The sequence below is a fragment of the Rutidosis leptorrhynchoides genome, chromosome 5, assembly GCF_046630445.1.
Source record: "Rutidosis leptorrhynchoides isolate AG116_Rl617_1_P2 chromosome 5, CSIRO_AGI_Rlap_v1, whole genome shotgun sequence".
In the NCBI taxonomy this organism is placed as follows: domain Eukaryota; kingdom Viridiplantae; phylum Streptophyta; class Magnoliopsida; order Asterales; family Asteraceae; genus Rutidosis; species Rutidosis leptorrhynchoides.
The window spans coordinates 226573812-226645900 of NC_092337.1; positions in this window are offsets into that span (position 1 = coordinate 226573812).

Sequence of the window (72089 nt, forward strand, 5' to 3'; positions counted from 1 at the left end):
TGCACCTTGGAAAGGCGTTGTTCGATTTGGTAAACGAGGTAAATTAAATCCAAGGTATATTGGACCATTCAAGATTATTGATCGTGTCGGACCAGTAGCTTACCGACTTGAGTTACCTCAACAACTCGCGGCTGTACATAACACTTTCCACGTCTCGAATTTGAAGAAATGTTTTGCTAAAGAAGATCTCACTATTCCGTAAGACGAAATCCAAATCAACGAAAAACTTCAATTCATCGAAGAACCCATCTAAATAATGGATCGTGAGGTTAAAAGACTTAAACAAAACAAGATACCAATTGTTAAGGTACGATGGAATGCTCGTAGAGTACCCGAGTTCACCTGGGAACGAGAAGATCAGATGAAGAAGAAATACCCGCACTTATTTCCAGAAGATACGTCAACACCTCCAACTGCTTAAAATTTCGGGACGAAATTTATTTAACGGGTAGGTACTGTAGTGACCCGAACTTTTCCATGTTTATATATATTAAATGAAATTGTTATTTACATGATTAAGTGTTTCCAACATGTTAAGCAATTAAACTTGTTAAGACCTGATTAATTGAAATAGGTTTAATATAGACATTTGACCATCCAAGTTGACCGGTGATTCACGAACGTTAAAACTTGTAAAAACTATATGATGACATATATATGGATATATATATAGTTAACATGATATTATGATAAGTAAACATATCATTAAGTATATTAACAATGAACTACATATGTAAAAACAAGACTACTAACTTAATGATTTTGAAACGAGACATATATGTAACGATTATCGTTGTAACGACATTTAATGTATATATATCATATTAAGATATATTAATACATCATGATATCATGATAATGTAATAATTTAACATCTCATTTGATTTAATAAACAATGGGTTAACAACATTTAACAAGATCGTTAACTTAAAGGTTTCAAATCAACATTTACATGTAACGACTAACGATGACTTAACGACTCAGTTAAAATGTATATACATGTAGTATTTTAATATGTATTCATACACTTTTGAAAGACTTCAAGAAACTTATCAAAATACTTCTACTTAACAAAAATGCTTACAATTACATCCTCGTTCAGTTTCATCAACAATTCTACTCGTATACACCCGTATTCGTACTCGTACAATACACAGCTTTTAGATGTATGTACTATTGGTATATACACTCCAATGATCAGCTCTTAACAGCCCATTTGAGTCACCTAACACATGTGGGAACCATCATTTGGCAACTAGCATGAAATATCTCATAAAATTACAAAAATATGAGTAATCATTCATGACTTATTTATATATAAACAAAATTACACATCCTTTATATCTAATCCATATACCAACGACCAAAATCACCTAAAAACACTTTCATTCTTCAATTTTCTTCATCTAATTGATCTCTCTCAAGTTCTATCTTCAATTTTGTAAGTGTTCTTCATAAATTCTACAAGTTCTAGTTTCATAAAATCAAGAATACTTCCAAGTTTGCTAGCTTACTTCCAATCTTGTAGAGTGATCATCCAACCTCAAGAAATCTTTCTTATTTACAGTAAGATATCTTTCTAATAGAAGGTAATACTCATATTCAAACTTTGATTCAATTTCTATAACTATAACAATCTTATTTCGAGTGAAAATCTTACTTGAACTTGTTTTCGTGTCATGATTCTACTTCAAGAACTTTCAAGCCATCCAAGATCCTTTGAAGCTAGATCATTTCTTGTCACATCCAGTAGGTTTACCTACTAAACTTGAGGTAGTAATGATGTTCATAACATCATTCGATTCATACATATAAAACTATCTTATTCGAAGATTTGAACATGTAATCACTTGAACATAGTTTAGTTAATTCTAAACTTGTTCGTAAACAAAAGTTAATCCTTCTAACTTGACTTTTAAAATCAACTTAACACATTTTCTATATCTATATGATATGCTAACTTAATAATTTAAAACCTGAAAACACGAAAAACACCATAAAACCGGATATACGCCGTCGTAGTAACACCACGGGCTGTTTTGGGTTAGTTAATTAAAAACTATGATAAACTTTTATTTAAAAGTTGTTATTCTGGGAAAATGATTTTCCTTATGAACATGAAACTATATCTAAAAATTATGGTTAAACTCAAAGTGGAAGTATGTTTTCCAAAATGTTCATCTAGACGTCGTTATTTCGACTGAAATGACTACCTTTACAAAAAAGACTTGTAACTTATATTTCCTACTATAAACCTATACTTTTTATATCTAGATTCATTAAATAGAGTTCAATATTAAATCATAGCAATTTGATTCACTCAAAACGGATTTAAAACGAATAAGTTATGAGTAAAACAAGATTGGATATTTTTTTCTTGTTGTAGCTACGTAAAAATTGGTAACAAATCTATATTAATCATATCCTAGCTAACTTATATTGTATTATACATGTATTGTAATATATTATGTAATCTTGGGATACCATAGACACGTATGCAAATGTTTTGACATATCATATCGACCCATGTGTATATATTATTTGGAACAACCATAGACACTCTATATGCAGTAATGTGGGAGTTAGCTATACAGGGTTAAGGTTGATTCCAAAAATATATATACTTTGAGTTGTGATCTAGCCTGAGACGTGTATACACTAGGTCGTTGATTGATTCAAGATAATATATATCAATTTTTTTCTGTACATCTAACTTTGGACAACTAGGTGTAGGTTACTAACGAGGACAGCTGACTTAATAAACTTAAAACATCAAAATGTATTAAAAGTGTTGTAAATATATTTTGAACATACTTTGATATATATGTACATATTTGTTATAGGTTCGTGAATGCAGTGGCCAAGTCTTACTTTCTGACGAAGTAAAAATCTATGAAAGTGAGTTATAGTCCCACTTTTAAAATCTAATTTTTTGGGATGAGAATACATGCAGTTTTATAAATGTTTTATGAAATAGACACAAGTAATTGAAACTACATTATATGGATGAATGATCGAAGCCAAATATGCCCCTTTTGCTTGGTAACCTAAGAATTAGTAAACCGATCTACTAATTGACGCGAATCCTAAAGATAGATCTATTGGGCCTAACGAACCCCATCCAAAGTACCGGATGCTTTAGTACTTCGAATTCGTTTTTATCATGTCCGAAGGATTTCCCGGAATGATAGGGGATATTTTTATATGCATCTTGTTAATGTCGGTTACCAGGTGTTCACCATATGAATGAATTTTATCTCTATGTATGGGATGTATATTGAAATATTAAATCTTGTGGTCTATTATTATGATTTGATAATATATAGGTTAAACCTATAACTCACCAACATTTTTGTTGATGTTTTAAGCATGTTTATTCTCAGGTGATTATTAAGAGCTTCCGCTGTTGCATACTAAAATAAGGACAAGATTTGGAGTCCATGCTTGTATGATATTATGTAAAAACTGCATTCAAGAAACTTATTTTTGATGTAATATATTCTTATTGTAAACCATTATGTAATGGTCGTGTGTAAACGGTATATTTTAGATTATCATTATTTGATAATCTACGTAATGCTTTTTAAACCTGTATAGATAAAATAAAGGTTATGGTTGTTTTAAAATTGAAGGCAGTCTTTTAAAAACGTCTCATATAGAGGTCAAAACCTCGTGACGAAATCAATTAATATGGAAAGTTTATAATCAATATGAACGGGACATTTCATAAGTAGCATCACATAAGCAGTAAGTAAGTAAGCTTGATCAATCAGGACCTGAGACAAAACATGCTAAAGTGTCAATCAAAAATGGTTGAGTGAAATCATAGGTTTAACAAATATGTTTGACCGTTGTTTTAGACCACAAAATTTTATTTATAAAGTTGATCTCGCAGATCAAAAAGTCATGCCAGTTCGTGATATTTAGACTAAACATTCAAGTTTTCACCAATGACAAGTTGTTCTGTCCTTGTCGGTTTAATTTCATTATCAAGTAATACAAAGACTTAGTCGAATGTATCGGGGACGTTACTCCCGATAGGCCTACCCCCAATAATTAAGAATGCATTTAACGAGCAATTAAAAATATCACTGTAGGGACTTAGTTGGACATAGCCAGGTATATCATAGTTTAATAGTTGGTACTTGTGTCTAATTTGTAAATAGTAAAAGCAGCATGTGTCTCACTCCAATAAGTTAAATAAGTTGCTAGCAATAAAGAGTGGGGCTATGAGTTCACCTTAGTAAGTAGGAGAGAGTTGTTATTCCTTGGAATAGAAGAGTTGGATGAATGTGAGCAGAAAGTCAACCTAATCACATTTAAGAGTAGTTAAATGTTTTTGCCAAGTTTAAGTTTATGTATGTAAGTGTTTAAGTGTAGTTCGTTTTACTAAGTTCCCATTCTTAGTAAGTTTCCACTTTTAGTAAGTTTTCCATTTTTAGTAAGTTAGTGTTGAACACTAGTGAGTTATTCTTAATAAGTCTACCACTTATTAAGTGTGAAAGTAACTAAGTGTATGATTACCATAGTCGGGTTTGACATTGTGCACCATACCCAAACATCTATTCCACCGCCGAGTCACCAGAATGACCAATTGTTACTGGTTGGCCCAGGATTTCTTGACCAAAATCTAAGTTTGGCATTCATAATACACAAGCGTCCCATAGTGGTACCAAGGATCACCCTAGGCCTTAAGTAGCGTTGACGTTCAAGTACTCCTCACGTTATCGTGGATGACTATTGTAATCGTGGTCAAAATTTTATAATATAAGTAATATATTATATGTAGTATATTATATATGTTAGTAATAGTGTAAGTGTTAAGTAGTAGTATAACTGTATAAGTGTTAAGTAGTATTTGTAATATAGTATAAGTAGTATTAGGGTTTATTATTTAAGTAGTATTAATAGTTAGGGTTTATTAATTAATTAATGATCAGGGTTTAAGTAATAAATGTTTAATAGTATTAAAGTAGTATTAGGTTTAGGGTTTAGTAAAGTAATGATTAGGTAATGATTAGGGTTATATATAATAAATGTTTAGGGTTTAGTAAATTAGGGTTTAATAATTAGGGTTAGGTTAATTAGGGTTTTAATATTTAATATGTATATATATATATATATATATATATATATATATATATATATATATACATATATATATATATATATATCTGTAAGATCCTGTTTACCTAGAAGGTTGGGACGCCGTCTAAAATGGCGGGACGCCGTCCTGTTGTGAAGGGCTGGAAGCCGTCCAGATTAACTGGCGGGCCAGCTGTTGAAATGACCCGTCCTAATCCATCTGGACGAATACATTACATTTGGTTACATCGCGAGGTACTTGACCTCTATATGATACATTTTTTAAACATTTCATTCGTTTTTAAAAGATAAACTTTCATTACATCGAAAGTTGATGGCATGCAAACCATTTCATAATATATCCAACAATAATTGACCTAATCTGTCATAATAATCTTTATTGAACTCAACGACTTGAATGCAACCTCTTTTGAAATATGTCATGAATGACTCCAAGTAATATATCTAAAATGAGCAAATTCACAGCGGAGGATTTCTTTCATACCTGAGAATAAACATGCTTTAAAGTGTCAACCAAAAGGTTGGTGAGTTCATTAGTTTATCGTAATCAATCATTTCGATAATTTAATAGACCACAAGATTTTCATTTTTCATAAATAACATTACACTCGTAAGTGTAATAAAAATCTTTCGTATGATGAACACCTGGTAACCGACATTAACATAATGCATATAGAATATACCCCGCATACTCGCAAGTATGCCATTAATATTGGTAATCACAATCACCATTTAAATCGAAGTACTAAAGCATTCAAAATTCCAGAATGGGGTTTGTTAGGCCCATAGATCTATCTTTAGGATTCGCGACAATTAGGGGCCATTTCCCTAATTCTTAGGTTACCAGACTTGAAGGGGCAATATTCGGTATAGTAATCCAACCATACAATGTAGTTTCAAGTACTTGTATCTATTTCGTCAAACATTTATAAAAGCAGCACATGTATTCTCAGTCCCAAAAATATATATTGCAAAAGCATTTAAAAAGAGAGCAAATGAAACTCACAATACTGTATTTTGTAGTAAAAATACATATGACGATACTGAACAATGCAGGGTTGGCCTCGGATTCACGAACCTCTATCATTTATATATATATTAACACACATATAATTATAATCGAGCAAATTTATATATATTATTATTAATTGTTATTATAGTGAATTATATGTTTCATTAATAATTTTAATTATCTATATTTATTTTATATACTTTAGATAAATAGTTAGTATCTATTATAAAACTATTAATATAATTATGTTATATGTAATAGTTATATTTTATATAAATAATATTTGTTTTAATAATAATAATAATAATAATAATACTAACGGTAATATTAGTAATACAATTGATGATAATAATAATAATAATGTTAAAAATAATAATTTTAATGTTAAAAATAATAATGATGATAATTTCAATAATAATGAAAATATTAATAAAAATGATAATTTTGATAAAAATGATACTTTTAATAACAATGATAATTCGTTTAATCATGGCTTAATTATATTTATAATTATAACCATATCTTATATTGTCGTAAACCTAATCATACTTATAGTTATATTTCTCGGTTATACATATATATACATACCTTAACTATATCCATTATCGTAACCATAAACATATTCGTTTTATCCTTCCATAAATTAAGCATCTTTTATATCATAAACAAAATCACAATGATAATAATAATAATAATAATAATAATAATAATAATAATAATAATAATAATAATAATAATAATAATAATAATAATAATAATAATAATACTAATAATGATAATAATAATATTCATAATAACGAGTTAAATATATTTATATATTTAACATTTTAATGATCATGACCATAATTATAATCATTTTAATATCTTAATAATATTATCATATTTTCATTTTCATTAAAATAGCTATAGCCATATTATATCATTCTAAATCCATATCATTAATCCATTTTGTATTATACTCATCATATAAATGTATTAGTAAGCATATTAACCGTTATTTTAATACTTTAATAACATTTAATCATAATAATAATAATTAATAGAAATAATACTAATTTAATAATAATAATAATAATAATAATAATAATAATAACAATAATAATAATAATAATAATAATAATAATAATAATAATAATAATAATAATAATAATAATAATAATAATAATAATAATAATAATAATAATAATAATAATCATAAAAAAATATACCATAACATCATCATCAATCATCAAAATCTTATCATCATCATCATAATCACGACATCATCATCCTTCGTGATGGTGATCATCATCATTTCGAATCATATCTTCACCTTCATCATCTTTTTCCATCGACCTCATCATCATCAAAGCATCATCATCTTTTAACATCATCATACATAACATCATGATCATAGTCATCACCATGTAATCACCATTCGTCTCTTATCACTATTCATCATCATCATCATATACCTCTTATCATCATCTTATTCTTCATCGTATATAACCATCATCATTCTCATTCATGATCATCATTCATTGGTCATAATCACGTCATCCATCGTGAACCAAAAACAGAAATCGATGGGTTAGCAAGGGGTGGCCCAAGTCGCCTAAAAACCCCATTTAGCATGCGGTGGCCCAACTTCATACATGGCAGCCCAATATGATAACATTTTGTCACGGCCCAAATTATCAAACGTTTATGGGTTTTTAGTTTGTTAAACATAAAAGAAATAGAAAAACATATACTCAATTAATGGAAATCCAGTCATCGTCTTTATCTATATTATCTCAATTAGTGGAAATCGTTGTTTCATAATTTCATGTATCACTATCATCATACATCATTCATGATCATCATGATCGTCACCATTCTTTCTCGTTATTTATCGTGTTACTGTATCAACATCTTTATTATTTCATCTCTGCATCACCTTCCTCGTGACCTTAACAAAAGCAAAGACGAGTAGCAGCAACATTCATACTGTTGCAATAGAAAATAGCGTAGCAACAACAGCAAGTTGCAGGTTGCAGTAGGTTCATGGTGGTGTTTAAAGGGGATTGTGTTATTGCGGTTCACGTTTGAAGAAGAGAGGGAGAGATAAAATGGATGGTGATGGTTTGGGTTTGAACAAGAAATAGGAAACAATTACGTAGGTTGTGATGGTTTATGATTCAAAGGAAACAGAAAATGCGATACCGGGAAAGAAAGCAAGTGACTTTCCATGAAACCGAAGTATAGTGGCCAGTTTCATTCGAACAGTATGAACACCCAAGTGGGTCTTAGTTTAAGTTGAATTCGAACAGTAGCAGTTGTTGATGATAGGATGGTGGTGGTTTACGGTGGTGGTAGAACAACAAACAAGTGGGTTCCGTTTTGGGTTGGGTTGTCGATTACTAAACCGAAAATAGATAGTGGTGCAGATGTCGATATTGATAATAGTAATCGAAAACATAAACAATAGTATGAAGGTGATGGGTTAGTTGTCGAGGGTTGTAGGGTGGTAGTTTTAAGATGGTGATAGAAGATGGAATGAATTATTAGCACATGGTTTCATCGAGTTTTACAGCAACGGAGATCATAAATCGGTCAATTAAAATAATTCATAAAATAAATAAAAAGAATGAAAATTGAAATCGATTAGTTAAAAGAATTCGTTTGATAGTGGAAATGATATTCGTTATGTAAGCCAGATGGAAGACACAAACAAAATATATATACAGTTTGATAACTACATGCAACAGATTTGGAATCTAAATCGTACATATGATCTTTTATTTTTTTTATTTAATTAATTTTTTAATTATTATTTGATAATTGAAATTATAATTAAAATATTAATAATAATAATAATAATAATAATAATAATAATAATAATAATAATAATAATAATAATAATAATAATAATAATAATAGTAATAATACGGATTTATCTTTATAATATTAATACCGTTTTCTTAATAAATGTATATATATATATATATATATATATACATCCATTTGTATTCATATATCTTTATTTATATCCGTATTTATATATCTCTTATATTTTTATTTACATAATTAATTACACACAATTGTTCGTGAATCATCGGGCTTGGTCACAGGGTATTTGATTACATAAATATAATTTCAAAATTTTGAGACTTAACATTACATATTTATTTACACACAATTGTTTGTGAATCGTCGGGAACAGTCAAGGTCAAATGCATTCATGAAAAAATAGTTCAAACATTTTAAGACTCGGTTTAACATACTTTACTTATCGTGTCGAAATCATTTATAGATCAAGTTTAAATTTGGTCGGAAATTTTTGGGTCGTCACAGTACCTACCCGTTAAAGAAATTTCATCCCCAAAATTTGATAGAGATGGTCATGGATGACAATAAGTATGTTTTCATGACGAATATGAGTTGATAAATATAGTTTTATCACCATCGAGTAATAGGGATAAAACAATTCAATTGTGTAAAGAGTACGAGTGAAGCTATCACAAAATAGTGAATTGAAATGAGATAATAAAGATTTGTCTTAACCTCTGACGTAGTCATGAAATGTCCCGTTCTTATTGATTAAAAACGTTCCATATTAATTGATTTCGTTGCGAGGTTTTGACTTCTATATGAGACGTTTTTCAAAGACTGCATTCATTTTTAAAACAAACCATAACCTTTATTTCGTAAATAAAGGTTTAAAAAGCTTTACGTAGATTATCAAATAATGATAATCTAAAATATCCTGTTTACACACGACCATTACATAATGGTTTACAATACAAATATGTTACATCGAAATCAGTTTCTTGAATGCAGTTTTTACACAATATCATACAAACATGGACTCCAAATCTTGTCCTTATTTTAGTATGCAACAGCGGAAGCTCTTAGTATTCACCTGAGAATAAACATGCTTTAAACGTCAACAAAAAATGTTGGTGAATTATAGGTTTAACCTATATATATATCAAATCGTAACAATAGACCACAAGATTTCATATTTCAATACACATCCCATACATAGAGATAAAATCATTCATATGGTGAACACCTGGTAACCGACATTAACAAGATGCATATATAAGAATATCCCCATCATTCCGGGACACCCTTCGGATATGATATAAATTTCGAAGTACTAAAGCATCCCGTACTTTGGATTGGGTTTGTTAGGCCCAATAGATCTATCTTTAGGATTCGCGTCAATTAGGGTGTCTGTTCCCTAATTCTTAGATTACCAGACTTAATAAAAAGGGGCATATTCGATTTCAATAATTCAACCATAGAATGTAGTTTCACGTACTTGTGTCTATTTTGTAAATCATTTATAAAACCTGCATGTATTCTCATCCCAAAAATATTAGATTTTAAAAGTGGGACTATAACTCACTTTCACAGATTTTTACTTCGTTGGGAAGTAAGACTTGACCACTGGTTGATTCACGAACCTATAACAATATATACATATATATCAAAGTATGTTCAAAATATATTTACAATACTTTTAATACATTTTGATATTTTAAGTTTAATAAGTCAGTTGTCCTCGTTAGTAACCTAAAACTAGTTGTCCACAGTTAGATGTACAGAAATAAATCGATAAATATTATCTTGAATCAATCCACGACCCAGTGTATACGTATCTCAGTATTGATCACAACTCAAACTATATATATTTTGGAATCAACCTCAACCCTGTATAGCTAACTCCAACATTCACATATAGAGTGTCTATGGTTGTTCCGAAATATATATAGATGTGTCGACATGATAGGTCGAAACATTGTATACGTGTCTATGGTATCTCAAGATTACATAATATACAATACAAGTTGATTAAGTTATGGTTGGAATAGATTTGTTACCAATTTTCACGTAGCTAAAATGAGAAAAATTATCCAATCTTGTTTTACCCATAACTTCTTTATTTTAAATCCGTTTTGAGTGAATCAAATTGCTATGGTTTCATATTGAACTCTATTTTATGAATCTAAACAAAAAAATATAGGTTTATATTCGGAAAAATAAGTTACAATTCGTTTTTGTAAAGGTAGTCATTTCAGTCGAAAGAACGACGTCTAGATGACCATTTTAGAAAACATACTTCCACTTTGAGTTTAACCATGATTTTTGGATATAGTTTCATGTTCATAATAAAAATCATTTTCTCAGAATAACAACTTTTAAATCAAATTTTATCATAGCTTTTAATTAACTAACCCAAAACAGCCCGCGGTGTTACTACGACGGCGTAAATCCGGTTTTACGGTGTTTTCGTGTTTTCAGGTTTTAAATCATTAAGTTAGCATATCATACAGATATAGAACATGTGTTTAGTTGATTTTAAAAGTCAAGTTAGAAGGATTAACTTTTATTTGCAAACAAGTTTAGAATTAACTAAACTATGTTCTAGTGATTACAAGTTTAAACCTTCGAATAAGATAGCTTTATATGTTTGAATAGAATGATGTTATGAACATCATTACTACCTCAAGTTCCTTGGATAAACCTACTGGAAATGATAAAAATAGATCTAGCTTCAAAGGATCCTTGGATGGCTTGAATGTTCTTGAAGCAGACTCATGACACGAAAACAATTTCAAGTTAGATTTCCACTCGAAATAAGATTGTTATAGTTATAGAAATTGAATTAAAGTTTGAATATGATTATTACCTTGTATTAGAAAGATAACCTACTGTAAATAACAAAGGTTTCTTGATCTTGGATGATTACTTAGAATGGATTTAGAAAACTTGGAAGTAAACTTGCAATCTTGGAAGTATTCTTGATTTTATGAAACTAGAACTTTTGGAATTTATGAAGAACACTTAGAACTTGAAGATTGAACTTGAGAGAGATCAATTAGATGAAGAAAATTGAAGAATTAAAGTGTTTGTAGGTGTTTTTGGTCGTTGGTGTATGGATTAGATATAAAGGATATGTAATTTTGTTTTCATGTAAATAAGTCATGAATGATTACTCATATTTTTGTAATTTTATGAGATATTTTATGCTAGTTGCCAAATGATGGTTCCCACATGTGTTAGGTGACTCACATGGGCTGCTAAGAGCTAATCATTGGAGTGTATATACCAATAGTACATACATCTAAAAGTTGTGTATTGTACGAGTACGAATACGGGTGCATACGAGTAGAATTGTTGATGAAACTGAACGTGGATGTAATTGTAAGCATTTTTGTTAAGTAGAAGTATTTTGATAAGTGTCTTGAAGTCTTTCAAAAGTGTATGAATACATATTAAAACACTACATGTATATACATTTTAACTGAGTCGTTAAGTCATCGTTGGTCGTTACATGTAAATGTTGTTTTGAAACCTTTAGGTTAACGATCTTGTTGAATGTTGTTAACCCATTATTTATTATAACAAATTAGATGTTAAATTGTTATATTATCATGATATTATGATATATTATATATCTTAGTATGATATATATACAGTTAAATGTCGTTACAACGATAATCGTTACATATATGTCTCGTTTCGAAATCATTAAGTTAGTAGTCTTATTTTTACATATGTATTTCATTGTTAATACACTTAATAATATATTTACTTATCATTTAACATAATTAACAAAGTGTATCAATATCTTAATATGATTCATATGTACCTAGTAAGACGTTGTTATAACGATAATCGTTATATATATCGTTTTCGAGTTTCTTAAATTAATAGTCTCATTTTTATGTATATAACTCATTGTTAAAATACCTAATGAGATACATACTTATAATAAAATCATGTTAACTATATATATAACCATGTATATGTCATCGTATAGTTTTTACAAGTTTTAACGTTCGTGAATCACCGGTCAACTTAGGTGGTCAATTGTCTATATGAAACCTATTTCAATTAATCAAGTCTTAACAAGTTTGATTGCTTAACATGTTGGAAACACTTAATCATGTAAATAACAATTTCATTCAATATATATATATAAACATGGAAAAGTTCGGGTCACTACAAGTCAAGTTTGATTTTAGAAAACAAGGTTCATCTTAACTTTTGACGTCATCTTGGTTGAATTCCGGAATTCAAGGGATTTAAAGAAAATCTTCGAAATCTAAAAGATTTGATTCTTCGGTGAATAAGGAAATTAAGATCATCTTTCATTAAATGCAATAATCCATTTCGGTTACTCTGTCGGATATTTCACTATAAATCCACCCTCTTCATTTCCTTTATATTTTGGAGTTCCAAACTTTTATTTTCTCTTCCCGACTTTAAGTCAAACGAATAACGGTCCAGAATTCGTAAGTATGAAGTTTCGAATGAACCTATTGTTCTAAACAAGGAAGAAAGTAATAGCACGATTTGATTTGTCAAATTAACAGAATCATTGAGAATAGAACTATCAAGAATATACTTTCTTGATATGTTCAGAAGTTAAGCAGAATGAAAGAGTTATGTAACATGGCACATGATGATGTTATGGTCTGTGAATCATCATATTCTATTTAGAAACTTAGCATGACTTACTGTAATATAATCACGTTGATCAAGTGTCATTATATTATACTAACTCATGCATCAATTTCCAACACTACTTCAAAATCATTCATAATTCAAATTCGAATTTTTCAGAATTTTAGAAACTAAAACAGTTTCTTTTATGATATAACACAGTTAGAGCGGAGAGATAATTAATATCGAATAAGAATATTTATGAAGATATCTTCAGAAATATTGAGGATATTAATAAAAAAAGATACGATGATATCTTAGAATTTCAGAATCAAATTGTGATGAAGAAATTCATTCACGATGATTTAGAGCGATTAAGGAGCAAGATATTCGCTAAATTTTTTATCAAAAACAGAATCATCAGGATTCTTTATGTACAAGTTTAGTCCTTGTGATTTGTCCACAGCCTCCTTCATAATTTCGCATAATCTGCTTTTTGGTACTAAATTTTCTATTGAGCGTTTCCAACACTCCATTCTTTATCATCATGCTTTTGACTGTTACGGTTGTTTATAGTTTCTGCTGCGTCATCAGTATTTTCAAAATTTGGAGTATTGATTCGTATACTGGGTTTTTTTTTCTTCAGAATGGAAAATCATTATTCTAGGTGATGAATGTTATATGGATACATATAACTGTTGATGTAGAAATGTTGCGAGTTTTCATTGTACTGATTGCTGATTCCCGGTAATTGGTATGGTAGTTCTCGTTATAAGATATGGATGAGTATATGAATAGGTTTTAACGAACAAATATAATGGTTCTTCGAAGAGACTTACGCCAATGAGTAATGATGTTGCTGGTAAGTTTCTGCTAATGTGGTGAGATATAAACTGTTCTCCGGTAACGATGATGAAGGACAAACTTATATATCAAGGTTATAATAATGTTGTTTCGAATGAAAAATTGAAGCTGATTTGCTGGAGCTGTGACAAAATTGGCTATTTTGAAAAAGAATTGCAATGTTATTTTCGGTAATAGCAATGCCAAAGGAACTGGCACAGAGACGTGTTAAACGTTTACTCAGGTTCAGAATGTTTCCAGGTGCATAACTATATGCATCAATCTTTTCTTCTGTAGATGAAGTACGGTTGGTTCATCCTCTCGATTGATGTGTTTTCACAAATCATGAAAGGTTTGAACGCAGATTGTAATCGTCAAGATACAAATGAGGTTTAGGATGAAATCAAGTGGCAACTTGAAGAGATGTTTAGTTTCATATATTATAATCAATATTTTAATTCATTTTAATTGTCCAATGTTGGTAGTCCACAGTTTGTAATTCAATAATTTATATATAATATTCGAATTAATTAATACGTATCGTTACCCATTGTATAAATGTCTCAGACTCGATCACAACTCAAAGTATATATATTATTGTAGAATCAACCTCAACCCTGTATAGCTAACTCAAGCATTACTGCATATAAAGTGTCTATGGTTATTCCAAATAATATATATAGATGCGTCGATATGATATGTCAAAACCTTGTATACGTGTCCCGATATTTAAAGTGCGTAAAATAAATAACAGAAATTAAATGACGATAAATAAAATTGCGAGAATATAAATTGTGATAATTAAATTGCGATAAATAAAATGTAATAAGTTAGCTAGGAACAGTTAGCTAGGAATAGTTAGCGTGGATTCTTAACAAAATTTCTCATAATTAATTTGTTTGTTTCTAACAAATTTTATTTTGTCCAATGTTTTCTTCATTATGCCACTTGTTGGATTCTGATAGGTTAAAATCCAAATATGAAATTGAATGAAAATGGTTATTTTGCAGTGAACGGATACGTATATCTGTGGATATAAGTAGGATAGTAAATGACCGTTGAATCAGATTCAAAGAATGCACAGTGTAACTTATTAATGTGAAATCTAAATATTCCTCGGGTATTACCTACCCGTTAAAATATTTTCACCATTAACAGTTTGTACGAAAGAATTTTTAATTACCATCTTTAGGAAAATATACTTACATATATATTTTCTTCAGATGTAATCATGGATTTAATGAGTTAATATGATATTAAACTCATTTGCTTTTCAGTTTGAGTTAGAATAAATAATCTTTAAAACTTTAAGAAATCACATATTCTTCACAGAATATTTCTTCAATGAAGTTATGGATCAATACTTCATCTTCATTGTTGTTGGTACACCCTGATATCTATGGTGCATATGATGTTGATGTTCGTGTGACAGATTGTGAAATTAAGGCTTGGGGTGCGGATGTTGTTGTTGGTGGTACTGTTTATGCTGCTGGTGCTGCTGCTGCTGGTGTTTGTAACCTTTGCACCATATTCTCCAAAGCCACTACCCAAGCTCGAAGCTCGTTGACTTATTCTATTACACTGGGATGATTGTCGGTTCGGACGTGTGGATGAATAAGATCTAGAATCTGAGATAGTATATAATCGTGACGAGATACTCTAGAAATGAGAGAGAAAATAGTGTTTTGGACAGGTTTGCCGGTAAGTGCTTCAGGTTCTTCACCAAGAGGGTAATGTGGTGGATGGAAGGTATCACCTTCTTCTTGTCTCCAATGATTGAGGAGGCTACGAACCCATCAGATGAATTGGGGATGGCTGATTGGTTGATTTATTCTGGTGACACTGCTTCGGGAGCTTAGGTGAATATTCATGCCGGAATAGCTGTCGGAATCCAAGGAACTTGAACTGGTTGCAGAATTCATCTTGCACGGTTAGATAAAGGATTTTCGATATGAAATGATTTTCGGATATCGGATGATATTCTAACTACATAGAATACTTATCTGAAGTACCGAAGATCCCGTGGATTTAGGAGGAAATCAAGGAAACGTGTCAGACAAAGTTTACAGTGACAGATGCGCTAAGATATGAATTAGTAGATACGCTAAGATATGAACTTTGTCTATACACTAATCATGCAATCAATGCAGTAAGATGTGTCTAGACTAAGAATGATAAGCAAATGATTCCCTAAGAATGATAAGCAGGTAATTTTCGACACGAAATGATAAGCAAAACTTTTAACATGCAGACATGTTCGAAGTCCAGACTCACTAATGCATCTAAACAACTATCATTTAGACACACTAATGCAAGACCTGGTTCACTAAGACCACCGCTCTGATACCACCTGAAATAACCCATCCTAATCCATCTGGACGAATACATTACATTTGGTTACATCGCGAGGTACTTGACCTCTATATGATACATTTTTCAAACATTTCATTCATTTTTAAAAGACAAACTTTCATTACATCGAAAGTTGATGGCATGCATACCATTTCATAATATATCCAACAATAATTGACCTAATCTGTCATAATAATCTTTATTGAACTCAACGACTTGAATGCAACATCTTTTGAAATATGTCATGAATGACTCCAAGTAATATCTCTAAAATGAGAAAATGCACATTGGAGGATTTCTTTCATACCTAAGAATAAACATGCTTTAAAGTGTCAACTAAAAGGTTGGTGAGTTCATTAGTTTATCATAATCAATCATTTCCATAATTTAATAGACCACAAGATTCTCATTTTTCATAAATAACATTACACTCGCAAGTGTAATAAAAATCATTTGTATGATGAACACCTGGTAACCGACATTAACATAATGCATATAGAATATCCCCCGCATACTCGCAAGTATGCCATTAATATTGGCAATCGAAATCACCATTTAAATCGAAGTACTAAAGCATTCCAAATTCTAGAATGGGGTTTGTTAGGCCCATAGATCTATCTTTAGGATTCGCGTCAATTAGGGGCCATTTCCCTAATTCTTAGGTTACCAGACTTGAAGGGGCAATATTCGGTATAGTAATCCAACCATACAATGTAGTTTCAAGTACTTGTGTCTATTTCGTCAAACATTTATAAAAGCAGCTCATGTATTCTCAGTTCCAAAAATATATATTGCAAAAGCATTTAAAAAGGGAGCAAATGAAACTCACAATACTGTATTTTGTAGTAAAAATACATATGACGATACTGAACAATGCAGGGTTGGCCTCGGATTCACGAACCTATATCATTTATATATATATATTAACACACATATAATTGTAACCGAGCAAATTTATATATATATTATTATTAATTGTTATTATAGTGAATTATATGTTTCATTAATAATTTTAATTATCTATATTTATTTTATATACTTTAGATAAATAGTTAGTATCTATTATAAAACTATTAATATAATTATGTTATATGAAATAGTTATATTTTATATAAATAATATATGTTTTAATAATAATAATAATAATAATAATAATAATAATAATAATAATAATAATAATAATAATAATAATAATAATAATAATAATAATAATGGTAATATTAGTAATACAATTAATGATAATAATAATAATAATGTTAAAAATAATAATTTTAATGTTAAAAATAATAATGATGATAATTTCAATAATAATGAAAATATTAATAAAAATGATAATTTTGATAAAAATGATACTTTTAATAACAATGATAATTCGTTTAATCATGGCTTAATTATATTTATAATTATAACCATATCTTATATTGTCGTAAACCTAATCATACTTATAGTTATATTTCTCGGTTATACATATATATACATACCTTAACTATATCCATTATCGTAACCATAAACATATTCGTTTTATCCTTCTATAAATTAAGCATCTTTTATATCATAAACAAAATCACAATGATAATAATAATAATAATAATAATAATAATAATAATAATAATAATAATAATAATAATAATAATAATAATAATAATAATAATAATAATACTTATGTTAATACTAATAATGATAATAATAATATTCATAATAACGAGTTAAATATATTTATATATTTAACATTTTAATGATCATGACCATAATTATAATCATTTTAATATGTTAATAATATTATCATATTTTCATTTTCATTAAAATAGCTATAGCCATATTATATCATTCTAAATCCATATGATTAATCCATTTTGTATTATACTCATCATATAAATGTATTAGTAAGCATATTAACCGTTATTTTAATACTTTAATTACATTTAATCATAATAATAATAATAATAATAATTAATAGTAATAATACTAATTTAATAATAATAATAATAATAATAACAATAATAATAATAATAATAATAATCATAAAAAGATATACCATAACATCATCATCAATCATCAAAATCTTATCATCATCATCATCATAATCACGACATCATCATCCTTCGTGATTGTGATCATCATCATTTCGAATCATATCTTCACCTTCATCATCCTTTTCCACCGATCTCATCACCATCGAAGCATCATCATCATCATATTTTAACATCATCATACATAACATCACGATCATAGTCATCACCATGTAATCACCATTCGTCTCTTATCACAATTCATCATCATCATATACCTCTTATCATCATCTTATTCTTCATCGTATATAACCATCATCATTCTCGTTCATGATCATCATTCATTGGTCATAATCACGTCATCCATCGTGAACTAAAAATAGAAATCGATGGGTTAGCAAGGGGTGGCCCAAGTCGCCTAAAAACCCCATTTAGCATGCGGTGGCCCAACTTTATACATGGCAGCCCAATATGATAACATTTTGTCACGACCCAAATTATCAAACGATTATGGGTTTTCAGTTTGTTAAACATAAAAGAAATAGAAAAACATATACTCAATTAGTGGAAATCCAGTTATCATCTTTATCTATATTATCTCAATTAGTGGAAATTGTTGTTTCATCATTTCATGTATCACTATCATCATACATCATTCATGATCATCATGATCTTCACCATTCTTTCTTGTTATTTATCATGTTACTGTATCAACATCTTTATCATTTCATCTCTGCATCACCTTCCTCGTGAACTTAACAGAAGCAAAGACGACTAGCAGCTACATTCATAATGTTGCAATAGAAAATAGCGTAGCAACAACAGCAAGTTGCAGGTTGCAGTGGGTTGATGGTGGTGTTTAAAGGGGATTGTGTTATGGTGGTTCACGTTTTAAGAAGAGAGGGAGAGATAAAATGGATGGTGATGGTTTGGGTTTGAACAAGAAACAGGAAACAATTACGTAGGTTGTGATGGTTTATGATTCAAAGGAAACAGAAAACGCGATACCGGGAAAGAAAGCAAGTGACTTTCCATGAAACCGAAGTATAGTAGCCAGTTTCATTCGAACAGTATGAACACCCAAGTGGGTCTTGGTTTAAGTTGAATTCGAACAGTAGCAGTTGTTGATGATAGGATGGTGGTGGTTTACGGTTGAAATGTCCCGTTCATATTGATTATAAACGTTCCATATTAATTAATTTCATCGCGAAGTTTTGACCTCTATATGAGACGTTTTTCAAAGACTGCATTTTAAAACAACCATAACCTTTATTTTATCTATAAAGGTTTAAAAAGCATTACGTAGATTATCAAATAATGATAATCTAAAATATACCGTTTACACACGACCATTACATAATGGTTTACAATAAGAATATATTACATCAAAAATAAGTTTTTCTTGAATGCAGTTTTTACATAATATCATACAAGCATGGACTCTAAATCTTGTCCTTATTTTAGTATGCAACAACGGAAGCGCTTAATAATCACCTGAGAATAAACATGCTTAAAACGTCAACAAAAATGTTGGTGAGTTATAGGTTTAAACTATATATTATAAAATCATAATAACATACCACAAGATTTCATATTTCAATATACATCCCATACATAGAGATAAAAATCATTCATATGGTGAACACCTGGTAACCGACATTAACAAGATGCATATAAGAATATCCCCTATTATTCCGGGAAATCCTTCGGACATGATAAAAACGAATTCAAAGTACTAAAGCATCCGGTACTTTGGATGGGGTTCGTTAGGTCCAATAGATCTATCTTTAGGATTCGCGTCAATTAGTAGATCGGTTTACTAATTCTTAGGCTACCAAGCAAAAGGGGCATATTCGGCTTCGATCATTCACCCATATAATGTAGTTTCATTTACTTGTGTCTATTTCGTAAAACATTTATAAAACTGCATGTATTCTCATCCCAAAATATTAGATTTTAAAAGTGGGACTATAATTCACTTTCACAGATTTTTACTTCGTCGGGAGTAAGACTTGGCCACTGGTCGATTCACGAACCTATAACAAATATATACATATATATATATATATATATATATATATATATATATATATATATATATATATATATATATATATATATATATATATATATATATATATATATATATATATATATATATATATATATATATATATATATATATATATATCAAAGTATGTTCAAAATATATACAACATTTTAACACATTTTGATGTTTTAAGTTTATTAAGTCAGCTGTCCTCGTTAGTAACCTACAACTAGTTGTCCATAGTTAGATGTACAGATATAAATTGATATATATTATCTTGAATCAATCCACGACCCAGTGTATACACATATCAGGCTAGATCACAACTCAAAGTATATATATATTTGGAATCAACCTCAACCATGTATAGCTAACTCAAACATTACTGCATATAGAGTGTCTATGGTTGTTCCAAATAATATATATACATGGGTCGATATGATATGTGAAAACATTTGCATACGTGTCTATGGTATCCTAAGATTACATAATATATTAGAATACATGTATAATACAATATAAGTTAGCTAGGATATTATTTGTATAGAATTGTTACAATATTTTCCGTAGCTACAACGATCAAAAAATATTCAATCTTGTTTTACCCATAACTTCTTCGTTTTAAATCCATTTTGAGTGAATCAAATTGATATGGTTTCATATTGAACTCTATTTTATGAATCTAAACAGAAAAAGTATAGGTTTATAGTCGGAAATATAAGTTACAAGTCATTTTTGTAAGAGGTAGTCATTTCAGTCGAAAGAACGACGTCTTGATGACCATTTTGAAAAACATACTTCCACTTTGAGTTTAACCATGATTTTTGGATATAGTTTCATGTTCGGTTTTACGGTGTTTTTCGTGTTTCCAGGTTTTAAATCATTAAGTTAGCATATCAAATAGATATAGAACATGTGTTTAGTTGATTTTAAAAGTCAAGTTAGAAGGATTAACTTTTGTTTCCGAACAAGTTTCGAATTAACTAAACTATGTTCTAGTGATTTCAAGTTTAAACCTTCGAATAAGGTGGTTTTATATATATGAATCGAATGATGTTATGAACATCATTACTACCTCAGGTTTTGTGAATAAACCTACTAGAAATGAGAAAAATAGATCTAGCTTCAAAGGATCCTTGGATAGCTTGAAAGTTCTTGAAGCAGAATCATGACACGAAAACAAGTTCAAGTAAGATTTCCACTCGAAATAAGATTGTTATAGTTATAGAAATTTAATCGAAGTTTGAATATGAGTATTACCTTATATTAGAAAGATATCTTACTATAAATAAGAAAGATTTCTTGAAGTTGGATGATCACTTTACAAGATTGGAAGTAAGCTAGCAAACTTGGAAGTATTCTTGATTTTATGAAACTAGAACTAATATAATTTATGAAGAACACTTAGAAATTTAAGATAGAACTTGAGAGAGATCAATTAGATGAAGAAAAATAAAGAATGAAAGGGTGTGTAATTTTGTTTACATGTAAATAAGTCATGAATGATTACTAATATTTTTGTAATTTTATGAGATATTTCATGCTAGTTTCCAAATGATGGTTCCCACATGTGTTAGGTGACTCACATGGGATGCTAAGAGCTGATCATTGGAGTGTATATACCAATAGTACATACATTCAAAAGCTGTGTATTGTACGAGTACGAATACGGGTACATACGAGTAGAATTGTTGATGAAACTGAACGAGGATGTAATTGTAAGCATTTTTGTTAAGTAGAAGTATTTTGATAAGTGTATTGAAGTCTTTCAAAAGTGTATGAATACATATTAAAACACTACATGTATATACATTTTAACTGAGTCGTTAAGTCATCTTTAGTCGTTACATGTAAATGTTGTTTTGAAACCTTTAGGTTAACGATCTTGTTAAATGTTGTTAACCCATTGTTTATTATATCTAAAGAGATGTTAAATTATTACATTATCATGATATTATGATATATTAATATATATTAGTATGATATATATACAGTTAATTGTTGTTACAACGATAATCGTTACATATATGTCTCGTTTCGAAATCATTAAGTTAGTAGTCTTGTTTTTACATATGTAGTTCATTGTTAATACACTTAATGACATGCTTACTTATCATTTATCATGATTAAACATAGTGTATCAATATCTTAATATGATTCATATGTATTTAGTAAGACGTTGTTATAACGATAATCGTTATATATATTGTTTCGAGTTTCTTAATTCAATAAACTCAATTTTATGTATATAACTCATTGTTAAAATACCTAATGAGATACTTACTTATCATAATATCATGTTAACTATATATATAATCATATATATGTCATCATATAGTTTTTACAAGTTTTAACGTTCGTGAATCACCGGTCAACTTGGGTGGTCAATTGTCTATATGAAACCTATTTCAATTAATCAAGTCTTAACAAGTTTGATTGCTTAATATGTTGGAAACACTTAATCATGTAAATAACAATTTCATTTAATATATATAAACATGGAAAAGTTCGGGTCACTACAGTACCTACCCGTTAAATAAATTTCGTCCCGAAATTTTAAGCAGTTGGAGGTGTTGACGTATCTTCTGGAAATAAGTGTGGGCATTTCTTCTTCATCTAATCTTCTCGTTTCCAGGTGAACTCAGGTCCTCTACAAGCATTCCATCGAACTTTAACAATTGGTATCTTGTTTTGCTTAAGTCTTTTAACCTCACGATCCATTATTTCGACGGGTTCTTCGACGAATTGAAGTTTTTCGTTGATTTGGATTTCGTCTAATAGAATAGTGAGATCTTCTTTAGCAAAACATTTCTTCAAATTTGAGACGTGGAAAGTGTTATGTACAGTCGCGAGTTGTTGTGGTAATTCAAGTCGGTAAGCTACTGGTCCGTCACGATCAATAATCTTGAATGGTCCTATATACCTTGGATTTAATTTCCCTCATTTACCAAATCGAACAATGCCTTTCCAAGGTGCAACCTTAAGCATGACCATCTCTCCAATTTCAAATTCTATATATTTTCTTTTAATGTCGACGTAGCTCTTTTGTCGACTTTGGGCGGTTTTCAACCGTTGTTGAATTTGGATGATCTTCTCGGTAGTTTCTTGTATTATCTCCGGACCCATAATCTGTCTATCCCCCACTTCACTCCAACGAATCGGAGACCTGCACTTTCTAACATAAATTGCTTCAAACGGCGCCATCTCAATGCTTGAATGGTAGCTGTTGTTGTAGGAAAATTCTGCTAACGGTAGATGTTGATCCCAACTGTTTCCGAAATCAATAACACATGCTCGTAGCATGTTTTCAAGCATTTGTATCGTCCTTTCGCTCTGCTCATCAGTTTGTGGATGATTGGCAGTACTCATGTCTAGACGAGGTTTTGACCTCTATATGAGACGTTTTTCAAAGACTGCATTCATTTTTAAAACAACCATAACCTTTATTTTATCTATAAAGGTTTTAAAAGCATTACGTAGATTATCAAATAATGATAATCTAAAATATACCGTTTACACACGACCATTACATAATGATTTACAATAAGAATATATTACATCAAAAATAAGTTTCTTGAATGCAGTTTTTACATAATATCATACAAGCATGGACTCCAAATCTTGTCCTTATTTTTGTATGCAACATCGGAAGCTCTTAATAATCACCTGAGAATAAACATGCTTAAAACGTCAACAAAAATATTGGTGAGTTATAGGTTTAACCTATATATTATCAAATCATAATAATAGACCACAAGATTTCATATTTCAATATACATCTCATACATAGAGATAAAATTCATTCATATGGTGAACACCTGGTAACCGACATTAACAAGATGCATATAAGAATATCCCCTATCATTCCGGGAAATCTTTCGGACATAATAAAAATGAATTTGAAGTACTAAAGCATCCGGTACTTTGGATGGGGTTCGTTAGGCCCAATAGATCTATCTTTAGGATTCGCGTCAATTAGTAGATCGGTTTACTAATTCTTAGGTTACCAAGCAAAAGGGGCATATTCGACTTCGATCATTCACCCATATAATGTAGTTTCAATTACTTGTGTCTATTTCGTAAAACATTTATAAAACTGCATGTATTCTCATCCCAAAATATTAGATTTTAAAAGTGGGACTATAACTCACTTTCACAGATTTTTACTTCGTTAGGAAGTAAGACTTGGCCAATGGTCGATTCACAAACCTATAACAAATATGTACATATATATCAAAGTATGTTCAAAATATATCTACAACACTTTTAATACATTTTGATGTTTTAAGTTTATTAAGTCAGCTTTCCTCGTTAGTAACCTACAACTAGTTGTCCAAAGTTAGATGTACAGAAAAAAATTGATATATATTATCTTGAATCAATCCACGACCCAATGTATACACGTCTCAGGCTAGATCACAACTCAAAGTATATATATTTTTGGAATCAACCTCAACCCTGTATAGCTAACTCCCACATTACTGCATATAAAGTGTCTATGGTTGTTCCAAATAATATATACACATGGGTCGATATGATATGTCAAAACATTTGCATACGTGTCTATGGTATCCCAAGATTACATAACATATTAGAATACATGTATAATACAATATAAGTTAGCTAGGATATTATTAATATAGATTTGTTACCAATTTTCACGTAGCTACAACAAGAAAAAATATCCAATCTTGTTTTACCCATAACTTATTCGTTTTAAATCCATTTTTAGTGAATCAAATTGCTATAGTTTCATATTGAACTCTATTTTATGAATCTAGACAGAAAAAGTATAGGTTTATAGTCGGAAATATAAGTTACAAGTAATTTTTGTAAAGGTAGTCATTTCAGTCGAAAGAACGACGTCTAGATGACCATTTTGGAAAACATACTTTCACTTTGAGTTTAACCATAATTTTTGGATATAGTTTCATGTTCATAAGAAACATCATTTTTTCAGAATAACAAATTTTAAATCAAAGTTTATCATAGTTTTTAATTAACTAACCCAAAACAGCCCGCGGTGTTACTACGACGGCGTATATCCGGTTTTACGGTGTTTTTCGTGTTTTCAGGTTTTAAATCATTAAGTTAGCATATCATTAAGATATAGAATATATGTTAAGTTGATTTTAAAAGTAAAGTTATAAGGATTAACTTTTGTTTACGAACAAGTTTAAAATTAACTAAACTATGTTCTAGTGATTACATGTTCAAATCTTCGAATAAGATAGTTTTATATGTATGAATTGAATGATGTTATGAACATCATTACTACCTCAAGTTTAGTAGGTAAACCTACTGGAAGTGACAAGAAATGATCTAGATTCAAAGGATCTTGGATGGCTTGAAATTTCTTGAAGTAGAATCATGACACGAAAACAAGTTCAAGTAAGATTTCCACTCGAAATAAGATTGTTATAGTTACAAAAATTGAATCAAAGTTTGAATATGAGTATTACCTTGTACTAGAAAGATATCTTACTGTAAATAAGAAGGATTTCTTGAGGTTGGATGATCACTCTACAAGATTGAAAGTAAGCTAGCAAACTTGGAAGTATTCTTGATTATGAAACTAGAACTTGTAGAATTTATGAAGAACACTTAGAACTTGAAGATAGAACTTGAGAGAGATCAATTAGATGAAGAAAATTGAAGAATGAAAGTGTTTGTAGGTGTTTTTGGTCATTGGCATATGGATTAGATATAAAGGATGTGTAATTTTGTTTATATGTAAATAAGTCATGAATGATTACTCATATTTTTATAATTTTATGAGATATTTCATGCTAGTTGTCAAATGATGGTTCCCACATGTGTTAGGTGACTCACATGGGCTGCTAAGAGCTGATCATTGGAGTGTATATATCAAAAGTGAAGGTATTTCGTATGCCCGAGAGACATATTAAATTAATGTGGCTAATCTGTTATGATCCAAGTCAGGTCATACCCAATAACAAACTTACCGACACCTTATACTTGTTTAATCTTAACGATTGGATCATTGATTAAATACGCGACACTTGAACTTTGAGAAATATGGTTTTCTGAAATACTACTTGATGTGTACGTGTATATATATATATATATATATATATATATATATATATATATATATATATATATAAGTTATGGAATAATTTATATAACAAGGATTTAATTATTTATAGGTTAAATAATTAATTAATTTATGTTACATTTTATAAAATTGGTTTTATAAAATATACATAACAAATAATATACAAGTTTATAAAATGTGTTTTATAAAATCAAGTTTTATAAAAAAAACTAATTTTATAAAATCAGTTTTATAAAACTATATTATAACATTGCAATGTGAGTGGCATGAGAGTTACAATAAGCATGCATTTGTTTATTACTTACTACCCATGCTTAATAAAGACCTAGATATAGTGTTCTACACTCACACATGCAAAGAGACACATCAAAAATAACAAAAAAAACTGCACAAAGAAGCATTCTGCTGGTGTTTGGAGCCGTGGGTTTTGAGCAGCAAAAAGAGTTCATCTTCTAACTTTGCAAGCTTGTTTTCAAGTGTGATAAATCCTAACTAAAGGCTAGGGTGTTGGGTAAAAGTTTGGGGTATTATCTCTTGAGGTTTCATAGTTTTGGAGCTTTCATTCACCATCATTCCTTGGAGCATTCTGCTGTCCAAATTCAGCACATTACTCAACTTAGAAAGGAGGTATAATCTTCTTCTTTTACTTGTTTTATATGTAAGCATAATTCATGACTTGATATTAATATGGGATTTAACAAAATGACTTAACAATATACTTATTCTATTAATGCTTCCGCTTAGTTTTACCATCTTAAAATTGGTTTTATGATTGTGTAAACTACATGAACATGTTGTTTATGATACTTGTTAAATTCCATCAATGGTATCTAGAGCCGAAGTCTATGGATTATGCTTCTTATATTGTCTTTAAACCCACTATATTTGCATTCCTAGTACATGCATGAAAATGGAATACAAAAATTGTCGGGTTTGGGAGGGTGGATGGATTTGGCCGAATTATTGGAGGATCCAAAATGGGTTTTGGTTATTCCATTTTGGTCATTTTGTTGTATGTTGAAGTTCACAATCAAGCCTTGACCTTTTGTTTGTATGGTTGCATGTTTGGATGATTATTAATAATTCATTTGGTATGTAATATTAATTCATTCATGTGGTTGTAATATTCATTCAATTTGGTTTGTAATATTATTATTTTGGTTATGTAATTTATTTTATATATGGTATGTAAAATAGATTAGGTTGTATTTTCTTTTTTTAGAAAAATGTATTAGGATATAATTTTGTAAAAGTGAAGATGCAAAAGATGGAGTCAAAAGAAGAACACAAGAAGAATCTACATGGATGCAAGATTAAGTGGGAGTGGTAAAATCTCCTACTTTGTGTTATGACCCATTACCCGGTGGCATTTTGTTTTCGGCTAAACAAAACACTTACCAAAAGGCTTGATTGTGAACAAAATTATTTTGCATGCATGGTTGTTTTGTATGATTGTGGATTGTATGTTTGGTTACTACAAGTTATCACACAAGTTAACAACAAGCAAAACTACATTTAATTGGTTAAATTTAACATTATTAATGACATGCAAAACGTAAATTTAAATGGTTAAATTAAAAACGGCTAAAAGGACATTAATAAACGGTTATTAAGAACATGATAAGGATCATATATAAAATGGTTTATATCAAGTAATTGGCTAAAATTACAAGACTTGAAAATGGATTTCAAATAAACCATACACTAAATGCATGTTGGTGTATGACATAAAAGTTTTCTTAAACTAGAATTAATGGAAACTTAAAATCCCTTCTATTAACAAGGTAAACAAGTTAAACGCAAGCCTTTTGTGCAACACTTAAAAATATTAGGGAACTCATAATGGGATAAAGGTCACCTAACCGTTATGAGCAAACTAATATGATTAAGGTGAATTTCGCACACTTGTGGGATAAAGGTCACCTAACTACTTGTATGTTAAATTTACACGGTTACACAAGTAGGACGACTTGATTTGGGAATCATGAACTTAGGGTCACCGAAGCATGAGAAACAAATAGGCGTTGATGGGATAAATATGCCATGCAAAAGGATTGCATGATCCCATAACTTAGAAGTTGCAAAAGGATTGCAATTGTCATGCAATGACTACCTAGCTAAATCAAATGACGGGATAAAGGTCACCTAATCGAAATTTGGTTTACCGTTGGATTCTAAAATTTAATAAATATCAATTGGATTTAAAGGGTATTGATTGTTAAATTAAATTAATACTTAAACAACTTTGTTAAATTTTGTAGATGGCCGCCAATAACAACAACAACATTCCAAACGCACCTATCAACTTTAACAACCTATCGTTGAGGTCAATCCTCGAAAAGGAAAAACTCAACCATACGAACTTTATGGATTGGTTCCGCAATCTAAGAATTGTCCTCAAATTAGAGGATAGGGCGTATGTGTTGGAAGACCCCATTCCCGATCAACCGAACGGGGATGATACGGAAGGCATGGCTTATTGGGAGAAATATTGCACCGATTCGGTGCAAGTTTCTTGCCTCATTCTTGGGACTATGATACCCGAACTCCAAAAGGATTTTGAGCATCATAGTGCATATGACATGATCACACAGTTAAAGGAGATGTTCCTTCAACAAGCTTGTGTCGAGCGCTTCGAAACGGTTCGAGCGCTTCATGCATGTCGGATGGACGACTCCCAATCCGTTTCATCTTATGTCCTTAAGATGAAAAGCCTAATTGATCGCGCGAACCGTCTAAACTGCAACGTGTCTAATGAATTAGCCACTAACCTTATCCTTAACTCCTTGTCAAAGAGGTTTGACACATTTGTAATGAATTACAATATGAATGGATGGGATAAGAGCATTGGCAAATTACACGCCATGCTTAAGACGGCCAAAGCGAGCATGGGTAAAAGGGCTTCACCCATGTTTATGATCAATGAAGGTGGGTCCAAAGGCAATAACACTTCTAAGCCAAAGGCGGCTAAGAGGAAAGGACCCGCCTACCAATGCAAGGGCAAGGGAAAGGGAAAGATGGTTACCCCAACCAACAACAACAAGAAGCAAAAGGTTGCCAGTAAAGCTAACCCCAAGGAAGATCCGTGCTTCGATTGCGGTGAAATGGGTCACTGGAAACGCAACTACCCGGTCTATCTAAAGGAGTTGAAGGAAAAGTGGGATGCAGGGTAAACCTCAGGTAATATATATATATGGTATACATTGAGCTTAGTATTACTTCTTCTAATACATGGGTATTAGACACAAGATGTGGAACTCACATTTGCAATTCTATGCAGGGGTTCAAAAGAAGTAAACAAGAAGCGGGAACATAAAGTCTCTACATGGGAAATGGAGCTAAGGTGCACGTAGTAGCTCAAGGAGACTTTATTCTAAAGCTCCCAAGTGGTTTGGAACTTATTTTGAAAAATGTTTTGTATGCACCCGATTTATCGCAAAACATTATTTCTGTATCTTGTTTGAAACAATGTGGTTTTAATCTTAATTTCATTAATGATGATATCCATGTTTCTTTAGATAGTGTGTTCTATTTCAAGGCTTCGCCTGTGAATGGTATTTATGAATTGGTTCATGATGACACATCATACAATAGCTCAATATACCATGCAAACACCAAGAAACTCAAAAGGGATTTGAGTGATTCCTACTTATGGCATTGTCGCCTTGGTCACATAAACAAGAATTGAATGCATACACTTCAAAAGAATGGACTTTTGAAATCAAATGAACTAGACTCATTTGATGTATGTGAATCTTGTTTACAAGGCAAAATGACTAAAGCACCTTTCAAAGGGACCTATGAAAGGGCTAAGGACTTATTGGGATTAATACATTCTGATGTATGTGGACCCTTTAAGCCCATAACTAGGAATGGTGAAAGATACTTCGTTACTTTCATTGATGACTTCAGTCGTTTCAGATATGTCTACCTGTTAAGACATAAGGACGAAACTTTTGAAGCATTCAAGGAATATCAAAACGAAGTACAAAATCCACTCAATAAGACAATCAAGGTACTTCGTACCGATAGAGGAGGTGAATATCTAAGCGATGCTTTCCAAGATCTTCTTAGAAGTTGTAGGATTATCTCACAACTTACTCCACCCGGGACACCACAGCTTAATGGTGTGTCCGAAAGGAGGAACCGAACCCTAATGGATATGGTTCGATCTATGATGGCTAGAAGCTCGTTACCTCTATCATTTTGGGGTTATTGTCTATGCTCCGCGGCTCGTATTCTAAATATGGCCCCAACCAAGAAAGTGGAACGAACTCCTCATGATATGTGGTTTGGAAAACCTCCATCTCTATCATACTTAAAGGTATGGGGATGTGAAGCTTATCCTAAGCGTTACGTCCCTAATAAGTTGAATGCTCAATCCACAAAGTATATCTTCATAGGATATCCCAAAGATGATATGGGATACTATTTCTACGATCCAACCGAGTAAAATGTATTTGTTGCTTGAAAGGCTGAATTCCTTGAAACTAAGTTGCTAATGGAAGGAAATAGTGAAAGGAAGATAGATCTTGAAGAGGTTTAAGATCAAGTAGATGATACACAATTGGTTGACACTAGCACTCAACATGAAAATGTTGAGAATGATCAAATGGATGATCAAAATACACAAGACGTTCGCAGATCTGGTAGGATTAGTAATCCTCCTAAGAGATATGGGTTTCTCATGGATGATTGCTATGTGGTTGATTTGGATGAACCAACAAACTACCAAGATGCTTTATCAAGGATTGATAAAGATAAATGGCAGGAAGCCATGAACGCAGAGATGCAATCCATGTACGACAACCAAGTTTGGGAACTAGTTGTACAACCTGCTAACTCCAAGTTAGTTGATTGTAAATGGATTTTCAAGATGAAAACCGACATGCATGGAAACTTAAATACATATAAAGCTAGACTTGTAGCAAAAGGTTTCATTCAAACTCAAGGGGTTGACTATGATGTAACCTTTTCGCCTGTGGCAATGCTAAAGTCTATTAGGATATTATTTGCCATTGCTGCTCATTATGATTATGAAATATGGAAAATGGATGTCAAGACTGCCTTCCTAAATGGATATCTTGAGGAAGATGTCTATATGGTTCAGCCTGAAGGTTTTGTCGATCCGAAACATCCTAACAAAGTATGTAAGTTAAAGAAGTCAATCTACGGATTGAAACAAGCATCTAGAATGTGGAATCATCGTTTTAATGAGGAAGCCAAGAAATTTGGCTTCATTAAAAATGGTGATGAAGCTTGTGTATATAAGAAAGCTAGTGGGAGCACTATCATGTTCCTTGTATTATATGTGGATGATATATTATTATTTGGAAATGATATCCCAATAATGCAAGGAGTTAAAAATTGGCTAAAAGGCTGCTTCTCCATTAAGGATCTTGAAGAAGCACAATACATTTTGGGGATTAGGATCTACAGGGATAGATCCAAGAAATTGATAGGTTTGAATCAAAGTGCATACATTAAAAAGATCTTGAAAGGGTTCAAGATGGAGAACTCTAAGAAAGGTTTGGTACCTATTCAAAAGGGAACACTTCTCAGTTCATCTCAGTGCCCCATCACGAAAGATGAACAGGAGAGAATGAAGAAAGTCCCATATGCGTCTGCCATTGGGTCAATCATGTATGCAATGATATGCACTAGACCGGATGTGTCATGCCCTCTTAGCCTGACAAGTAGATACCAGAATAACCCAGGAAACAGTCATTGGATTGCTGTCAAAAGTATATTAAAATACCTTAGGAGGACTAAGGATATGTTTCTTATATACGGGTCTGGTGAGGAAGAACTCGCTGTAAAAGGTTACGTGGACGCGAGTTTCCAAACTGATCGCGATGATTCTCGATCACAATCCGGTTATGTCTTCACATTAAATGGAGGTGCGGTCTCTTGGAAGAGTTCAAAATAGGATGTTGTTGCATTATCCACTACAGAGTCGGAGTACATAACTGCCTCATTGGCAGCTCAGGAAGCTGCATGGATGAAGAAATTCATCGACGACTTATGAGTGGTCCCTTCCATTCAGGACCCTCTTGAGATCTTTTGTGACAACGAGGGTGCGATTGCTAAAATCAAAGAACCCCGTGCTCACCAAAAGACCCGTCACATTGAGCGGAGATTCAACTACATAAGGGATGAGGTTGAAAAAGGAAAGATATGTATTCGCAAAGTTCACACAGATCTTAATATAGCGGATCCTCTCACGAAGCTCTTACATGGAGCAAAACATACTGGACATGTTTGTGCATTAGGGCTTCGATATTCTAGTGATTGGTCATGATCTGTTTTAAGTATTGCATCGGAACAAAATTGTTCAAACTCAATAATATAATTATGGTATTAATTTATTTTGAGTCATGTTCCTATTTTGCATATTTTATCCATGAATAAGTAATTATTCTAAATTCCGTAGTCGATCACATTTGTGGGAATAAGTGTGAGGTTTAGACTATTATGAACTTGGATTGGTATACATTCACGGGATGAATGTGGGGCAAGGTTGCAACCAAGGGTCATAGATATTTGTGGGATACAAATATTGGAAGACCCGCTCTCAAGATTTACTAAATGGATCCTTTGTGGTTGATCACACGTAATCTTGAGTAGAGGCGAATATCATTGTATCCTCTGACCTGAGATACATATTGGGTTCGGATACTTACCACGTATTGTGCCTTGATTCTTTCCTTCGCTATTCTGAAATATGGTAGTTCATAAGGAAGAGCTCAGGTATAATGCAAGGTATATATTTAGGACATATGTAGTCAAGATGGAATTTGTCCCTCTTATTCGTTGAGAGTCAGATGTCTAAGGCCTGATAAAGTTAAATCTAGAAGAGAGTGATCACTCTATGTCTCTTGGATTTAACATGACATCTAGGACGAAAGGAAATAATGAAAGATTCACATATTCATATTCGAGATGGGAACTCGAAAGGGATGATGTTATTGAATGGCACAAAGTCATAACATATTGGGGGTGATGGACGGTCGTTAGGTGGTATGCCTCACTTACATTAATTTCTTATGTTTCTCGTGCAAATGGGAGATTGAAGGTATTTTGTATGCCCGAGAGACATATTAAATTAATGTCGCTAATCTGTTATGATCCAAGTTGGGTCATACCCAATAACAAACTTACCGACACCTAATACGTGTTTTATCTTAACGATTGGATCATTGATTAAATACGCGACACTTGAACTTTGAGAAAAATGGTTTTCTGAAATACTACTTGATGTGTACGTATATATATATATATATATATATATATATATATATATATATATATATATATATATATATATATATATATATATATATATAAGTTATGGAATAATTTATATAACAAGGATTTAATTATTTATAGGTTAAATAATTAATTAATTTATGTAACATTTTATAAAATTGGTTTTATAAAATATACATAACAAATAATATACAAGTTTATAAAATGTGTTTTATAAAATCAAGTTTTATAAAAAAAAACTGATTTTATAAAATCAGTTTTATAAAACTATATTATAACATTGCAATGTGAGTGGCATGGGAGTTACAATAAGCATGCATTTGTTTATTACTTACTACCCATGCTTAACAAAGACCTAGATATAGTGTTCTACACTCACACATGCAAAGAGACACATCAAAAATAACAAAAAAGCTGGACAAAGAAGCATTCTGCTGCTGTTTGGAGCCGTGGGTTTTGAGCAGCAAAAAGAGTTCATCTTCTAACTTTGCAAGCTTGTTTTCAAGTGTGATAAAATCCTAACTAAAGGCTAGGGTGTTGGGTAAAAGTTTGGGGTATTATCTCTTGAGGTTTCATAGTTTTGGAGCTTTCATTCACCATCATTCCTTGGAGCATTCTGCTGTCCAAATTCAGCACATTACCCAACTTAGAAAGGAGGTATAATCTTCTTCTTTTACTTGTTTTATATGTAAGCATAATTCATGACTTGATATTAATATGGGATTTAACAAAATGACTTAACAATATACTTATTCTATTAATACTTCCGCTTGCTTTTACCATCTTAAAATTGGTTTTATGATTATGTAAACTACATGAACATGTTGTTTATGATACTTGTTAAATTCCATCAATGGTATCTAGATCCGAAGTCTATGGATTATGCTTCTTAAATTCCATCAAATAGTACATTCATCTAAAAGCTGTGTATTGTACAAGTACGAATACGGGTGTATACGAGTAGAATAGTTGATGAAACTGAACGAGGATGTAATTGTAAGTATTTTTGTTAAGTAGAAGTATTTTGATAAGTGTCTTGAAGTCTTTCAAAATTGTATGAATACATATTAAAACACTACATGTATATACATTTTAACTGAGTCGTTAAGTCATCGTTAGTCGTTACATGTAAATGTTGATTTGAAACCTTTAAGTTAACGATCTTGTTAAATGTTGTCAACCCATTGTTTATTAAATCAAATGAGATGTTAAATTATTACATTATCATGATATCATGATGTATTAATATATCTTAATATGATATATATGCATTAAATGTCGTTACAACGATAATCGTTACATATATGTCTCATTTCAAAATCATTAAGTTAGTAGTCTTGTTTTTACATATGTAGTTCATTGTAAATATACTTAATGATATGTTTACTTATCATAATATCATCTTAACTATATATATATATATATATATATATATATCCATATATATGTCATCATATAGTTTTTACAAGTTTTAACGTTCGTGAATCACCGGTCAACTTGGATGGTCAAATGTCTATATGAAACCTATTTCAATTAATCAAGTCTTAACAAGTTTGATTGCTTAACATGTTGGAAACACTTAATCATGTAAATAACAATTTCATTTAATATATATAAACATGGAAAAGTTCGGGTCACTACACCTGCTCTTTAATTCTTCCCTCAATCTAATTTATGAGTTTATGAGCCATTCGACTTGCCTTTTGTATGGAAGCGGGCTCGTGTGAACTCACATATTCTTGAATCCTTACTAGTAACCCTTTTACAAACGCGTCGATCTTCTCTTCTTCATCTTCGAATGCTCCCGGACACAATAGGAACAACTCTGTGAATCGTCGTTCATACGTGGTAATGTCGAACCTTTGTGTTCGTAACTCTCTAAGCCCTACCTTGAGCTTATTGACTTCGTTTCTAGGACGGTACTGCTCGTTCATCAATTGCTTGAATGCCGACCACGGTAGTGCGTAAGCATCATTTTGTCCTACCTGTTCAAGATAGGTGTTCCACCACGTTAACGCAGTACCTGTGAAGGTATGCGTAGCGTACTTAACTTTGTCCTCTTCAGTACACTTACTTATGGCAAACACCGATTCGACTTTCTCGGTCCACCGTTTCAATCCAATTGGTCCTTCGGTTCCATCAAATTCCAATGGTTTGCAGGCAGTGAATTCTTTGTAGGAGCATCCTACACGATTTCTTGTGCCGTTAGCTGCATTGCTAGATTCAAAGTTATTGTTGGTGTGTAGCGCTGCCTGTACTGCGGCTATGTTTGCAGCAAGAAAGGTACGAAATTCCTCTTCGCTCATATTCATGGTGTGTCGAGTAGTCGGTGCCATTTCCTTCAAAATAGCCAACTGAATCAAGTTAATCATACAGAATATTAAGATTAGTCAATAGTATTTCGTAGCATAATATGAACTCATTTATAAAAGTTTTTTCTTCATATTAGCGTTTTATAAGTTTAAATTCGGGTACTACCTACCCGTTGAGTTCATACTTAGTAGCTAATATACAATTCAACTACTATAATTCCATATTAAAAACTGATTATAATAATATATCACATATAAATATTCTTCAAACTTACAACATTGCTATATTACATATAACATGAAATATAGTACACTTTGATACAGGACAGTTTTGAAGATAAATCTAGTTAATACGCAAGTTGTTCAGCAAAGGAAATAAAGACACGTAATTCATAAGTCCAGAAACAAGTCATGCATTCTGGTTTTACTAAGACGACTTCCCATCCTTGGTCTTGTGGAAAATAACCGTTATGACCATTGGCTAGGCATCATGTTGTAATATCGTTAAAAGGACGAGGGTTTTGTAATGTCCAACAGCCCCGTAATAATCTAAAAACCTTGTTTCTCACCCCAACTACTGAATCCGTCACTTGTGGGAAGGTTTTATTTAAAAGTTGCAATCCGATGTTCTTTTTCTCACTTTGGTAAGAAGCGAACATCACTAACCCGTAAGCATAACATGCTTCTTTATGTTGCATGTTAGAAGCTCTTTCTAATTCACGAAATCCTATGTTGGGATATGTTGAGTAAAAATAGGTTCTTAACCCGTAGTGTAAAATTGCATTTGGGTTCCCCGCATTTAACGTTTTAAAGAAAACACGGCGTAACTTACGGTCTCCCCAATGTGATATACCCCACCTATCAAAGGAAAGCTTTTTATAAACTAAGGCATTTCTGGAAAGTCTTTCAAATGTTTGACAAGTTAATTTTTCCATAATTAATTGTGCTGATGAATTCTGACCGACTCTAGACAAGATTTCCTCAATCATATCCTCTGGTAGATCTTCTAAAATATTCGGTTGTCAACCCTTAACGTCCATTTTGTTTTTATACTGTAAAATAGACAAGGATTAGATTCGTAAAAGATAATTAACAAACAATACAAGAAATTTTTACATAAAACATAAAAGTACAAGCACACTATAATACATATAATACACAACATGATTACAACCCTCTAATCTGAATCACTGGTTTCTTCTTCTTCGAATTTGGTTCATTTTCCTAATTTTCTAGGAATATATGGTGTTCCTCTAATACGAGCCGTCGTTTTCCACAATGGTTTAGAAAAACCTGGTGGTTTAGAGGTTCCTGGGTCATTGTTACATTTTAGGAAATACGGATGTTGCATATACATATAAAGTTCATCTGGCTTGGAATTGGGTTTCTCTATTTTTATACCTTTTCCCTTATTATTTTCTTTCACTTTATTAAATTGGGTCGAGGTAATTTCTATAACATCATCGGAATCCTCATCGGGATCCAATTCATCGAAAAATTGGTAATCTTCCCAATATTTTGCTTCCTCGGCGGAAACACCATTGACCATTATTAACTTTGGTCTGTTGGTTGAGGATTTTCTTTTATTTAATCGATTTACTATAGGTATCAATATTTCTTCCTCCGGAACCTCTTCTTCTTCCGGTTCCTCCTCTTCAGGTTCCTCTTCTTCCGGTTCCTCCTCTTCCGGTTCCTCCTCTTCCGGTTCCTCCTCTTCCGGTTCCTCTTCGGGAATTTGTGAATCTTTCCAAAATATATTCGACTCTTCATTATTATTAGGTGAATCGATGGGACTTGTACTAGTGGTAGACATCTATCACACAATATCAAACACATTAAGAGGTTAATATATCATATAATATTTACATGTTAATAATATATAATATATAGTTTCCAACAAAAGTGTTAAGCAATCGTTTTTAAAGAAAACACGATCGAAGTCCAGACTCACTAATGTATCCTAACAAACTCGATAAGACACACTAATGCAAATTTCTGGTTCTCTAAGACCAACGCTCGGATACCAACTGAAATGTTCCATTCATATTGATTATAAACGTTCCATATTAATTGATTTCGTCGCGAGGTTTTGACCTCTATATGAGACGATTTTTAAAGACTGCATTCATTTTAAAACAACCATAACCTTTATTTTATCTATAAAGGTTTAAAAAGCATTACGTAGATTATCAAATAATGATAATCTAAAATATACCGTTTACACACGACCATTACATAATGATTTACAATAAGAATATATTACATCAAAAATAAGTCTCTTGAATGCAGTTTTTACATAATATCATACAAGCATGGACTCCAAATCTTGTCCTTATTTTTGTATGCAACAGCGGAAGCTCTTAATAATCACCTGAGAATAAACATGCTTAAAACGTCAACAAAAATATTGGTGAGTTATAGGTTTAACCTATATATTATCAAATCATAATAATAGACCACAAGATTTAATATTTCAATATACATCCCATACGTAGAGATAAAAATCATTCATATGGTGAACACCTAGTAACCGACATTAACAAGATGCATATAAGAATATCGCCTATCATTCCGGGAAATCCTTCGGACATGATAAAAACGAATTCGAAGTACTAAAGCATCTGTTACTTTGGATGGGGTTCGTTAGGCCCAATAGATCTATCTTTAGGATTCGCGTCAATTAGTAGATCGGTTTACTAATTCTTAGGCTACCAAGCAAAAGGGGCATATTCGGCTTCGATCATTCACCCATATAATGTAGTTTCATTTACTTGTGTCTATTTCGTAAAACATTTATAAAACTGCATGTATTCTCATCCCAAAATATTAGATTTTAAAAGTGGGACTATAACTCACTTTCACATATTTTTACTTCGTCGGGAGTAAGACTTGGCCAATGGTCGATTCACGAACCTATAAAAAATATATACACATATATATATATATATATATATATATATATATATATATATATATATATATATATATATATATATATATATATATATATATATATATATATATATATATATATATATATATATATATCAAAGTATGTTCAAAAATATATACAACATTTTTAATACATTTTGATGTTTTAAGTTTATTAAGTCAGCTGTCCTCGTTAGTAACCTACAACTAGTTGTCCATAGTTAGATGTACAGAAATAAATTGATATATATTATCTTGAATCAATCCACGACCCAGTGTATACACGTCTCAGGCTAGATCACAACTCAAAGTATATATATTTTTGGAATCAACCTCAACCCTGTATAGCTAACTCAAACATTACTGCATATAGAGTGTATATGGTTGTTCCAAATAATATATATACATGGGTCGATATGATATGTCAAAACATTTGCATACGTGTATATGGTATCCCAAGATTACATAATATATTAGAATACATGTATAATACAATATAAGTTAGCTAGGATATGATTTGAATACAATTGTTACAATATTTCCCGTAGCTACAACAATAAAAAAATATCCAATCTTGTTTTACCCATAACTTCTTCGTTTTGAATCCGTTTTGAGTGAATCAAATTGCTATGGTTTTATATTGAACTCTATTTTATGAATCTAAACAGAAAAAGTATAGGTTTATAGTCGGAAATATAAGTTACAAGTCATTTTTGTAAGAGGTAGTCATTTTCGTCGAAAGAACGACGTCTTGATGACCGTTTTGAAAAACATACTTCCACTTTGAGTTTAACCATAATTTTTGGATATAGTTTCATGTTCATAAGAAAAATCATTTTCCCAGAAGAACAACTTTTAAATCAAAGTTTATCATAGTTTTTAATTATCAAACCCAAAACAGCCCGCGGTGTTACTACGACGGCGTATGTCCGGTTTTACGGTGTTTTTCGTGTTTCCAGGTTTTAAATCATTAAGTTAGCATATCATATAGATATATAACATGTGTTTAGTTGATTTTAAAAAGTCAATTTAGAAGGATTAACTTTTGTTTGCGAACAAGTTTAGAATTAACTAAACTATGTTCTAGTGATTTCAAGTTTAAACCTTCGAATAAGGTGGTTTTATATATATGAATTGAATGATGTTATGAACATCATTACTACCTCAAGTTTTGTGGATAAACCTACTGGAAATGAGAAAAATAGATCTAGCTTCAAAGGATCCTTGGATGGCTTGAAAGTTCTTGAAGCAGAATCATGTCACGAAAACAAGTTCAAGTAAGATTTCCACTCGAAATAAGATTGTTATAGTTATAGAAATTTAATAAAAGTTTGAATATAAGTATTACCTTGTATTAGAAAGATATCTTACTGTAAATAAGAAAGATTTCTTGAGGTTGGATGATCACTTTACAAGATTGTAAGTAAGCTAGCAAACTTGGAAGTATTCTTGATTTTATGAAACTAGAACTTATAGAATTTATGAAGAACACTTAGAACTTGAAGATAGAACTTGAGAGAGATCAATTAGATGAAGAAAATTGAAGAAGGAAAGTGTTTTTAGGTGTTTTGGTCGGTGTTATATGGATTAGATATAAAGGATGTGTAATTTTGTTTACATGTAAATAAGTCATGAATGATTACTAATATTTTTGTAATTTTATGAGATATTTCATGCTAGTTGCCAAATAATGGTTCCCACATGTGTTAGGTGACTCACATAGGCTGCTAAGAGCTAATAATTGGAGTGTATATACCAATAGTACATACATCTAAAAGCTGTGTATTGTACGAGTACGAATACGGGTGCATACGAGTAGAATCGTTGATGAAACTGAACGAGGATGTAATTGTAAGAATTTTTGTTAAGTAGAAGTATTTTGATTAGTGTCTTGAAGTCTTTCAAAAGTGTATGAATACATATTAAAACACTACATGTATATACAATTTAACTGAGTCGTTAAGTCATTGTTAGTCGTTACATGTAAATGTTGTTTTGAAACCTTTAGGTTAACGATCTTGTTAAATGTTGTTAACCCAATGTTTATTATATCTAAAGAGATGTTAAATTATTACATTATCATGATATTATGATATATTAATATATCTTAGTATGATATATATACAGTTAATTGTTGTTACAATGATAATCGTTAAATATATGTCTCGTTTCGAAATCATTAAGTTAGTAGTCTTGTTTTTACATTGTAGTTCATTGTTAATACACTTAATGACATGTTTACTTATCATTTATCATGATTAAACATAATGTATCAATATCTTAATATGATTCATATGTATTTAGTAAGACGTTGTTATAACGATAATCGTTATATATATTGTTTCGAGTTTCTTAATTCAATAAACTCAATTTTATGCATATAACTCATTGTTAAAATACTTAATGAGATACTTAGTTATCATAATATCATGTTAACTATATATTTAATCATATATATGTCATCATATAGTTTTTACAAGTTTTAACTTTCGTGAATCACCGGTCAACTTGGGTGGTCAATTGTCTATATGAAACCTATTTCAATCAATCAAGTCTTAACAAGTTTGATTGCTTAACATGTTGGAAACACTTAATCATGTAAATAACAATTTCATTTAATATATATAAACATGGAAAAGTTTGGGTCACTACAGTACCATTTCTCGTATGCACCCGTATTCGTACTCGTACAATACACAGCTTTTATGAGCTTCTCTAAGTACCATTTCTCTCATATCTCCAAATTTTGGTACCCAAATCATTTCAGCCCTATACCGGGTTCCGTCTTCCCGAATATTAAGATGCTTCTCCGATCCTTTGGGTATTTCCTCCTTTAAATTTCCCTCTTTTAAAACTCCTTGTTGCGCCTCCTTTATTTGAGTAGTAAGGTTAGTGTGAATCATTATATTCATAGATTTTACTTGAATGGGTTCTCTGTCCTTTCTGCTCAAGGCATCGGCTACCACATTTGCCTTCTCCGGGTGATAACGAATCTCAAAGTTGTAATCATTCAACAATTCAATCCATCTGCGCTGCCTCATGTTCAGTTGTTTCTGATTAAATATGTGTTGAAGACTTTTGTGGTCGGTATATATAATACTTTTGACCCCATATAAGTAGTGCCTCCAAGTCTTTAATGCAAAAACAACCGTGCCTAATTCCAAATCATGCGTCGTATAATTCTGCTCGTGAATCTTCAATTGTCTAGAAGCATAAGCAATTACTTTCATTCGTTACATTAATACACAACCGAGACCTTGCTTTGAGGCGTCACTATATATCACAAAATCATCATTCTCGGTAATGGGTAACAGTTCTTGATGGTAAGTTTGTTCAACCCTCAGTAGTCGATACACAACCTGAATGTACCATCTTTCTTCTTGACAAACAGAACAGGAGCTCCCCATGGTGATGTACTTGGTCGAATGAAACCACGCTCTAAAAGTTCCTGTAACTGACTTTGTAATTCTTTCATTTCACTGGGTGCGAGTCTGTATGGAGCACGAGATATTGGTGCAGCGTCTGGTACAAGGTCTATTTGAAATTCAACGGATCGATGTGGGGGTAATCCCGGTAATTCTTTCAAAAATACATCGGAAAATTCTTTTGCGACGGGAACATCACTGATGTTCTTTTCTTCAGGTTTAACTTCCTCGCCGTGTGCTAGAATGACGTAACAACCTTTTCTTATTAGTTTTTGCGCCTTCAAACTACTAATAAGATTTAACTTCGCGTTGTTCTTTTCTCCGTATACCATTAAAGGTTTTCCTTTTTCACGCATAATGCGAATCGCATTTTTGTAACAAACAACCTCTGCTCTTACCTTCTTCAACCAGTCCATGCCAATTATTACATCAAAACTCCCTAACTCGACTGGTATTAAATCAATCTTAAACGTTTCATCACCCAGTTTAATTTCTCTATCCCGACATATATTATCTGCTGAAATTAATTTACCATTTGCTAATTCGAGTAAAAATTTATTATCCAAAGGCGTCAATGGGCAACTTAATTTCTATCCGCACCCGAATCAAATAAAACATAAGCAGATTTATCGTCAATAAGAAACGTACCCGTAACAAGCTCCGGGTCTTCCTGTGCTTCTGCCGCATTAATATTGAAAACTCTTCCACGGCCCTGCCCATTAGTATTCCCCTGATTCGGGCAATTTCTAATAATGTGGCATGGTTTTCCATATTTATAACAAACAGCGTTGGTATTACTTGCTCCGACACTATTCGTTCCGGCATTACTTGTTCCGACACTATTTGTTCCTTTAGTTCTGTTAAACTTTGGTCCGTAGACCTCACACTTTGTGGCGCTATGACCATTTATTTTACACCTGTTGCAAAATGTCGTGCAAAACCCCTGATGATTTTCTACACACCTATGACATGACTATTTTTGGTTTTTGTTACCGTTGTTGTTATTGAGGTTGTTGTTGGGATTGTTATTGTTGTTGAAACGGTTGTTGTAGTAGTTGTTGTTGTTGTTGGGATGTTTGTTGTAGTTATTGTTAGCATTGCGGTTATTATTGCGATTGTTGTTGCGGTTGTTGGGATAGTTGAAAGGACCCGTCCTAATCCATCCGGACGAAGTCCATATCGATTATAAACGATTTACAACAGTTGGTTACATCGCAAGGTACTTGACCTCTATATGATACATTTTACAAACATTGCATTCGATTTTAAAAGAAAATCTTTCTTTACAACGAAAGTTGATGACATGCATACCATTTCATAATATATCCAACTATAATTGACTTAATAATAATCTTGATGAACTCGACGACTCGAATGCAACTTCTTTTGAAATATGCCATGAATGACTCCAAGTAATGTCCTTAAAATGAGCAAATGCACATCGGAAGATTTCTTTCATACCTGAGAATAAACCTGCTTTAAAGTGTCAACCAAAAAGGTTGGTGAGTTCATTAGTTTAACATAAATAATCATTTCATAATTTTAATAGACCACAAGATTTCATATTTTCATTTCTCATAAACATACGTCCCGTGCATAGAGAAAAAAATATCATTCATATGGATTGAATACCTGGTAACCGACATTCACAATTTGTATATAAGAATATCCCCATCATTCCGGGATCCTCCTTCGGACATGATATAAATTTTGAAGTACTAAAGCATCCGGTACTTTGGATGGGGCTTATTGGGCCCGATAGATCTATCTTTAGGATTCGCGTCAATTAGGGTGTCTGTTCCCTAATTCTTAGATTACCAGACTAAAAAGGGGCATATTCGATTTCGATCATTCAACCATATAATGTAGTTCAATTACTTGTGTATATTTCGTAAAACAGTTAAAAACATCGCATGTATTCTCAGTCCCAAAAATATATATTGCAAAAGCATTTAAAAAGGAATTAATGAAACTCACCTAATGTATTTTGTAGTAAAAATACATATGACTATATTGAACAATGCAGGGTTGGCCTCGGATTCACGAACCTATATCAATTATGTTTATTAACACATTAAATAATTTCATTTATTAATCTTATCATATTTATATATTAAGTGTTGTAGTTATATGAAAATTATTATAAATCCTAATTAATATATATATTTTATGTATATTTTATATCTTAAATTACATGTTATCTATATTTATTTTGTATATATATTTAAAGTAATTAATATTTATACATATGATTATATATATATATATATTTATATATAATTAGTATTTTATCAAAAATTAATAATTTGTTATAAAAATATGTTCAATATATAATTATATTGAAATGTCCCGTTCTTATTGATTAAAAACGTTCCATATTAATTGATTTCGTTGCGAGGTTTTGACCTCTATATGAGACGTTTTTCAAAGACTGCATTCATTTTAAAACAAACCATAACCTTTATTTCATCAATAAAGGTTTAAAAAGCTTTACGTAGATTATCAAATAATGATAATCTAAAATATCCGGTTTACACACGACCATTACATAATGGTTTACAATACAAATATGTTACAACAAAATAAGTTTCTTGAATGCAGTTTTTACACAATATCATACAAGCATGGACTCCAAATCTCGTCCTTATTTAAGTATGCGACAGCGGAAGCTCTTAATAATCACCTGAGAATAAACATGCTTAAAACGTCAATAAAAATGTTGGTGAGTTATAGGTTTAACCTATATATATCAAATCATAATAATAGACCACAAGATTTCATATTTCAATACACATCCCATACATAGAGATAAAAATCATTCATATGGTGAACACCTGGTAACCGACATTAACAAGATGCATATATAAGAATATCCCCATCATTCCGGGACACCCTTCGGATATGATATAAATTTTGAAGTACTAAAGCATCCGGTACTTTGGATGGGGCTTGTTGGGCCCAATAGATCTATCTTTAGGATTCGCGTCAATTAGGGTGTCTGTTCCCTAATTCTTAGATTACCAGACTTAATAAAAAGGGGCATATTCGATTTTGATAATTCAACCATAGAATGTAGTTTCACGTACTTGTGTCTATTTTGTAAATCATTTATAAAACCTGCATGTATTCTCATCCCAAAAATATTAGATTTTAAAAGTGGGACTATAACTCACTTTCACAGATTTTTACTTCGTCGGGAAGTAAGACTTGGCCACTGGTTGATTCACGAACCTATAACAATATATACATATATATCAAAGTATGTTCAAAATATATTTACAACACTTTTAATATATTTTGATGTTTTAAGTTTATTAAGTCAGCTGTCCTCGTTAGTAACCTACAACTAGTTGTCCACAGTTAGATGTACAGAAATAAATCGATAAATATTATCTTGAATCAATCCACGACCCAGTGTATACGTATCTCAGTATTGATCACAACTCAAACTATATATATTTTGGAATCAACCTCAACCCTGTATAGCTAACTCCAACATTCACATATAGAGTGTCTATGGTTGTTCCGAAATATATATAGATGTGTCGACATGATAGGTCGAAACATTGTATACGTGTCTATGGTATCTCAAGATTACATAATATACAATACAAGTTGATTAAGTTATGTTTGGAATAGATTTGTTACCAATTTTCACGTAGCTAAAATGAGAAAAATTATCCAATCTTGTTTTACCCATAACTTCTTCATTTTAAATCCGTTTTGAGTGAATCAAATTGCTATGGTTTCATATTGAACTCTATTTTATGCATCTAAACAGAAAAGTATAGGTTTATAGTCGGAAAAATAAGTTACAAGTCGTTTTTGTAAAGGTAGTCATTTCAGTCGAAAGAACGACGTCTAGATGACCATTTTAGAAAACATACTTCCACTTTGAGTTTAATCATAATTTTTGGATATAGTTTCATGTTCATAATAAAAATAATTTTCTCAGAATAACAACTTTAAAATCAAAGTTTATCATAGTTTTTAATTAACTAACCCAAAACAGCCCGCGGTGTTACTACGACGGCGTAAATCCGGTTTTACGGTGTTTTTCGTGTTTCCAGGTTTTAAATCATTAAGTTAGCATATCATATAGATATAGAACATGTGTGTAGTTAATTTTAAAAGTCAAGTTAGAAGGATTAACTTTTGTTTGCGAACAAGTTTAGAATTAACTAAACTATATTCTAGTGATTACGAGTTTAAACCTTCGAATAAGATAGCTTTATATGTATGAATCGAATGATGTTATGAACATCATTACTACCTTAAGTTCCTTGGATAAACCTACTGGAAAAGAGAAAAATGGATCTAGCTTCAACGGATCCTTGGATGGCTCGAAGTTCTTGAAGCAGAATCATGACACGAAAACAAGTTCAAGTAAGATCATCACTTGAAATAAGATTGTTATAGTTATAGAAATTGAACCAAAGTTTGAATATGATTATTACCTTGTATTAGAATGATAACCTACTGTAAGAAACAAAGATTTCTTGAGGTTGGATGATCACCTTACAAGATTGGAAGTGAGCTAGCAAACCTGAAAGTATTCTTGATTTTATGTAACTAGAACTTGTAAAATATATGAAGAACACTTAGAACTTGAAGATAGAACTTGAGAGAGATCAATTAGATGAAGAAAATTGAAGAATGAAAGTGTTTGTAGGTGTTTTTGGTCGTTGGTGTATGGATTAGATATAAAGGATATGTAATTTTGTTTTCATGTAAATAAGTCATGAATGATTACTCATATTTTTGTAATTTTATGAGATATTTCATGCTAGTTTCCAAATGATGGTTCCCACATGTATTAGGTGACTCACATGGGCTGCTAAGAGCTGATCATTGGAGTGTATATACCAATAGTACATACATCTAAAAGCTGTGTATTGTACGAGTACGAATACGGGTGCATACGAGTAGAATTGTTGATGAAACTGAACGAGGATGTAATTGTAAGCATTTTTGTTAAGTAGAAGTATTTTGATAAGTGTATTGAAGTCTTTCAAAAGTGTATAAATACATATTAAAACACTACATGTATATACATTTTAACTGAGTCGTTAAGTCATCGTTAGTCGTTACATGTAAGTGTTGTTTTGAAACCTTTAGGTTAACGATCTTGTTTAATGTTGTTAACCCAATGTTTATAATATCAAATGATATTTTAAATTATTATATTATCATGATATTATCATGTATGAATATCTCTTAATATGATATATATACATTAAATGTCGTTACAACGATAATCGTTACATATATGTCTCGTTTCAAAATCATTAAGTTAGTAGTCTTGTTTTTACATATGTAGTTCATTGTTAATATAATTAATGATATGTTTACTTATAATAATATCATGTTAACTATATATATAACCATATATATGTCATCATATAGTTTTTACAAGTTTTAACGTTCGTGAATCACCGGTCAACTTGGGTGGTCAATTGTCTATATGAAACATATTTCAATTAATCAAGTCTTAACAAGTTTGATTGCTTAACATGTTGGAAACATTTAATCATGTAAATATCAATCTCAATTAATATATATAAACATGGAAAAGTTCGGGTCACTACAGTACCTACCCGTTAAATAAATTTCGTCCCGAAATTTTAAGCTGTTGAAGGTGTTGACGAATCTTCTGGAAATAGATGCGGGTATTTCTTCTTCATCTGATCTTCACGCTCCCAGGTGAACTCGGGTCCTCTACGAGCATTCCATCGAACCTTAACAATTGGTATCTTGTTTTGCTTAAGTCTTTTAACCTCACGATCCATTATTTCGACGGGTTCTTCGATGAATTGAAGTTTTTCGTTGATTTGGATTTCATCTAACGGAATAGTGAGATCTTCTTTAGCAAAACATTTCTTCAAATTCGAGACGTGGAAAGTGTTATGTACAGCCGCGAGTTGTTGAGGTAACTCAAGTCGGTAAGCTACTGGTCCGACACGATCAATAATCTTGAATGGTCCAATATACCTTGGATTTAATTTCCCTCGTTTACCAAATCGAACAACGCCTTTCCAAGGTGCAACTTTAAGCATGACCATCTCTCCAATTTCAAATTCTATATCTTTTCTTTTAATGTCAGCGTAGCTCTTTTGTCGACTTTGGGCGGTTTTCAACCGTTGTTGAATTTGGATGATCTTCTCGGTAGTTTCTTGTATAATCTCCGGACCCGTAATCTGTCTATCCCCCACTTCACTCCAACAAATCGGAGACCTGCACTTTCTACCATAAAGTGCTTCAAACGGCGCCATCTCAATGCTTGAATGGTAGCTGTTGTTGTAGGAAAATTCTGCTAACGGTAGATGTCGATCCCAACTGTTTCCGAAATCAATAACACATGCTCGTAGCATGTCTTCAAGCGTTTGTATCGTCCTTTCGCTCTGCCCATCAGTTTGTGGATGATAGGCAGTACTCATGTCTAGACGAGTTCCTAATGCTTGCTGTAATGTCTGCCAGAATCTTGAAATAAATCTGCCATCCCTATCAGAGATAATAGAGATTGGTATTCCATGTCTGGAGACGACTTCCTTCAAATACAGTCGTGCTAACTTCTCCATCTTGTCATCTTCTCTTATTGGCAGGAAGTGTGCTGATTTGGTGAGACGATCAACTATTACCCAAATAGTATCAAAACCACTTGCAGTCCTTGGCAATTTAGTGATGAAATCCATGGTAATGTTTTCCCATTTCCATTCCGGGATTTCGGGTTGTTGAAGTAGACCTGATGGTTTCTGATGCTCAGCTTTGACCTTAGAACACGTCAAACATTCTCCTACGTATTTAGCAACATCAGCTTTCATACCCGGCCACCAAAAATGTTTCTTGAGATCCTTGTACATCTTCCCCGTTCCAGGATGTATTGAGTATCTGGTTTTATGAGCTTCTCTAAGTACCATTTCTCTCATATCTCCAAATTTTTGTACCCAAATCCTTTCAGCCCTATACCGGGTTCCGTCTTCCCGAATATTAAGATGCTTCTCCGATCTTTTGGGTATTTCATCCTTTAAATTTCCCTCTTTTAAAACTCCTTGTTGCGCCTCCTTTATTTGAGTAGTAAGGTTATTATGAATCATTATATTCATAGATTTTACTCGAATGGGTTCTCTGTCCTTCCTGCTCAAGGCATCGGCTACCACATTTGCCTTCCCCGGGTGGTAACGAATCTCAAAGTCGTAATCATTCAACAATTCAATCCACCTACGCTGCCTCATATTCAGTTGTTTCTGATTAAATATGTGTTGAAGACTTTTGTGGTCGGTATATATAATACTTTTAACCCCATATAAGTAGTGCCTCCAAGTCTTTAATGCAAAAACAACCGCGCCTAATTCCAAATCATGCGTCGTATAATTTTGTTCGTGAATCTTCAATTGTCTAGACGCATAAGCAATCACCTTCGTTCGTTGCATTAATACACAACCGAGACCTTGCTTTGATGCGTCACAATAAATCACAAAATCATCATCCCTTCAGGCAATGACAATATAGGTGCCGTAGTTAGCTTTTTCTTCAATAACTGAAACGCTTTCTCTTGTTCATCATTCCATTCAAATTTCTTCCCTTTATGCGTTAATGCAGTCAAGGGTTTTGCTATTCTGGAAAAGTCTTGGATGAACCTTCTGTAGTAACCAGCTAGTCCTAAAAACTGGCGTATGTGTTTCGGAGTTTTCGGGGTTTCCTACTTTTCAACAGTTTCTATCTTTGCCGGATCCACCTTAATACCTTCTTTGTTCACTATGTGACCGAGGAATTGAACTTCTTCCAACCAAAATGCACACTTTGAAAACTTAGCGTACAATTCTTCCTTCCTCAATACTTCTAACACCTTTCTCAAATGTTCACCGTGTTCTTGGTCATTCTTTGAGTAAATAAGTATGTCATCAATGACAAACTTGTCAAGGTATGGTCCACACACTCGGTTCATAAGGTCCATGAACACAGCTGGTGCATTAGTTAAACCAAACGGCATGACCATAAACTCGTAATGACCGTAACGTGTTCTGAAAGCAGTCTTTGGAATATCATCTTCTTTCACCCGCATTTGATGGTACCCGGAACGTAAGTCAATCTTTGAATAAACAGACGAGCCTTGTAGTTGATCAAATAAGTCGTCGATTCTCGGTAGTGGGTAGCGGTTCTTGATGGTAAGTTTGTTCAACTCTCGGTAGTCGATACACAACCTGAATGTACCATCTTTCTTCTTGACAAACAAAACAGGAGCTCCCCACGGTGATGTGCTTGGTCGAATGAAACCACGCTCTAAAAGTTCTTGTAATTGGCTTTGCAGTTCTTTCATCTCGCTGGGTGCGAGTCTGTAAGGAGCACGAGCTATTGGTGCAGCTCCTGGTACAAGATCTATTTGAAATTCAACGGATCGATGTGGGGGTAATCCCGGTAATTCTTTCGGAAATACATCGGAAAATTCTTTTGCAATGGGAACATCATTGATGCTCTTTTCTTCAGTTTGTACTTTCTCGACGTGTGCTAGAACAGCATAGCAACCTTTTCTTATTAGTTTTTGTGCCTTCAAATTACTAATAAGATGTAGCTTCGTGTTGCCCTTTTCTCCGTACACCATTAAGGGTTTTCCTTTTTCTCGTATAATGCGAATTGCATTTTTGTAACAGACGATCTCTGCTTTCACTTCTTTCAACCAGTCCATACCGATTATCACATCAAAACTCCCTAACTCTACTGGTATCAAATCAATCTTAAATGTTTCGCTAACCAGTTTAATTTCTCGATTCCGACATATATTATCTGCTGAAATTAATTTACCATTTGCTAATTCGAGTAAAAATTTACTATCCAAAGGCGTCAATGGACAACTTAATTTAGCACAAAAATCTCTACTCATATAGCTTCTATCCGCACCCGAATCAAATAAAACGTAAGCAAATTTATTGTCAATAAGAAACGTACCCGTAACAAGCTCCGGGTCTTCCTGTGCCTCTGCCGCATTAATATTGAAAACTCTTCCGCGGCCTTGTCCATTCGTGTTCTCCTGGTTCGGGCAATTTCTAATAATGTGACCCGGTTTTCCAAATTTATAACAAACTACATTGGCATAGCATGCTCCAACACTACTTGCTCCACCATTACTCGTTCCGACACCATTTGTTCCTTTCGTTCTATTAACCCCTGGTCCGTAGACCTCACACTTCGCCGCGCTATGACCATTTCTTTTACACTTGTTGCAAAATTTGGTGCAGAACCCCGAGTGATACTTTTCACACCTTTGGCATAGCTGCTTCTGATTGTTGTTGTTGTTGCGGTTATTATTGTTGTTGGGATGATTGTTGTAGTTGCTGTTGTTGTTGTTTTGTTGTTGTTGTTGTTGGGCCGTTTGTTGTAGTTGCGATTGATGTTGCGATTGTTGGGATAATTGTTGCGATTGCTGTTGTTGTTGTATTGGTGATTCTTATCACCATTTTCCTCCCACTTTCTTTTGACTTGCTTCACATTGGCCTCTTCAGCAGTCTGTTCTTTAATTCTTTCCTCAATCTGGTTCACGAGTTTGTGAGCCATTCTACATGCCTGTTGTATGGAGGCGGGCTCGTGTGAACTTATATCTTCTTGGATTCTTTCCGGTAATCCTTTCACAAATGCGTCGATCTTCTCTTCCTCATCTTCGAATGCTCCCGGACACAATAGGCACAATTCTGTGAATCGTCTTTCGTACGTGGTAATATCAAATCCTTGGGTTCGTAACCCTCTAAGTTCTGTCTTGAGCTTATTGACCTCGGTTCTGGGACGGTACTTCTCGTTCATCAAGTGCTTGAATGCTGACCACGGTAGTGCGTACGCATCGTCTTGTCCCACTTGTTCTAGATAGGTATTCCACCATGTTAACGCAGAACCTGTGAAGGTATGCGTAGCGTACTTCACTTTGTCCTCTTCAGTACACTTACTTATGGCAAACACCGATTCGACCTTCTCGGTCCACCTTTTCAATCCGATCGGTCCTTCGGTTCCATCAAATTCCAAAGGTTTGCAGGCAGTGAATTCTTTGTAGGTGCATCCTACACGATTTCCTGTACTGCTAGATCCAAGGTTATTGTTGGTATGTAGCGCAGCCTGTACTGCGGCTATGTTTGAAGCTAGAAAAGTACGGAATTCCTCTTCATTCATATTCACGGTGTGTCGAGTAGTCGGTGCCATTTCCTTCAAAATAGTCAAATGGAACAAGTTAATCATACAGAATATTAAGAGTAGTTAATAGTATTTCGTAGCATAATATGAACTCATTTATAAAAGCTTTTTCTTCATATTAGCGTTTTATAAGTTTAAATTCGGGTAGTACCTACCCGTTAAGTTCATACTTAGTAGCTAATATACAATTCAACTACTACAATTCTATATGAAAAACTGATTATAATAATATTTCGCGTTCAAACTTTTATACAATATTTTACAAACTTACAATACCGCTTATTTTACATAAAGCATGAAATATAGCACACAATAACTTTGATACAAGATAGTTGTGAAGATAATTCTAGCTAGTACACAAGTCGTTCACCAAAGGCAATAAAGACACGTAATTCATACGTCCAGAAACAAGTCATGCATTCTGGTTTTACTAGGACTACTTCCCATCCTTGGTCTTGTGCAACATAACCGTTATGGCCGTTGATAAGACAGCGTGTTGTAACGTCGTCAAAGGGACGAGGGTTACGTAATGTCCAACAGTCCCGTAATAATCTAAAAACCTCATTTCTTACCCCAATTACCGACTCCGTCACTTGTGGAAACGTTTTGTTTAATAGTTGTAGCCCGATGTTCTTGTTCTCACTTTGGTGAGAAGCGAACATTACTAATCCGTAAGCATAACATGCTTCTTTATGTTGCATGTTAGCCGCTTTTTCTAAATCACGAAGTCCAATATTCGGATATATTGAGTCAAAATAATTTCTTAACCCGTTGCGTAAAATAGCATTTGGGTTCCCCGCAATATATGCGTCAAAGTAAACACATTGTAACTTATGGGTTTCCCAATGTGATATCCCCCATCTTTCAAACGAAAGTCTCTTATAAACCAAGACATTCTTGGAACGTTCTTCGAATGTCTTACAAACTGATCTCACCTTAAATAGTTGTGCCGAGGAATTCTGGCCGACTCTAGACAAGATTTCATCAATCATGTCTCCGGGTAGGTCTCTTAAAATATTGGGTTGTCTATCCATTTTGTGTTTTTAAACTGTAAAATAGACAAGAGTTAGATTCATAAAAAAATACTTATTAATACAAGCAATTTTTACATATATCATAAAGCATAAGAACACTATATTACATATATTACACCACACGAATACAACTATCTTATTCCGACTCGCTCGTTTCTTCTTCTTCGGTTTTGGTTCATTTTGCCAAGTTTCTAGGGATATATGATGTTCCCTTAATACGAGCCATAATTTTCCACATTGGTTTAGAAAAACCCGGTGGTTTAGAGGTTCCCGGGTCATTGTTAAAACTTAAGGACTTCGGGGGTTGACGATACATATAAAGTTCATCGGGGTTGGAATTAGATTTCTCTATTTTTATGCCCTTTCCCTTATTATTTTCTTTTGCCTTTTTAAATTCAGTTGGGGTAATTTCTATAACATCATCGGAATTCTTGTCGGAATCTGATTCATCGGAGAATTGGTAATCCTCCCAATATTTTGCTTCCTTGGCGGAAACACCATTGACCATAATTAACCTTGGTCGGTTGGTTGAGGATTTTCTTTTACTTAACCGTTTTATTATTTCCCCCACCGGTTCTATTTCTTCATCCGGTTCCGATTCTTCTTCCGGTTCCGATTCTTCTTCCGGTTCCGACTCTTCTTCCGGTTCCTCTTCGGGAACTTGTGAATCAGTCCACGAATCATTCCAATTTACATTTGACTCTTCATTATTATTAGGTGAGTCAATGGGACTTGTTCTAGAGGTAGACATCTATCACATAATATCAAACGCGTTAAGAGATTAATATATCACATAATATTCACATGTTAAAAATATATAGTTTCCAATAAAATTTGTTAAGCAATCATTTTTCAAGTAAACACGGTCGAAGTCCAGACTCACTAATGCATCCTAACAAACTCGATAAGACACACTAATGCAAATTTTCTGGTTCTCTAAGACCAACGCTCGGATACCAACTGAAATGTCCCGTTCTTATTGATTAAAAATGTTCCATATTAATTGATTTCGTTGCGAGGTTTTGACCTCTATATGAGACGTTTTTCAAAGACTGCATTCATTTTAAAACAAACCATAACCTTTATTTCATCAATAAAGGTTTAAAAAGCTTTACGTAGATTATCAAATAATGATAATCTAAAATATCCTGTTTACACACGACCATTACATAATGGTTTACAATACAAATATGTTACAACAAAATAAGTTTCTTGAATGCAGTTTTTACACAATATCATACAAGCATGGACTCCAAATCTCGTCCTTATTTAAGTATGCGACAGCGGAAGCTCTTAATAATCACCTGAGAATAAACATGCTTAAAACGTCAACAAAAATGTTGGTGAGTTATAGGTTTAACCTATATATATCAAATCATAATAATAGACCACAAGATTTCATATTTCAATACACATCCCATACATAGAGATAAAAATCATTCATATGGTGAACACCTGGTAACCGACATTAACAAGATGCATATATAAGAATATCCCCATCATTCCGGGACACCCTTCGGATATGATATAAATTTCAAAGTACTAAAGCATCCGGTACTTTGGATGGGGCTTGTTGGGCCCAATAGATCTATCTTTAGGATTCGCGTCAATTAGGGTGTCTGTTCCCTAATTCTTAGATTACCAGACTTAATAAAAAGGGGCATATTCGATTTTGATAATTCAACCATAGAATGTAGTTTCACGTACTTGTGTCTATTTTATAAATCATTTATAAAACCTGCATGTATTCTCATCCCAAAAATATTAGATTTTAAAAGTGGGACTATAACTCACTTTCACAGATTTTTACTTCGTCGGGAAGTAAGACTTGGCCACTGGTTGATTCACGAACCTATAACAATATATACATATATATCAAAGTATGTTCAAAATATATTTACAACACTTTTAATATATTTTGATGTTTTAAGTTTATTAAGTCAGCTGTCCTCGTTAGTAACCTACAACTAGTTGTCCACAGTTAGATGTACAGAAATAAATCGATAAATATTATCTTGAATCAATCCACGACCCAGTGTATACGTATCTCAGTATTGATCACAACTCAAACTATATATATTTTGGAATCAACCTCAACCCTGTATAGCTAACTCCAACATTCACATATAGAGTGTCTATGGTTGTTCCGAAATATATATAGATGTGTCGACATGATAGGTCGAAACATTGTATACGTGTCTATGGTATCTCAAGATTACATAATATACAATACAAGTTGATTAAGTTATGGTTGGAATAGATTTGTTACCAATTTTCACGTAGCTAAAATGAGAAAAATTATCCAATCTTGTTTTACCCATAACTTCTTCATTTTAAATCCGTTTTGAGTGAATCAAATTGCTATGGTTTCATATTGAACTCTATTTTATGCATCTAAACAGAAAAGTATAGGTTTATAGTCGGAAAAATAAGTTACAAGTCGTTTTTGTAAAGGTAGTCATTTCAGTCGAAAGAACGACGTCTAGATGACCATTTTAGAAAACATACTTCCACTTTGAGTTTAATCATAATTTTTGGATATAGTTTCATGTTCATAATAAAAATAATTTTCTCAGAATAACAACTTTAAAATCAAAGTTTATCATAGTTTTTAATTAACTAACCCAAAACAGCCCGCGGTGTTACTACGACGGCGTAAATCCGGTTTTACGGTGTTTTTCGTGTTTCCAGGTTTTAAATCATTAAGTTAGCATATCATATAGATATAGAACATGTGTGTAGTTAATTTTAAAAGTCAAGTTAGAAGGATTAACTTTTGTTTGCGAACAAGTTTAGAATTAACTAAACTATATTCTAGTGATTACGAGTTTAAACCTTCGAATAAGATAGCTTTATATGTATGAATCGAATGATGTTATGAACATCATTACTACCTTAAGTTCCTTGGATAAACCTACTGGAAAAGAGAAAAATGGATCTAGCTTCAACGGATCCTTGGATGGCTCGAAGTTCTTGAAGCAGAATCATGACACGAAAACAAGTTCAAGTAAGATCATCACTTGAAATAAGATTGTTATAATTATAGAAATTGAACCAAAGTTTGAATATGATTATTACCTTGTATTAGAATGATAACCTACTGTAAGAAACAAAGATTTCTTGAGGTTGGATGATCACCTTACAAGATTGGAAGTGAGCTAGCAAACTTGAAAGTATTCTTGATTTTATGTAACTAGAACTTGTAAAATATATGAAGAACACTTAGAACTTGAAGATAGAACTTGAGAGAGATCAATTAGATGAAGAAAATTGAAGAATGAAAGTGTTTGTAGGTGTTTTTGGTCGTTGGTGTATGGATTAGATATAAAGGATATGTAATTTTGTTTTCATGTAAATAAGTCATGAATGATTACTCATATTTTTGTAATTTTATGAGATATTTCATGCTAGTTGCCAAATGATGGTTCCCACATGTGTTAGATGACTCACATGGGCTGCTAAGAGCTGATCATTGGAGTGTATATACCAATAGTACATACATCTAAAAGCTGTGTATTGTACGAGTACGAATACGGGTGCATACGAGTAGAATTGTTGATGAAACTGAATGAGGATGTAATTGTAAGCATTTTTGTTAAGTAGAAGTATTTTGATAAGTGTATTGAAGTCTTTCAAAAGTGTATAAATACATATTAAAACACTACATGTATATACATTTTAACTGAGTCGTTAAGTCATCGTTAGTCGTTACATGTAAGTGTTGTTTTGAAACCTTTAGGTTAACGATCTTGTTAAATGTTGTTAACCCAATGTTTATAATATCAAATGATATTTTAAATTATTATATTATCATGATATTATCATGTATGAATATCTCTTAATATGATATATATACATTAAATGTCGTTACAACGATAATCGTTACATATATGTCTCGTTTCAAAATCATTAAGTTAGTAGTCTTGTTTTTACATATGTAGTTCATTGTTAATATAATTAATGATATGTTTACTTATCATAATATCATGTTAACTATATATATAACCATATATATGTCATCATATAGTTTTTACAAGTTTTAACGTTCGTGAATCACCGGTCAACTTGGGTGGTCAATTGTCTATATGAAACATATTTCAATTAATCAAGTCTTAACAAGTTTGATTGCTTAACATGTTGGAAACATTTAATCATGTAAATATCAATCTCAATTAATATATATAAACATGGAAAAGTTCGGGTCACTACATATATGTAGTATTAATATAAGTTTACTTTTATATATACATATTATTTATTTGTTATGAAAATAATAATAATAATAATAATAATAATAATAATAATAATAATAATAATAATAATAATAATAATAATAATAATAATAATAATAATAATAATAATAATAATAATAATAATAATAATAATAAAATAGAGTACTACCTTTAAAGCTTTCACCCAAAAAAAAAATGCCTCAGACAAGGCTCGATCCCTCGACCTCTCGCTCACCACACAAACACCCATACCATCCAGTCTATTTTGTTTTTCTCTTTTAAATCTGTAACCTAATCTACTTAACCCGTTATCTTTTTCAAGCCCAACAAAATAATATATGGCTCCAAATGAACTTGGCCCAACTCCATTATTTCGGCCCAATATCAAATTCCATATTATAAAACCCTTTAAAACATGAATGACGTAGCAGTAGTTTGTTTCCTCATCAATATCATCATGGTATCATCGTAATTATCATCCTTCATCGTCACAGTCCATATTCATCGTTGTCAATTTGAATGCTAATGGGTTTTGGGATTCTCGAGTTATTAAATAATAAACATAATTTTTTTTAGATCAAAAGGTGGTAAATAACTCCTATCAATAATATGTGGTACAGGGAAAAAGTGGACTAGTGGTTCAATGTGGATCCTACATTGTTTGAAAATTATTTAGATCATTAATAAGGTTCCCTGGTTGTCGACATAAAAGAGAAAAAAAATAGTAGATGTGAAGGTTATTGATCATGATGTTAAAGATTCGATGGAGGTTTTGAGTTGCTTGGCTCGAATCAGTGAATGGTTACATGCAAGTTGCAGCAGGTTTGTTGCTCAACAATGAGGTAACAACAAATAAATAAATTGGGTTTGGTTTTGGTTTGGTTCGAACGGGAACATAGAAATTGCAGCGAGTATGAGTGGGTTTCGGTTTAATAGTAAACATTACAATCTAATTGTAACATCATCATTCTCTTTGTCGTCCATGAAAAAGGAAAAGCACCCAATTAAATAAATGAATATATCCCATTTTAGAATTCATAGTGGAGACTAAAAGAACTCGTTACCTTACAGCTCATCTTCATTAATATTATCACTATCTCTAAATACTACGTAATCTGTTTTTTTTTTTTAAATGTAAACCGAAACACAGCAGCCACGAGGTTAAGTTGAATCCACGAATTCAAGTAGTAAAAAGGTTTCGGTTCAACCAACCTTTTGTAAAGTATTATCCACCATCAAATTAAAGCAAAAGGTGTGGGATCAACAAAAACAAAAGTTGTCTTCCATTATATATATATATATATATTTTTTTATAAAAACCGAACCATTTTATTGTGGGGTGCAAACATAAATTAAACAAATTCACATTATCTATCAACATGGGTTTAGTTGAAGAAGGAAGCAGGAACCCTAAGCAGGTTTCGATGATTAAATAGATAAAGGTGGTTCGTGTCTGTTGGTCGATGGTAATTGAGTTCGCACTAAGGTGGTTTGCATAATCGAAGGTGGTTGTTTGTGATTCTTGAAGTCGGACAGTAAACTCTAGCTGGGTTTTTAATGGACTGCAGCGAAAACAAAACTAGAGACAAACAGTAGCAGTCGGTCATAAATGCAAGTGGGTTTCGAAACTTGTTTTGGTTAGCATCGAACAGAAAAGGGAAGGGAAGTAGAAGCTCAAGTGGTTTGATATTTGTGGTGTGTGTGTTTATTATCCAACTACATATATATATATATATATATATATATATATATATATATATATATATATATATATATATATATATATATATATATATATATATATATATATATATATATATATATATATATATATATATATATATGTCTTGTGTGCAAATGAATAAATATAATTGAGATATATAAACGAAGGTGATGATATGATCATGGAGGTGGACCGAATACAGAATATAGGATATAGTATATAGTGGAAAAATGGTTCGAAATGGTTGTTTGGGGTACGTTCAAAAAGAAAACAGAAATATTAAACTACTAACCATGGTGGTGAGGTGGCGTTTGGTTGCAAATGGTTCTCGGCTCCAATAACCGAAGGTGGCTGTTCTTGGATTGGTTGTTTCTCAGACTAAAATAGGGACGAGAGAGAAGAAAGAGATTGATTAGGTATATGTGTTACCATATCTGTATATTGTAGATGTGATATCTGTATTATAAAAGTGATAGAAGTGATATCAAAATAATTAGGTTGGTAGATAAATGCATCGGATGAAGGAAAAAAAATAATATCACAATCATTTCAATCGAGTACAGTATTAAACAGGGATCTCTATGTAATCACGGATGGATGGAATGATTTCCGAGATGGACGTATAACAACTTTGCAAACATAAACTCAATATATAAACCTTGATAGTTATGTTAAAGACAATTTTATGTACTTAATTGAAAAATATATTAAAATTTAGCAATTTTTAATATATTAATAATAATACATTAAATAAAAATACTAGTAATAATAATAATATAAATAACTATATTTTAACTTATAATTACTTTTACAATTACTTAATTGTATCATATTTATTAATTATTTATTATATAATAACTTATTAAATATTTAATTTCTATAATTTACAATATATCTAATATTACTTATTTTTAGAATATATATATATATATATATGCATATATATTTTTTATTTTAATAGTAACTTAATTATTATGTATTTTTACTTTACATTTAATCCTAATCGATTCAAAGTGTATTATTATATATACTTATATTTATAATTATACATACATATATATATATATATATATATATACTTATATATTTATTTTCAAGCAATTGTTCGTGAATCGTCGGGAATGGTCAAAGGTCAATTGAATATATGAACATCGTTTCAAAATTTTCTAGACTCAACATTACATATTTTGCTTATCGTATCGAAATTATATCAAGATTAAGTTTAAATTTGGTTGGAAATTCCCGGGTCATCACAGTACCTACCCGTTAAAGAAATTTCGTCCTGAAATTTGAGTGAGGTGGTCATGGTTAACAATAAAAGTGTTTTCATGATGAATATGAGTTGATAAATAGAGTTTTATCTTCAATGAGTAATATGGAAAAAAATAATTCAATTATTCGAAGAGTACGAATGAAGCTATCACCAAAAAGTGAAATAGGAAAGTAAAGATTCATCTTAACTTTTGACAGAGTCAGGGTTGAATTCCGGAATTCAAGGGATAAAGAAAATCTTCGAAATCTAAAAGACTTGATTCTTCGGCGAGTAAGGAAATTAAGATCTCTATAATTAAATACGGTGATCTGCCTCGATTACTCTGTCTGATATTTCCACTATAAATTAAGCTCTTACGTTCCATTATTCTCACCATTTCTATACTTTCTTTCTTAGTTCATACCTTCAAAAGATTGTGAAAATGCTTAATCCAGTTCTAATCCTTGATATTTTTCTAATTATCATTTCTGTCATCCTTCTTTTCAATCTTCCATCAGAAGAATCTGTTTACTTCTACTATTACCTTGGGGTGATACTATTCTTAATTATACCGTGACTTTATATTGCCATTCGTATTTAAATCCACGGTTTGTAACCTCCGTGTTGTTATTGCGTTTTATATTCTCCCTTGTATTTCAAAGCTCTATGCTTTTGTTTTCTCTTTCCGACTTCAAGTCAAGCGAATAATGGTCCAGAATTTGTATATATAGAGTTTCGAATGATTATAATGTTCTGAGCACGAAGGAACGTGATAGCACGATTTGATTTTTAAATTTACCAACATCACGGAAGATAGAACCATCAAGAATACATTTTCTTGATTTGTTCATGAGTTAAGTAGAATGAAAGAGTTATGTAACATGGCACATGATGACGTTATGATCTGTGAATCATCATGTTCTAATAGAAATTCAGCATGACTTACTGTAATATAATCACGTTGATCAAGTGTCATTATATTATACTAACTCATGCATCAGTTCCAACATTACTTCAATAATATTCATTTTTTCAAGCTCGAAAGTTTACAGAATATTAAAACTAACAGTTTCTATATGATGTAACACTGATATCACGAAGAGATTAATGATTTCAGAAAAAAAATAGTTATGAAAATATCTTCAGAATATGGAGGATATTTATAATGAAAGATACGATAATATCTCGGAATATCTAAGATCAGAGGATGATAGAAACAATTGTCTGCAAGGGTTTAGAGTAAAGAGCAGGATATTCACTAAAGACTTTAGCAGACATTAAATCATTTGGATTCTTTGAAGTCAAACTTATTCTTTGTGATTTGTCCACGGCTTTCTTCATACTTTCGCATAATCTGTTTTTCGGTACTAAATTTTCTATTGAATATTTCCAATATAATGATACACAGGAAGCACGAAGAGGTATATAATTTCGGACGAGAATATTTATGAAAATATCCTCAGAAATATCGAAGATATTGATGATGATATTTTGGAATTTCTAAGTTCGATGATTGATGGAGAAAATTTTTCGCAAGATTTTAACATGACTTCGGAGCAATATATTCTCTAAAGATTTCAACGGATCCAGAATTATCTGGATTCTTTGAATATAGGGTATGGTCCTTGTATTTGTCCTTGGTCTCCTTCGTGGTTGGTTCAATCCGTTTTCCAGTTCCAACTTTTCTGAGCTTTTCCAACATACTATTCTTTATCATCAAACTTTCGATGATTAAGGTCGTTTACTGTTGTCTATGATTTCTGCTGCTTCATGCAGCTTTTTCAACATTCAGAGTATTGATTTGCGACTGAGTGCTTTTCAGAATTTCAGAATGAGAGATCATAATTCTAAGAGATAAATATCATACATATAACTGTTGATGTAGATATGCTGTGAGTTTTCAAAGTACTGATTGCTGATTCCCGGTAATTGGCATGACAGTTCTCGTTACAAGATGTGGATGAGTATATGATAGGATTTCAATGAATAAATATAATGATTTGTCAGAGAGATTTAATCCGAGAAGCAACGAGGTTGCTGGTACGTCTACTGGTAATATGGTGGAATATAAAAGAATTCTCCGGTATCAAAAGGGTAATCGTATATATATCAGGATTATAGTAAGGCTACTTCGAATGAAGAGTTGAAGTTGACTTGCTGGAGCTGTGACAAAATTGACTAATTTGAAAAAGAATTGCAATGTTATTTTCGGTAATAACAATGCCAAAGGAGCTAGCACAGATACGTGTTAAACGTTTACTCAGGTTTCTGAGTGTTTTCAGGTGCATAACTATATGCACTAATCTTTTCTTCCGTAACTGAAGTGCGGTTGATTCATCCTCTCGATTGAGGTGTTTTCAAGAATCATGAAAGGTTTAGACACAGATTATAATTGTCAAGATACGAGCGAGGTTTAAGATGAAATCAAGTGGCAAACTTGAAGAATTGTTTAGTTTTATATGTTATAATCAATATTTTAATTCATTTTTAATTGTCCAATCTTATTAGTCCACAGTCGGTAGTCCACAATTAACAGTCCAATAATTCATATATAGTTTAATATATAATATTTGAATTGACTAATATGTATCGTGACCCGTGTACATGTCTCAGACTCGATCACAACTCAAAGTATATATATTATTATAGAATCAACCTCAACCCTGTATAGAGAACTCGATCATTACTGCATATAGAGTGTCTATGGTGATTCCAAATAATATATATAGATGTGTCGATATGATATGTCAAAACCTTGTATACGTGTCCCAATATTTAAAGTGCATAAAATAAATAACAGAAATTTAATGACAATAAAGAAAATTGCGAGAATATAAATTGCGTTAAATAAACTGCGATAAATAAATTGCGATAATTAAATTGCGATAAATAAATGCGATAAAATAAAATGTAATACGGAATAAACAATTAGCTAGGAACAGTTAGCTAGGATCTTGTTAGCGTGGATTCTTAACAAAATTTTATATTGTCAATTAGTCTGTTTCTAATCAATTTTTATTGTATCCATTATATCTTTATTATGCCACTTGTTGAATTCTGATAAATCGAAATCCAAATATGAAATTGAATGAAAATGATTATTCTGTGGTGAACGGTTACGTATATCTGTGGATGTAAGTAGGATAGTAAATGACTGTTGAATCAGATTTGAAGAATGTACAGTGTAACTTATTAATGCGAAATCTAAATATTTCTCGGGTATTACCTACCCGTTAAAATATTTTCACCATTAACAGTTTGTACAATAAAATTTTTAATTACAATCTTTATGAAAACATATATACCTATATATTTTCTTCAGGTGTAATCATGGATTTAATGAGTCAATATGATATTAGACTCATTTGATTTACCATTAGAATAAGAATATATAATCTCTAAAACATTAGAGATTATATAATCGCCATGTAGAACGATTCGTGGAACAATAATTATACTCAAGGTACAGAATGAGAAGTTGATGCATGGATTGTTGATAGTACTGGTGCTGTTACTAATGGTACTATTGATGCCGTTGATGTTGTTGAAGCTGGTACATTTTGCACCATATTCTCCAAATTGATTACTCAAGCGCGAAGTTCGTTGACTTCTTGTATTACCCCGGGATAATTGTCGGTCGGAACGAGCTGTTGAATAAGATTTCAAATTGTGGATAGAATATAATCATGTTTAGCTACTCTGTAAATGAGGGTGAAGATGGTGTTTCAGATTGATTCACCGATAAGTGCTTCGGGTTATTCGTCAAAAGGTGAATTTGATTGATGGAAAAGATCGCTTTCTTCGTGTCTCCATTGATTAAGTCGACTACGCACCCATCTCCAATTCATCTAGAATAAATGATGGCTAATTGGTTGACTCATTTCGGTTACACTGCTTTCGGAGCTCGAGTGGAAATCCATGTCGGAATAGCTGTCGGAATGACTATCGGAATAGCTATCGAAATCTGAGAGACTCGAACTGGTTGAGGGATTCATCTCGTACTTTTAGATGAAGGATTTTTGATAGGAAATAGATTATAGGATGTAGATTAGTACCATACAATACATAATTTACTTATGCATATATAATACTAAAATCCCATAAGTTACGGAGGAATCTACGGAAGTTGTCAGGCAAAGTCTACAGTAACAGATATGCTAAGATATGAATTAACAGATACGCTAAGATACGAATTTTGTCTATACACTATTCATGCAATCATTGGCAGTAAGATGTGTCTAGACTAAGAATGATAAACAGGTAATTTCCTAAGGATGATAAGCAGATGATTTCCGACTAGAAATGATAAGCAAAACTTTTTACATGCAGATACGATCGAAGTCCAGACTCACTAATGCATCCTAACGACTTATCAGTTAGACACACTAATGTAGACCCGGTTCACTAAGATCACCGCTCTGATACCAACTAAAAGGACCCGTCCTAATCCATCCGGACGAAGTCCATATCGATTTTAACGATTCACAACAGTTGGTTACATCGCGAGGTACTTGACCTCTATATGATACATTTTACAAACATTGCATTCGATTTTAAAAGAAAATCTTTCTTTACAACGAAAGTTGACGACATGCATACCATTTCATAATATATCCAACTATAATTAACTTAATAATAATCTTGATGAACTCGACGACTCGAATACAACTTCTTTTGAAATATGCCATGAATGACTCCAAGTAATGTCCTTAAAATGAGTAAATGCACAGCGGAAGATTTCTTTCATACCTGAGAATAAACATGCTTTAAAGTGTCAACCAAAAAGGTTGGTGAGTTCATTAGTTTAACATAAATAATCATTTCATAATTTTAATAGACCACAAGATTTCATATTTCCATTTCTCATAAACATACGTCCCGTGCATAGAGACAAAAATATCATTCATATAGATTGAACACCTGGTAACCGGCATTCACAATTTGTATATAAGAATATCCCCATCATTCCGGGATCCTCCCTCGGACATGATATAAATTTTGAATTACTAAAGCATCCAGTACTTTGGATGGGGCTTGTTGGGCCCGATAGATCTATCTTTAGGATTCGCGTCAATTAGGGTGTCTGTTCCCTAATTCTTAGATTACCAGACTAAAAAGGGGCATATTCGATTTCGATCATTCAACCATATAATGTAGTTCAATTACTTGTGTCTATTTCGTAAAACAGTTAAAAACATCGCATGTATTCTCAGTCCCAAAAATATATATTGCAAAAGCATTTAAAAGGGGATTAATGAAACTCACCTAATGTATTTTGTAGTAAAAATACATATGACTATATTGAACAATGCAGGGTTGGCCTCGGATTCACGAACCTATATCAATTATGTTTATTAACACATTAAATAATTTCATTTATTAATCTTATCATATTTATATATTAAGTGTTGTAGTTATATGAAAATTATTATAAATCCTAATTAATATATATATTTTATGTATATTTTATATCTTAAATTACATGTTATCTATATTTATTTTGTATACATATTTAAAGTAATTAATATTTATACATATGATTATATATATATATATATATATATATATATATATATATATATATATATATATATATATATATATATATATATATATATATATATATATATTATTTATATATAATTAGTATTTTATCAAAAATTAATAATTTGTTATAAAAATATGTTCAATATATAATTATATGTAGTATTAATATAAGTTTACTTTTATATATAAATATTATTTATTTGTTATGAAAATAATAATAATAATAATAATAATAATAATAATAATAATAATAATAATAATAATAATAATAATAATAATAATAATAATAATAATAATAATAATAATAATAATAATAATAATAATAATTATTATAATAATAATAATAATAATAGAATAGAGTACTACCTTTAAAGCTTTCTCCAAAAAAAAATGCCTCAGAGAAGGCTCGATCCCTCGACCTCTCGCTCACCACACAAACACCCATACCATCCAGTCTATTTTGTTTTTCTCTTTTAAATCTGTAACCTAATCTACTTAACCCGTTATCTTTTTCAAGCCCAACAGAATAATATATGGCTCCAAATGAACTCGGCCCAACTCCATTATTTCGGCCCAATATCAAATTCCATATTGTAAAACCCTTTAAAACATGAATGACGTAGCAGTAGTTTGTTTCCTCATCAATATCATCATGGTATCATCGTAATTATCATCCTTCGTCGTCACAGTCCATATTCATCATTGTCAATTTGAATGCTAATGGGTTTTGGGATTCTCGAGTTATTAAATAATAAACATGAAAGGACCCGTTCATATACATTATAAACGACTCACAATAGTTGATTACATTGCGAGGTATTTGACCTCTATATGATACATTTTACAAACATTGCATTCGTTTTTAAAAGACAAACTTTCTTTACAACGAAAGTTGACGGCATGCACACCATTTCATAATACATCCAACTATAATTTGGCTTAATAATAATCTTGATGAACTCAATGACTCGAATGCAACGTCTTTCAAAATATGCCATGAATGACTCCAAGTAATATCCTTAAAATGAGCTAATGCACAACGAAAGATTTCTTTAATACCTGAGAATAAACATGCTTTAAAGTGTCAACCAAAAGGTTGGTGAGTTCATAGGTTTATCATAACAATCATTTCAATATATTAATAGACCACAAGATTTCCGTTTATAAATATATGTACACTCGCAAGTGTATAAAAGTATTCTATAAGTTGTAGGCACCCGGTAACAAGCCTTAACGTTCATGTTTTACCCTTTGAAATACACCAGATCAGGTGTGTTTAAAATAACCTCGAAGTACTAAAGCATCCCATAGTCAGGATGGGGTTTGTCAGGCCCAATAGATCTATCTTTAGGATTCGCGCCTACCGTACATAGACAAGTAGTTTAATGTTACCAAGCTAAGGGTATATTTCTGGTTTAAACCCACATAGAATTAGTTTTAGTACTTGTGCCTATTTCGTAAAACATTTATAAAAACAGCGCATGTATTCTCAGTCCCAAAAATATATATAAAAGGGAGCAAATGAAACTCACCATACTGTATTTCGTAGTAAAAATACATATAACGTCATTTAACAAGTGCAAGGTTGGCCTCGGATTCACGAACCTATATTAATTATATATATTTATATGTTGGTCAATATTTGTCTAACAATTTTTGGTCAAGTCATAGTGTACCACAATCCTAATGCTCGAGACTAATATGCAAAAGTCAACAAAAGTCAACGTGACCCAAAATGACTTCTAAAATTTATACGTGTTTATTATATAACTTAACTATAGTCGTTTTATATGTTTAAATATATTTATTAGATTTTATAATAATAAAAGTCATTTATTAATAAAAATTTATATTAACGTTTATATATGATAAAATATACTTTTATATATCTTAAGTAGTAAAATTTATAAAGTTCACTTAATATCTTAAAACTATAGTGGTAAGTATTATTAATGTAATTATATTACGCGTGGTGAAAAATATCTTTGTATCCCCTATTTATTTGATAAAATAATATTGATCATAATAATAATAAGTAAAAGTTGTATTATTTTGTAATAATAATTATTATTATTCTATAAAAAAAATAACAATATTTATATTTACTAAAAATGTTATTATGATAAAATGATAATACTAACATAATAGTAATAATGATATTTTATAATAACAATGATATTTCTATTAAAATAATAACGACGATAGTAATAATAATCATTTTAACAATAATACTAAAATTCAGTTGACTATAACTTCAAATCCGTTCATCGAAACCATTCGATATCTAAATGAAAAGTTCTTAATTTTTCGCTAGCTTTCCAATGACATGCATATCATATACCCTATCTCAGTAGCATATGTATCTAATTCAGGATTCAACAAACCTATCTAAGGACAATATCGAATGTACAAGCATGCATAATCCTATATACTCGAGCATTAGTCAGGGATACACTATTGATATATAAAAGTTAAGTTATGAGTGCTCACGTATCAATATTGAGATTCAATATTGCAGGAAAGTACGTAGACGCAACGGAGATAATAAACACTAGATTGACCTCACGAGCATACCCATGAACCATACCCATCATCTCCATAGCTATAACCCATAATTTCCTTAGCTTCGACTCATTCAAAAAAACCATTTTGAAATCACTCGGACAACACTCCGTCGTAATATTTTATGTATACTAATAATATCTTGAAATAATACAGAGCAAATATATATATTTATATATATAAATCGATTGAGAGAGTTTAGAGAAATATATTTTCAAGTTTCTATGAAATAATGAAACCTACTGAATTCTATTTATAATAGATTTTTGAATTATTAAAGTGAATTATTAAAGTATGAATTATTAAAGTGAATTATTAAAGTATGAATTATTAAAGTGAATTATTAAAGTATGAATTATTAAAGTGAATTATTAAAGTATGAATTATTAAAGTGAATTATTAAAGTATGAATTATTAAAGTGAATTATTAAAGTATGAATTATTAAAGTGAATTATTAAAGTATGAATTATTAAAGTGAATTATTAAAGTTAAAGTAAAGTAAAAGTAAAGTAAAGGTAAAGTTAAAGTATAGTAAAAGTATAAAAATTATGTATGTATAATACGCGTATAAATATATATAATATTAATTTAAATCGTTATATATATTTAATGAAATAAAATATAAATATCGTTATATTTATTATACTGGTTAAGTAATGAGTTGTCAAAAGTGATTCTAGATATTTATAAAAGTTATATACGTTTTAATAATAAAGTTCTTTTTAAACTGAAAACGTCTTTGTACGTTTGAAAATAGATTAATAGAATATTATGGAAACCAATTCTCCACTAACTTTTGTCTAACTTTCGTAAATGACACTTTTTATTTTTATTTATAAATAGCTTTACAAATTATTCCGAATATCGTTAAGAGGAATAGATTTTCTCAAATCATAGTGGACCTCTCAACAGAGACTTGTAATCATAATTCAATGTTTCTGATAATTCAATCATTTAATATATTTTTTTTAATTTCGTCGATAATCATATTGAAACAAATACATTCATATAAAGCATTATACGTTTAAATACTTTGTTGACATTTTCAATTTATAACATATACACATATACATACATATTCATTTATGTTCATTTAATGGTTCGTGAATCATTGGAATTTGGTCGAGGTTTAAATGAATGTATAAACATAGTTTAAAATCCTTGAGATTTAACTTAACAAACATTGCTTATCGTGTCAGAATAATATAAAGATAAAGTTTAAATTTAGTCAGAAATTTTCGGGTCGTCACAGTACCTACCCGTTAAAGAAATTTCGTCCCCGAAATTTGATAGAGGTCGTTATGGCTAACAATGAGAATGTTATTATGACGTAACGATTATGAAGTTTTATCATCTCTAAGAAGTATGGATAAAATAATTCGATTACTCGAAGCGTATGAGGGAAGTTATCGTAAATGAAGGAAATAAGATTATAGTGATTCGTCATATCTTTTGACGTCATCACAATTGATCTCCGAATTTAAAGAAAATCTTTGTAATCTATGTTGGATTTGATGCTTCGGTGATTAAGGAGATTATGATTCTCTTCGAATTAATACGATAATCCATCTTGATTTCTCTGTCGGGTATTTCACTATAAATCCACCTCCTTCGTTTCCTTACAACTCACACCTTCTATTCTTTCTCCCTCAACTCATATTTTAAAGTATTTGTCAATATGCTTCATCCAGTTTGATTCTCGATATACTCCTCACTTTCATATCTGTCATTCTTCTTTTTCATCTGCCTCCGGAAGAATCTATTTACTTCTACTATACTCTCGGTTTTATAGTGTTTTTAGTTCTTCCGTGTCTTTATATTGCTACATGCATCGATATATACGGTTTATAATTTTTGGGTGGTTGTTGGGTTTTATATCTTCCCTTATATTTCAAAGCCCCTGCTTTTGTCTTCTATAATCATTGACATCCATAGTTAATGCTCCCTTCTATTTGCTGCGATTTATACTCCAATTTCTATTTTGGAGTTTTGTCCTTTCATTTCTTCTTCTTGTGATTAAGCAACGTTTGTAATGGTCCAGTATTCGCAGATATGAATTTAAGAATGAACATAGTTAATGTTCTAAGAAGGAAATAGTAATGGCACGATCTTGATTTGTTAATTTACCAGAATACCCTGAAAAGACCGAATCATCAAGAAAATATATTCTTGATATTTTTAGAGATTAAATAGAATACAAGAGTCGTGTAACATGGAACATGATGACGGCATGGTCTGTGAATCGTCATGTCCCATTAGAAACTTAGCATGACTTACTGTAATATAATCACGTTGATCAAGTGTCATTATATTATACTAACTCATGCTTCAGTTCCCAACACTACTTCAAAACATTCATAATTTAAACTCGAAAGTTTATAGAATATAGAAACTAATAGTTTCTTATATGATATAACACTGATAGCGCAAAGAGATAAATGACTTCAGATAAGATTAGTTGTGAAAATATCTTCAGAAATATCGCGGATATTTATAATGAAAGATATGATAATAGCTTAGAATTTCTAATATTGATGGATGATGATGAAGATTTGTCTGTAAAGGTTTAGAATAAAGAGTAAGGTATTCGTTAATGACTTTAGCAGGCACTAAATCATTTAGATTCTTTGAAGGCAGATTTAGTCTTTATGATTTGTCCACAGCCTCCTTCATAGTCTGTTCAATCCGTTTTTCAGTTCCAAACCTTCTCTTTTTCTCAGCTTTACCACCTTACTATTCTTTGTCATCAAACTTTTTA